At 39.6% G+C, this 72,089-nt stretch overlaps 1 protein-coding gene across 9 annotated transcripts; it reads right to left on the bottom strand.

Moving 5' to 3' along the window:
• Window positions 1-21,065: 21,065 nt before the first annotated feature.
• Window positions 21,066-44,349, bottom strand: ICOS (inducible T cell costimulator). Of its 9 annotated transcripts, none has more exons than XM_081577726.1 (6): window positions 31,779-32,366; window positions 30,882-31,030; window positions 25,689-26,027; window positions 24,999-25,105; window positions 23,563-23,647; window positions 21,066-23,133 (listed from the first exon to the last, which is right to left on the bottom strand). In XM_081577726.1, the coding sequence occupies exons 3-6, from the start codon at window positions 25,996-25,998 to the stop codon at window positions 23,093-23,095; spliced, it is 543 nt and encodes a 180-aa protein (XP_081433852.1). In that variant the 5' UTR covers window positions 25,999-26,027; window positions 30,882-31,030; window positions 31,779-32,366; the 3' UTR covers window positions 21,066-23,092. The 9 variants fall into 9 exon arrangements, with proteins under 9 accessions (XP_081433852.1, XP_081433853.1, XP_081433848.1 ...); XM_081577727.1 differs by having other exon boundaries at window positions 30,914-31,030; XM_081577722.1 differs by having other exon boundaries at window positions 32,204-32,366.
• Window positions 44,350-72,089: the final 27,740 nt, after the last annotated feature.

Below are 72,089 nucleotides of genomic sequence, written 5' to 3'. Positions count from 1 at the left end.
TCCACAGACCCCAAACAGAGCTACTCTTCCACTTAAATGACCTCCCCACTCATGTTTTTCCCTCTGTGAATAACATTATCATTGGAAGTTTCCGGATCAGTGCTTCCCCACTGCTCCCAAGATTAAATCCAAGCTTCTTAGAACAACATATAAGGAAAGTCTGTGAATCACTGAGTCGGTGCCTAATATAACAATTTCATCTCTAATAACTCCCAGTTAGCCCTCACATCCACTCCAGCTAGACTGTTCTTCTCTTAACCCTCAAACAAACACTGACTCATATTCAGAGTCAGTTCAAGAATTATCTCCTCTATAAAGCTTTTTGTCACCAATTTCTGCCTTTCTGGAAGATTCATTCACTCCATGTGTGCCTTATCTATGACACTTAGTTAATCATTGTCCTAAAATAAGATTCTGAACAGTGTTATTGTCATTAGAAATAGGAAGAAAGAATAGGAAGTTCAAAGTCATGAAGAAGAAGCAACAGTGTTGGGAAGATTAAAGTCATCTCCATAAGGATGAACTAAGTAACCAGCTTCAAAAATGGGAGATGTTCAGAAATTTTCCCTCACTGAGACTTCTTTGTGCAAGATGCTTTCCTGGAAATGAAATGGCTAAATGGGTCTGTTGGAGCAAAACAACTTAACCGTGGGTTTTCTTCCCCCACCCCACCCACTTTGGCTGCTGAATTCTAGAAACTGACTTTGAGTGCTGCCAGTCACAACCCTGATAGTAAGGAGTCAGAAGGGGAAGGATGTAGATAGGGGAGAATAAAGATGCATGTTTCCTTATCTGATGTCTTCACTCTTCTAAGGCTAGACATGGGGGAGGAAACAAGCTGAATGACACAAGATGCCAAGAAATCACAGGTGAAAAGGAGCATTTCATGGAACCAGCAGCCTAGTGATAGAGGTAGGCAGGCATGGTAAGATGGGGGAAAGGATTCGTCTCTATTCATTTTGTCTACTTAGAGTTAGGATGCAGTTCTCCATGACCCTTGTACCCAGCTATTTAGCCAAATATGTAGAAATCAGTAAAATCTCCAAAGATTTTGCAAGTTGCACAAGTCTTTGCTTGCTTGCTTTCAAATTAACTCCAAGACCTCAAACAGCCACGGCTACTGAAATCAGAGTTCTGGCAACAATAAAAAATAAGTGTTGATGTGGCAGTCAGTCCCCATACCCTATTGTATACAAATGTTTATTTTACTTTTCATCCCTGAGTATTTAAATATGTCACATGTTTTTGTCTAACTTGTCTGAACTTCTATACAAAAACATATGAAAGCAGGTCTCTCCCATCTAAAAGTACTTAATACATGATTTCCAGGTTAGAAATACAAGAAAATTCTGAAATCTAAACTGGGAAAGTGAAAGTATTCACAATTGTAATTCTCAGATGAAGTCGTTTGTAGATTTCTTCCATTAAGTGGCAGGATGAATTATCTACAGTGAAATCAACAAAAGCTGGTGGCTTTTTTGGTATTTTACTGAGGAAAGGGGAGGAGGCTTCATACATGATTAACTTTGGTTGAATTAAGAGTTTTCTGAATGATTAAGAAACTAGAACTCGACTAAGTCAGAAACCATGTGGTCCATAACAGAACGCCTTCTAAAGAAAAACAACATAAATTTCCAGATGAAGCAACCATATAACTTGTGTAACTTTATAACCAAAACAAGAACTCCACTTGCTTTCAGTTCTGGATAAAGTCCCTGAACTGAGGCCACTCCAGGACAAGGGGGTAAAATGTGTTCTTGGAGACTTCATAGAAAGAGAAAAATTCTCTCTTGAAACTGAGCCCTTTCGTTTAATAATGTCTCCATTTTCAAGTTGGGTGAATAGAAGAGAGGGAGGTGAGCTTTGAATTGCTTGCTTTGCTAGTATAAATGGTTTTTACTTGTTCTATTTTTCTAATGAAAAGGAAAAAAATCACAATTCTCACAAGTGGGAAGGGGACTAAAATTTTATTGAATCTTCCATGGGCTAGACACTGCGAGAAAGGTTCTTTCAAATTCATTCTCACTTTTAGAAACAGTAATACTAATTTCAGAATTCTGCTGGCATAGCCACCACTGACTGAGAACTTCTGTGTGTCAGTGAGTGCTAAGCCTTTTATACAGGTCACCTCATTTTCAAGGTTTCCAAGATTCATCCATCTTGTAACATATATCAGCACTTCATTCTTTGTTGTATTATCTTATAATAAAACTAATTCAAACTTGTGAAAGATAACTTCTGTGTCCATTGAATAGCCTTTCCTTGAAAATGATTTCCACACAATCAAAGAAGCCCTCATGTGAAGACAGCCAGTATTATATTTTGTAGGAGACACATAGCATTATGTGTTCTCCATAACCTTCTTTTTGATCTCTCAGTCCAGTTGGCTTGGGAATATACCACTCATTTGCAGAACAAAAGCTAAAGGACCCAAAGATCCCAGGCTTGTCCTAGCTTCTGTGGGAAGACAGGCCAGATTAGGAGAAATTAGATTGTTTAAAGTCTGTTGGCCCTTGTGTGCTTATCACCATGCTAATTATCTGCTCCAAGTTTGGGGCTTCCTATGAATTCCACTTCTGATTCTTTTGTACCATTATCTAATCTTAATGGTACAAAAAATTTAGGTGAGGTGACCACAATGAAATTGAACATAGCATTTCTACCTATTTTTCCTCATTCCTTTATTAGATAATATGAGAGATTCATAGCATTGGAAGCAACCTCGGCATCCTCTATTAAGAGGCCTCTCAAGGCCACACAACCAGTTAAGCAACAGATCTGATGTTAGAGCCCAGGGAGCAGGCACTTTTCTTGGTGAACAAAAGGTAATATGGATGAATTTCAGAATCAAAAGATCCAGCTGTAAATCTCTCTTCTGCCACACCTTGGCTATGGGAACTTGTGTAACTTAACCTACTCAAGCCATCTCCTTATGCAGCTATGACTATTAAATGAGATGACATGTATAAAGTACCAAACACTGCACTTGTGTTCAGTTCAGTTCAGTTCAGTCGCTCAGTCGTGTCCGACTCTTTGCGACCCCATGAACTGCAGCACGCCAGGCCTCCCTGTCCATCACCAACTCTCAGAGTCTACCCAAACCCATGTCCATCGAGTCAGTGATGCCATCCAACCATCTCACCCTCTGTTGTCCCCTTCTCCTCCCGCCCCCAATCCTACCCAGCATTAGGGTCTTTTCCAATGAGTCAACTCTTCGCATGAGGTGGCCAAAGTATTGGAGCTTCAGCTTCAACATCAGTCCTTCCAAAGAACACCCAGGATTGATCTCCTTTAGGATGGATTGACTGGATCTCCTTGCAGTCCAAGGGACTCTCAAGAGCACTTGTGTAGTTGAAAGTATTGATCAATGCCAATTGCCATCCTTTTCAGGTTAGAGCTTTTTGGTTTCTTTTCGATCAGAGCTTTTTGAGAGATCTTTCCAAGGGAATTGACCAAAACTCATTGTTTTCCATTGCCTCCTCCACTTCCACAACAAGGTCACTTGGCTACCTAGGGTTACAACTCCCTTCCATGTGTTGTTACCTGAGTGTCAGTTATTACAATGCCAGACTGTGCCTTGCTAGGCTTTAGTCCTAAGGCCAGCAGTCATGACAATCTCTGTTATGGTTGTCCCACCCTAAGAAGCTCTGGGAGACCCCAGGGAAGTATTTTGGATGGAAAGTAAAAGTTTATTGTTCCTGCTTTATCGTTCCCAAGGGTGAAAATGAACCCAGAATGTAGTCTGAACTCCCTTTTTGGCCCTAAACACATTACATTCTCAAATGGAAACTGCTACATGTAATTGAATCCTATTGTAGTCACAGTTTTCCCACTTCAAAATATTGTGTTAATTTTAACTAGCATGCTTACTCCTCAAAAGCTAACTGAAAACTTCCCATGATACCCAAATATCCTAGTTAAACAAACATGTAAGCTTGCAGTGATAGTTGTTTCAAACATTTGCCTTTTCCATAGGTTATCGACCAAGGTATTTTCACATTTTGTTACTTTCCCAGATACTGGTCTAACTGGTTTCTAAAACATGTTTTCCTCATCTTACAATCTTTTACCTGGCACTGGCAGGCCTACTGTTCTATTACAAACTCCTCCTAAATTTCCTCAAGGCTATTTCAAAGCCCACTCCAAAACTCTGCCTTCTCATCTCTTCTGCTTCAGCCACTTGGAGGAAAGACTGAAAACAAGTGTTGAATTAATTAACTTTTGGAGGAGCCTACTATATGTAAAAGCTGAGCAAAGTTCTGTCACTTTAGGGCTGACCTAATGTGAACTACTTAACATTTCTATGCTTCAGTTTCCCCTTCTGACGAATAGTATCCATCATATAGGTGGTTTTGAGTAATAAGACCGAAAATTAATATAAAGCATATGGTGTAGTGTCTAGCACACATAAGCAATCAACTAATATTGGCTCTTAATATTGTTGTTCAGGTCATCAGACAACAGAGAATATGATGTTATATGAAACCTATCCTCTACCCTTAAAGAGTTCACAGGATACTTGAGATGACAAGACATGATCATGTGACAAGACTTGATCACATGACAAGACGACAGCATTAGCAAAATCCTAATAACGAATATGATGCTATTATTTGTCAGGTGAGTGAGGGACAGAGCACTACTGTGAGCTAGAAAAGAGACTTCAGGTTGATGGAGGAGTGACAAGCTAGGGCTTGATGGATGAGTGCACTCAGATAGAGAGGGGGGAGAATATTAGAGTAGGACAAACAGTAATAAGCAACCTCCTGAGATAGGAAATGTTTAGAAGATCATGAATAACAGGTTAGTAGAGCATTTGTGCCAATGTGGGTTGGAATCAGATTCAAACAAGCATTGTTGAATGTCCATTGTAGACACTTGAAGTTTTAAGCCACAAAACCATGGAAGCTTCATGTGGTGGTGGTAGGTGTGGTGGGTTTGGGAGGGAGAGATGAGAGCAGAGTGAGTACAATGTTAAGGTCAGCTAAATTTAAGGTGAAGTGCAGAGATTCGGGTGGCTGTCTAGCACCCAGTGGAAAGGGAAGCCAGATCTGAAAGACACCCAAAGGGAAGAATTGTGTCCTAATTGAACAGGCAAGGGCAACGTGGAGTGGGGGTGTTATGCAAGGAGAAGGGAATCACAGAGTACTTGGAGGTTTTCATTCCAGGAGGCAGGCAGGAGAATGGGGCATAGTATCATTAGTGAAAGATGAAAGACACACATTCAGTCATTTTTTTTCAAAAATATTAATTCTGCACTCTCTGTGTCAGACCCTGTGCCAGGTCACTGGGATTCAGAGATGAACAGGGCAGTCATTGCCTTCCAGGAAATAACAGTCTAGTCAGAAAGGGAAACTAACTTGAGGAAGAAAGATGAATGTTTATTCATAAGGTGATAGAGCTGGGAAAACATGTATGTCACCTAGAGTACTCCTTGCCTGAAGCAAAATGTACAGAAGAAAACTGAAGTCCAAACGGGGTAAAATTTACAATTCTAGCTACTGTCAGAGCCACCCCAGAATGTGAGCTCAGAATTCTTTTTTTTTTTTGAAGGGAAAGTGGTTGGTGAACGAAAGTGGGAAAGTGAGGTTATAATCCAACAATTGACTTTCGTGCTCATTTGATTCCAAAGGACAGCTGGACCTTGCTATGGTCTTGAGCTTGACCTGTGGAAGTGTTAGACCTTGAATGAGGAAATCTCAAAAGGATATGTTGGGAGGAAGGAGAAGGGCACATGAGACCCTATTTTCTAGCTCCACACTCCCAGTATCTTCAGTTAGGCTCTAGAGAAGGCAAATGTTTGCAGGTATGAGGTGATAGCTCATTGTGGTTTTGATTTGCAGTTCCATGGTGATTATTGATGTTCGGAAACATTTTATGTACCTGTTGACTGTTCATGTGTCTTCTCTGGTAAAATGTTTATTCAGGTTCCTTGCCCATTTTTTAGTCAAGTTTCTTTGTTTTACTATTGTGTTGTATGACTTCTTTATATATTTTGAATATCAGCCCCTTACCAGCTACATAATTTGCACATATTTTCCCCCATTTTGTTTGCTGTCTGTTCATTTTGCTGACAGTTTCCTTTGCCAGACAGTTGATTTTTAGCTTGATGTGGTTCCTTTTATTTGCTTTTGCTTTTATTGCCTTTGCTTTTGGTATCAAATCCAAAAAAGTCATCACGAAGGTCTATGTTAAGGAGCTTACTCTGTTTTTTTCTAGGAGTTTTGTAGCTTTGGGTTTTATGTTCAGACCTTCAGCCATTTTGAGTTAGTTTTTGTGGTATAGGATGGTTGTCCGTTCTTTTGCATGTGGCTGTCCAGTTCTCCCAGCACCGTTTACTGCAGAGACTCCATTGTACATTCTTGGCTCTACTGTCATAAATTGATTGCCCATATGTGCATGGGTTTATTTCTGGGCTCTGCATTCTCTCCCTTTGATCTATGTGTCTGTTTTTATATAAATACCACATGTTTTGGTTACCATAGCTTTTTAATATAGTTTTAAATCAGAAAGTGTGGTGTTGCCCACTTTATTCTTCTCAAGATTGCTTTGACTATTCAGGGTCTTTTGTAGTTCATACAAATTTAGGGTTATTTGTTCTACTTCTGTGAAAACTGCCTTTGAAATTTGACCTTTGCTTTGGACAGTATAGACATTTTAACAATATTAACTCCTCTAATCCATAAGCATGGGGTATCTTTCAATTTACTTGTGTCATCAATTGTTTTCACCAATATCTCATACTTTTCAGTGTACAGGCCTTTCACCTCCTTGGTTAAATTTATTCCTAGGTATTTTACTTTTTGCTATTTTTTGATACAACTGTAAATGGGATTGTTTTCTTAATTTCTTTCTGATAGGTCAATATTCATGTATATAAATGTAATTGATTGTTGCATATTGATTTTGTATCCTGCAACTTTACTGAACTTGTTCATTAGTTCTAATAGGTTTTGTTGATGGAATCTCTAGGATTTTCTAAATATAGCATCGTGTCATCTGAAAATAAAGACAGTTTTACTTCTCTGTTTCTGATTTGGATGCTTTTTATCTCTTTTTCTTGCCTACTTGCTGTAGCTAGAATTTTCATTACTATGTTGAATAAAAGTGGTAAAAGTAGGTATCCTTGTCTTGTTCCTGGTCTTAGGGCAAAAGCTTTCAGTTTTTCAGCATTGAGTATAATGTTTGCTGTGGACTTGTCATATGTGTCCTTGAATACATTGAGTTATATCCCTTCTATACCCACTTTTTTTGAGAATTTTTATCATGATGGATGTTGAACTTTGTCAAATGCTTTTTCTGTCTCTATTGAGATGACCATATGATTTTTATGTTTTATTTTGTTAATGTAGTATCTCATATTGATTTTGTGAATGTTGAATCATCTTTCCATTCATGGAATAAATTCCACTTGATCATGTTGTATGATTATTTTAATGTATTGTTGAATTCAGTTTGCTAATATTTGGTTGAAGGCTTTTACATCTATATTCATTAGGGACATGGTCCTGTAATTTTCTTTTCTTGTAATGTCCTTATTCAATTTTGGTATCACGATAATGCTGGCCTCATAAAATGAGTTTGAAAGTGTCCTCTCCTCTACTATGCTTGGTAGAATTCACCAGTGAGGCCATCTGGTCCTGGGCTTTTGTTTGTTGTGGGTTTTTGATAACTAATTCAATCTCATTACCAGTAATCAGTTTGCTCAAATTTTTACATCTTCATAATTTATTCTTGGTAGGTTATATATTTCTATGAATTTATCTATTTCTTCTAAATGATCCAATTTGTTGGTATATGATTGTTCATAGCAGTCTCAAGATTCTTGGTATTTCTGTGGTATCAATTTAATGTCTCTTCTTTCATTTCCAATTTTACATTTTTGAGTCCTCTCTTTTTTGGTAAGTCTGGCTGAAGGTTTGTCTATTTTTTAATCTTTTAAAAAAAACAAAACAAGTCTTGGTTTTGTTGATCTTTTCTATTATCTTTTAGCCTCTGTTTTTATTCATTTCCACTCTTATCTTTGTTACTTCCTTCCTTCTACTACCTTTGGCCTTCATATGTTCTTTTTCTAATTCCTTGAGGTAAAAAATTAAGTGTTTATTTTATATCTGTATTGTTTCTTAATGTACGTATTTATCACTGAACTTCCTTCTTAGAACTATTTTTGCTGTATCCCAAACACTTTGTTGTATTTCCATTTTTATTTGTCTTGAGATTTTTAAAATTTCTCTTCTGATTTTTCTTTGACCCATTGACCTTTCATTGGTAACATGCTGTTTAATCTCCACATATTTGTGAATTTTGAGTTTTCTTCTGGTAATTGATTTCTAGTTTTATACCATTCTGACAGGAAAAGATGCTTGGTATGATTTTTAATCTTAAATGTATTATGATTTGCTTTGTGGTCTAACATATCTATCTGGAGAATGTTCCATGTACACTTGAGAATAATGTATTCTGTTGCTGTTGGATGGAATGTCCTATAAATGTCTAAGTCCACCTGGTCTAATGTGTCACTTAAGTCTAATGTTTCCTTATAGATGTTCTATCTGAATTATCTGTCCATTAGTAATCCCCTACTTTTATCATACGGCTGTTTATTTCTCCCTTAGGTCTGCTAATATTTGCTTTATATATTTAGGTTTTGCTATGTTGGATACATAAATATCTACTAATGTTATCTCTTCTTGTTGCTAGCCCAGAACTCTTTGTCATACTGTTCCACCGCAAAGTCCTCACTATCAAGACCACATGCTTGGCATTCAATCATGCATTGCCTTGTGACATCATTCACAGGGTTTCAAACAAGGGAATGTAATCCATGGCAATCTGTGAACTGTGAGGGGGGAGGTAAGCTATTGCTACCTCACTTCTCATGTGCTGGTGACTTTTTTGCTCCCCAAAGAGTCTAAACTTCCAATGACTATACATTCAATGTCTGTGAGAATGAGGACATCATCTACTATCCACATGAAAGCCTGTCTCTTCTCTCTCCCCCACTGGCTATACACAAACAGTTCTTGAAGTCATGGCACTTTGATTCCTCAATATTGCTCAAATTGGTTATTTCACTTACACCACTGCCACTATTGCCTTAGTCCAAGTCTTCACTGAAGCTGTCTCCTAATTTGTTGCCTCCCTCACTACAATTCCATCTTTTCCATTCTCCCATCTCATGTCACTCCTCTCCTTAAAAACCACCAATGCTTCCTCACTGACTACAGGATAAAGTCCAGTCTCCTCAGTATGACCAGCATTTCTTTTCCTTCCAGAAGTCCCTGGCCACTCCTGCTACACCAAGTGCTCTATGATCTCTTGGGGTGTTTTATCTGACCACCCCAAGATTTTCATCCCCTTATGCATTTGCATATACTGTATAGTGGTAGTAGTTTAATGACTAAGTCGTGTCCAACTCTTTGCATCTCCATGGACTGTAGCCCACCAGACTCCTCTGTCAATAGGATTTCCCTGGCAAAAATACTGAAGTGGGTTGCCATTTCCTTCTCCAGGGGACCCTCCCGGCGCAGGGATCAAACCTGTGTCTCCTGCAGTGGCAGGTGGATTCTTTATTGCCGAATCACCAGGGAAGTCCCGCACATGTTCTGCTGCTTTTTCTCCTCAGTATTAGGAAAATTGAACTCCATGTTTCAATTCCTAACTCAAAAATCACTGCCCTTAAATACACACTTCTTTTAATTTTTTTTAAATTTGTAACACACACCATAACAAAGAAAAAAAAAGGATATAACATCTGATCTGATCTTCCAGTGATAAAGAGTCTGCCTGCCTATACAGGAAATACAGGTTTGATCCCTGGGTCAGAAAGATCCCCTGGAGAAGGGAAAGGCAACCCACTCCAGCATTCTTGCCTGGGAAATCCCATGGACAAAGGCGCCTGGTGTCCACGGTGTCACAAGGAGTCAGACACGACTTGACTAAACAACAAAAAACGTCACATAGAGAGATACACACTATAGAGCAAAGTGAAATATAGTATAAAATTTAGCAAATGATCTGGAAGTAATACAAAGACAGGAGTCATGTCAGGCCACAAGATGTTCTCAAACAGTCCTGCACGTCTGATAGCCCCTCAGTTATTCACTTTAGTCTCTGGGGGGTCTTTGGGGGTCTTTATGTATCTTCCTTCTCTCCTAGACTGTGAAACCTTGAGGAAAAGAAATTCATCTTATTTCCCTATTTTCAGTTTCTCAATGTCTAGCACTTGTTAAGTACTCAATAAATGGTTATCAGATAAATAAGTAAATGAACATTTCAGTGGCTATCATACTCATCTTTATATTCCCTCCCAGGACTGAATAATGTGTACATAACACATAAAATGGAGAGAATTCAAAAAGAAATTTCCAAGCACATGGAATATGGCCATTCTCTTCAGAGAAAATAGATTAATTTGGGGAAATGTATTGAATATCAAGAAAGAAAACTAGGAAAAAGAGCCAGTGAAGGAGAAAACAGAGAGTCAAAAAGGAAGGAGCAGTAAGGAGGCAGGGAAGACAGGGCCAGTGATGGGTCAACAGCTACAAACTTTTAGGCTCAGCAAGCTCTCATTGAGCCTGATACGTTTTGCATTCACTCCGCCCGCTGTATGTGCTAAGTCACTTCAGTCCACCAGTCTCCTCTGTCCATAGGATTCTCCAGGCAACAATACTGGAATGGGTTGTCATTTCCTACTCCAGGGGCCCACTATAAATTTGGTACTAAATAAACATAGTCATGTCAGAAGTTGGACAGTGGGAAACTTTCAAGTCCCAAGTCAGAAGCCCAGCAGGGCAAATGACTTCCTGTCCTTAGATTTAGTTTGTGCCCCCATGTGAACACACTTTCATACTATTTTCTGTATTTATGTTTATATCAATTGTAACCACTTCTGGCTACCTTTTCCTCAGACTCTAGAGCTGTTGGACACACAGCTTTTTATCTATATTTACCCACCCTAGTTGTTAACTCTGGAGAATAGGCATTCCTTCCAGATGCTGGTTGATTTCACATCTGTTCAGGTGTTCTAGACTTCCTCATGCCCTGGGATGTATGTAACCCATGGGGCTTCCTATGCAGTCCTGGATAACCTCACCTAACTCTTCAAATGTGTATATGCCAACCTGGGCAGTTACCTGGCTCAGAAATTCTCGTCTTCTTCACCATTCCCACCCTTGACCTCTGTTGGCCCTGACAGACTTCAGAGATTAAAATGCTCTTTGTCTCTTGGAGTAAGTTTTTGAAGGTTCTAAAAAAGAAGACTATGTAGCTTTTTTTTCCCCCCAATATAGCTTTACTTAAAATCACTATAAATTCTTAAAAGACTGACAGCTGGTAACGAAAGACAGTGATTATAATGAAATACTCTATAAAAATCTGTGCCATGTTCTGTGGAAAATTTCATCCCAATTTTTCTGATTTTGAAATTGCTCACTTATATTGCTATTTAAGTCCAGGAAGCATTGAAACAGCCATCTATAACATTTTTAAAGGTTGTTTGTTTGTTTTACTTTGAAATCACTTAAAAGAAGTTTGTACCACATATATTCATATTCTGCAAACCTAAGGATTAAGTGGCTGCTAATTCAAACATATTACCCACGTAGAACTGCCATAAGTAAAACTGCTTGTTTTAGTTTGCAAAGTCATTCCTTTCAACTCATTCTAACTGGGGCAATACCGTTCTCTCCATCTAACTTTCAAGATGGAAAAAAGTTACAATATAAAATACTAAAAAATGGGGAAATTGGCACTTTATGATTGAAGAAAACAGACTACCTTTTCTCTTAGAAAGTTGTCAAAGTGTAGAAGATGGAAGTAGAGAATCTCTTGTGACTCGGGTGATTTTTGAAAGCTTGGGAACTTTCAGAGTTTCCCAGAAATCAGAGAAGTAAACGGCAGAGTGCCTGACGATGCAGCTTTAAGAAGTACAGACCTTACCAAAAAATAGAAATGTGTCTTGCTGATGATATTTATGACATTTTACATGCAAGGATGGTCATCTCACCCATCTGGGGAAAATGAAGAGCTGAAGTACACGTTTTCAACAGTGAACTGATAGGCTCTGATAACCTCCAAAATGATCACCATGTAAGGACTTTAAAAAACACTGAAATTCAAGTGCTGAGAATGGAGCTAAAGATTCTAAAATGCTAGAAGGGTAAAAGTTATAGTAATAGAAGCGACTTTAGAAACTATTTTGCAAATGAGGAAAATGAGACCTTGACTGGCAGTGAAATGACTACTCAGTCACTGTGAAGATAAATGCACAGAAAAAAGGCAACATGCTTTGAGAAATAAGAAAAATTATATGCGGAGGTTAAATGCAATTGGGTATAATTGAGATGGGATGCAGCAGTTCATCTGCAAAAACCCCCAAGCTTCAATCCAAGTTCACCTACAGCACACTCCCAGCTTCCTCCCCCATGAGTACAAAGAAGTTGGCAACAATGAAAGTGGTAATATAAAGAAACTTAAAAATTCAAAGCTAGTGATAACAGTGAGAAAATGAAGAGGTGCGAGGTGTGAAAGCCAAAAAGCTCACAATAATTGTGAGAATAGAAAATTGACTAATTTTAGACAAATTATTGGTAAAAATTGTATAATCACATTATAAACTTTCTTTCAAGCATGTAATTAAAAAGTGTGTCCCAATGTACTTTTAAGTGTCATTTTGAATTCAGGTTTGTCTTTTTTAAAGATTTTTATGTTAATTTGTTCTACAGCAACACTAAGTACCACTTCTTTAGAAAAGCAAATTATACCATGGAAAAGTGCTTAGCAAGAGCTTATATTTTGTTCTGTATGGCAGTGGCAAAGTTTCTTGGTTATAGGCACCATAACTCAGTCTCATTTTCTAAGCATGGTGTCCTATGTTTGTTATGCCTCTAAGTAAATATGGCTCCCAGATGTCTCCCACAGCCAGCGGTGGTTCAAGGTGCTTTTCAAGTGAGTTGGGTGAGGTACTTGAAATTGTAATATTCAGTGCCTCCGGGCACCAGAGATTGCTGTTGATAATAAAGATAATGAAAGGAGGGGAAAACCCAGATGACTTCAAATAAGCCTAAACTTCAAAAGTTTCAAGACTTAGAAGCTGGTAATTTGAGGTAATGATCTTTTGTGGGTTGAACTTGACTTAATTAATTGTCCGCCCCTACCTTCACCAATAATGCATTCAAGAAAGGAAATTGAAATTGTCTCTTGGAAATTGGATAAAGGAAAAACTTAGGTCCACTTGGCCTAAAGAAGAGAAGGTGGAGACAAGGTTTACTAAGCATCTTCAAGGATATAATCCTTGGGGGAGGATTAGTGGACTTGTCCTAGAGGTATTCAGTAATAGTTACTGAATGAGCCATGTTCGTTAATGGCAGGAAGAAGTTAGTTTAAATTTCAACAAATAAGAAAGACAGTCTAGTGAGAGCTAATGAAAAATAACTATATAGGAAACATCCACCTCTGAATATTTTAGGAATAGAGAAGGCAGGAGAATAGATTACACTTCTTCTCAAGATCATATCATATTTGAGTTCATCAAAGTTCATCTTAACATAATAAATGGCCTTGTAATATCTCTAGGATTATTTCAAGGGAAATTAAGGTATTTGTCTATGTGCTCCCAAATTCCTACAGTAAGTTTTACACAAAGAAGAGAGAAAAGCTTTCTATGGCTACAAACTTTCCTTCCTGAGCCTACAAACAGCAGAGAAATTAAGAAGAGAAGCCTGGGAGGAAAGGAGAGATGAGAGTGCTCAGAATCAGAGGGCCATCTCAAACCCAAGGAAGCACTTGACTGCCGAGTCAAAGAAGATATCAGTGACTCCACCTCCACCAGAGCCCAAATTGCTCCATAGGACTTCTGGGAACACCAATTACAAGGTGAATATATCAGCTGCCGACTCTGACTCCAACATCATATTATCTGATCCCAAGTTTCTGGAACCACTGTCACCCCTTAGGAGATCATCCTCCCTTGCAAAATCCCAAGTCAAGATAGAAAACAAACTTCTCAGAGTTGATTTCTTATTAAATTGGCCAAGATATATTTTCTAAGCTTTTCCTTTTCCTCTGAAGCTACCAGACTTTCTAAACCTAGGGAAGAATAATGATACCTGATGATAACTCTCAGCTATCAGTTCTCTAGAAGATCACCAGAAAAACCTAAGCAAAGCTCAGTCTACTAAATGTATTGAAGTAAGGAAGGACACCACTTGGAGAGTCTCAAAATAGAAAATTGAGACAGGTTATCCATAGTGTTTTAGGGCTTAGACTAGATGACTTTAAGGTAGGTCTTCCAAGGCGAGAAACTGGTTGGGACTGGGCAAAGTTTTTGACAAAATAAGTTGATTTAGTAGGCATAGTAGGCAAGGTTGTTAAACTAGGTCTTGATGAGCAAGCTGTTAGAAGTAAGTTACAGAGCTGACATTACAGGTTGGGTTCTCCATAAAGCAGATCCCGGGGCAGTTTAGTATTTCAGATGGTCATTAGGGTGTGTCCTTGAGATCAACACCTGTGCAATAGAGGTCGGGGAGGGGGCAAGCCAGAATGGCCAGGGGGGAAGTCAACCTGTGATACAGTCTCCATAATCTCAGAAAATCCCCCATAGTGAGTTCTACATATTTAAAATGACTCATCAGAAATGTTCTTTATTGGGCCATGTCACTGGATATAGGCTACCCCTGGAAGGAAGTTATGGTCAAGGCAGCTTTGACCAAGTAATTAGTGCTCAACTGCAGCTGAGGTGATCTTGGAAAGGAATGACAGAAAAGACATTCAGCCAACCTAGCAGCTAGGGTGGAAGTCTTAAAGAGGGATCTAGACAGAGTGGTTCACAGTTTCATCATATTCCCTAATCACACTCCCTGAATAAGTATCTATTATTATTGCTTGGTCTGAATACTGCCTAGCATAGGAGTAGGAAAATAAGTCTGATCTCATTATTGTGTAACATAGGAACAAGGAATTAGGACTGTTTCAGTTTACAAAACAAGTTCAACTTCTGTCCTCCCCAAATGAAATTTGTCTGGATCTCAAAGAAAGAGGTGCTTTGCCTCTATATATCAGTTGGGTTCTTTATCCATCTATCCTCACCCCCTTTTCTCCACTCATGTATTACATATGTTATCCTTTTACCCTATGCGTGTCCCATTGCCCCTTACCTCTGATAACTTTTCTCCCAAAAGTTAACTTAATTAATTAATTTTGATTTATTTGGGCTTGTAGATCTGTGTATAATCATCTACCTTCCTTTCACCATCAAATGGCTTCACTTAAAAAAGAAATAAAAGATAGTTCTTACTGGCTTTATTTCTCTTACCAACCCTTTCAATTCTACCTTTACTACTCTATGAAAACTACCCATTGGGAAGTCATCAGTAAGTCTCCCTTGATATTTACAAGATTTGTTCAGATTGACCACCTTGAAACTCACTCTTGTCTTCTCACATTCTGTAGCTTTTCCTTCTACCTCTGACATAATCATTCTTTGACTTGTTTTTTTTTCTTTCTCTTCACTATCTGTCTCAAAAACAAAGATGGTTCCTATTTCTCTCTTTTCTACTCTAGCTATACTTTCCTAGTTGTTGATCTCTACTCATATGAACAGTACCTTCATGTGAATAATATATTTTTTCTTCAATATCCAGTTGCCAACTAGAAATCTAGAAGTGATTCATTTGTCAGCACCCCAAACTCACCATTTCTATTAGCAGACTTAATGTATACTCCTTTAAGAGTACAATTCTCATATTTCCTATCTATATCCTCCCATATATCCCTATTCTATACAGAATGCTGGAGAAGAAAATGGCAACCCACTCCAGTATTCTTGCCTAGGAAATCCCATGGACAGAGTCTGAGACTAGTGGACTACAGTCCATGGGGTTGCAAAGAGTAGGACACGACTTACCAACTGAGCACATACAGAACATAGTTCTGCGTGGATCAGCACTCAGCGAGGGAAACAGAAAACCACGCCAGTTATTCCAACAGAGAAAATTTAATACAGGAAATAATTTAAATAGACTTTGGAGGATTGAAAAGGCAGAGTAAAATGGTATTCTGAGGTAACTCAAGATAGTAAGTCCAGAAAGCAGCTACCATTTGTAGGGCTGTTGGAACAGAGGGGAACAGTTAGGTTTAATTAGAACCTAGAATCTTGGATCTGAGGAGAGGTCTCTGCCTGTCTGACACTGATGGCTCAGGAGCTCAGAGGAAGAGCCTCAGGATGACAAGACTCAAACCCCAGTGGAGGGGGTGCTAGGTGGCTGGTGCTCACATCACTAAGGCAGCTCTATTAGAGGCTGGTTCTGGAAGTATGGGAAGAAACTGGAAATCAGAACCCACTGCAGTTTCCGGGGTAAAGAACCACTATAATGACCCTGATGGGAACAGCAATCAAAACACGAAGGAGCATGTGCCTCCTCCCTCTTCCAGATCTCACGGGGAGCAGAGGGAAAACAGAATTGTGATTTGCAGAGTCCCAGCACTTTTCACTTTCATGCATTGGAGAAGGAAACGACAACCCACTCCAGTGTTCTTGCCTGGAGAATCCCGGGGACGGGGGAGCCTGGTGGACTGCCGTCTATGGGGTCTCACAGAGTCAGACACGACTGAAGTGACTTAGCAGCAGCAGCAGCCCCAGCATCCCAAGAGGACAAGTTTATAGCTCAGAGGTGACAGCTTAATTAATATCAGCACTGGTGCCATAGTCTTCTAAGCCAGGGATCAGCAAACCACAGCCCACAGGCTGAATGTCTTAGTAAATAAAGCTTTACTGGAATACAGCCTTGATTGTTCATTTATTAATATGTATTGTGTGTAGATGCTTTCATGCTAACCATGGAGAGTTGAAAATGGCCATGAAGTCTGTATGGCCCAAACAGCCAAAAATATGAATTTTGTCCTTTATAGAAAAAGTTTGCCAACCTCTGCTCTAAACTTCCAAAGCTGAACAACTGCATTTTCTTTTATTAACTGCACTTCTTTCACCCTCAATAGATCTATCAAGCTACATTTCTATGATATTATTTTTCCTTCTTGACTTTTTCCTCAGCCATTATCTCTCTTCTTGGTTGTCATCTTTCATCTGCCTTAAGTCTATTTACATACAGCTATAAGATTATTTATTTCCTTGGGCTCCAAAATCACGGCAGATGGTGACTGCAGCCATGAAATTAAAAGATACTTTGCTCCTTGGAAGAAAAGTTATGACAAACCTAGACTGTGTATTGAAAAACAGAGATATTACTTTGCTGACAAAGGTCCATATAGCCAAAGCTATTGTTTTTCCTGTGGTAAAACCACAGGATGCGAGAATTTGAACATAAAGAAGGCTGAGCACCAAAGAATTGATGCTTTTGAAATGTGTTGTTGGAGATGACTCTTGAGAGTCGCTTGGGCTGCAAGGAGATCAAACCAGTCAATACTAAAGGAAATCAACCCTGAATATTTGTCGAAGGGACTGATGCTGAAGTTGAAACTCCAATACTTTGGCCACCTGATGCAAAGAGCCGACTCACTGGGAAAGACCCTGATGCTGGGAAAGATTGAAAGCAGGAGGGGAAGGGGTCAACAGAGGATGAGATGGTTGGATGGCATCACCAAATCAATGGACATGAGTTTTAGCAAACTCTGGGAGTTGGTGATGGCCAGGGAAGCCTGGTGTGCTGCAGTTCATGGAGTCGCAAAGAGTCAGAAACGACTGAGCAAGTGAACAACAACAATTAGATTATTGGTATCTGTCATCTTTCCACTTCTGTTGAACCCAGCCTCAATGGACACCTTTTCTTAAGGACAGAGGTCAGTAACAGACATCCATGGTTTGGTGAAGGCTTTTATCCAGCAGAGATCAGGAAATTGAAATTGAAAACTTTCATAAAAAGCTCTATGCTAAGGAGACTTGGGGAGAAAGGAAGATTTTTAGTCATGGTTAGATCAGTCCCTGAAATGAGAAAAGAATGGATAAACTTGGAAGACAAAGAAAGTAAGAATCCACAAGTGTTGGTTTTAGGGATAATTTCTAGGTTTGTTGATAGACACTCTTATTGCCTTTAGATGGATTATATGGAAAAGTGGAGAATAGCTTAGACTCATATATTGAATCACAAACACTAATCAGCAAGCGAAAAATAAAAGGTGGCATAGAGTGAACAACATCCAAGGGTAGCTTCCCTTTAAATTCACCAGCGTCTTCTTACTGAAAATATAGACTGTGGAAGGGGAATTAAATGTTGATATTGATGCACTCACCCTCCTAGAAAATTTCAAATTTCCCTGTTTCTCATTTTCACAGAACAAAGGTTGACAAGCAGGTAGGATGAGCACAGCCTGTCTTCCATGGCACGAAGAGAAATCTTATGTATGCAATACAAGATAAAAATTATAAAACGGAGTGGGAAATGGGAAGAGAACTTAGATCACACAAAGAACAAGTGGTCCCCTCACATAAAGAATGGGAATGTTACAAGGTGGAGAAGTGGATTCACTGGAATTCAAGATGACACTTCTAAGCAAGGAGGTCAGATCCTAGGAGGACTCTGTGTCCCAGGGTGCTGGACACATAGCAGGAGGGAGCAGAAGGGGCAACAGATGGCAACTTAGTGGTTAAGTGAAGAGGGCAACAAAGAGATTTTTCCAAAGGTGTACACAGAGTCAAGGAACAAACAGAGGATGAAGCACCAGTTACAAGCAACAGTGGGAAAACAGGCTTTCCCCTAGTCCTGGAGGATCAAAGGATATCTAAGCTGGAGTTACCCCAGAAGCCAAAGCTGAGACAAGGATCTAGGGCAGGAAGTTTATGTGAGAAGTGAAGGAGATGCCAGTAGGGACGTAAGCAGGTAGACAGGGAAGGGATGGCTGCCAATAAAGCATATAGAATTAAACCAGTAGTCATTGTAGGCAATCAGAACTTAACACAAAGGGCAAGCTCTGGGAGCCAGTATAAAGCACAAGCCATAGGTTAGACATCCCAGGCCAAGGGAGCCACTGTGGCCCCCAGTTGAGGATGGAGAAACCACCCAGACTGGGGTGTTAGAGCCCAAACAGAGTGAAGGGGGCATCCATGGAGTGGGAGCATCCAGCATAGGGAGTGAGAACCCAGACAGAAAGAGGAAGCTATCATGTGGTGGTGTGGCCCCCAGTTGAGGATGGAGAAACCACCCAGACTGGGGTGTTAGAGCCCAAACAGAGTGAAGGGGGCATCCATGGAGTGGGAGCACCCAGCATAGGGAGTGAGAACCCAGACAGAAAGAGGAAGCTATCATGTGGTGGGGGGAGGAGGTGCAACCAAGATGGAAGATTGATTTCATTCTGGGGGGCTGATCAAATAAGTGACATATTAAGGATAAGAAGAGTCATATTTCTCAATGTCATAAGAGGAGCAAATAATAGAATGGAATATATCTAGAACGAACTTTGTTGCGTTGCATTAGAATTAAAGGCATAGGTGTGAACTCATGAATTTCAAAACAGCAGATGTGGGTACAGAAATAAACACAATTATAAATGTGTATATGTATGCATATAATGTATATACATATTTATATCCATACCTAGGTATACATTTTATATATACATGTGTATTTGCATCCAGGCTTCCTAGGTGGTGCTAGTGGTAAAGAATGTGCCTGCCCATGCAGGAGACGTAAGAGACATGGGCTTGATCCCTGGGTCAGGATGATCCCCTGGAGGAGGGCATGGCAACCCACTCCAGTATTCCTGCCTGGAGAATCCCATGGTCAGAGGAGCCTGGTGGGCTACAGTCCATAGGGTTGCAAAGAGTCGGACATGACTGAAGCGACTTAGCACGTTCAGTTTGTATCTACACACACACACATATATACACATATTTACATCTACATTTGTGTGTATGTGGGTATGTGTGTCCTACTTCTGTCCAGTAAGGATCCTGGAGCAAGGAAATCCCAATAGGAATGAACACTTACTAATGCTTAAATCTTGGCTTCTAAAAACCATTGTCCACTCAAAGAAATCAGGGCTCTGTGGGGAAACAACTGATTCCAGAACTGGGACAGGGGAAAACATGAGCTGAGCCTGGAGGATCTTATTCTGCCAGAAAGCAAGGAAGTGCTGAAAGAATGATGGAGACCTGGTTGAAAGACACCAGAGCCAGTTTGAGTAGGCACCCACTGGCCAAGGACAGGACAATTCAAGCATCAAAACAGAGTAAAGATAGTAATATATGTTTGCCACTGAATTTCCATGCAGGAAATCATGCATATATATGAAATAGATGGACAAATGACTAAATTGACACTTCAATGAGGAACAGATGATTCACAAAACTTGAAAGTACCTCCCTATAAACCGTTACTATAAACAGGAAAAGAGTTAACTTTACAGAGGAGAAGCTTGACAGATAACAGCTTAGTCAAGGGATCAAAATGCTTGTTGTCAGGAACATAACAAGTTGAGGTTTCAAACCACCTGACAAGATGCAATTAAAAGAAAGTAGCACTGCTTCTGTGTTATTTTGGCTAAAGGTCAATAAAAGCTGATTTTAATTATGAAGAAACATCAGACTGAGCCAAATCAAAGGACCTTCTACAGAATAACTGCTTATAATCTTTGCAAGAGCCAAGGCCATAGAAATCAAGGCTGAGGAACTGTCCAGACCAAAGTTCGCAACAAAGGTGTGACAACTAAATGCAAAGGGAGATTCTGGGTAGAATCTTTTACGTAGAATACATTATAAGGACATCTGGAAAAACTTGAATGTGGTCTGAGAATTAGGGGCAGCAATGTAGCCATGCAAATTTTCTGATGTTGATGATAGTATTGTGTTTATGGAAAAAAGGGACTTGTTTATAGGAAACATATACCAGTTGGAGGTGATAGGCTATTAGGTCAAAAACTTAGAACTAATGCCCTATTAGGGCATTTTGGTGGCCTTCCAACTATATGTTTGTGATGGCCTCAATTAAAAAAACAAATGAGACCCAAAAGAGCAACTGTTCCAAGCTGTGCGACAATCTTTAAGAACGATGTCAGATTTGCACGTGCCGGCTACAGTAATCATTTCCCTCCCCCAAGAAAACAGATATTTTCAGTTGCTGAGTATCAAATGTTTATTCTTCAGCTTCCTACTACTACTAAAATTTATTTCATAATTAGCTCCTCTTAAAACCAGCTTTTATTTCACAGAAATTGTATCCTTTAATAATTCCCTTTGAAACATACAGGGCTAAGGATGCAGGTGTTTCAGAGCACAACTCGGACAAACAGGAGCGGTGGACCACCTGAGGGCTGTCCTCCCCACTTGACACCCCATGCAGAAAGCCACAAACAATTCTGGGAACACCTCTGCAAAGCCAGCCATGTTGTCCAACTCAGTAGAACATTGTACTTGATTCAAATTACACATTCAGTACTGTACTGTACATATCCAGCATCACACATGCTTAAAATAATATAAGTATGCATAATGACATATCAGGTCTCACTTTTAAAGTAAACGATAAGCAGGCAACTACACATTCTAAAACTACTAAATAATCCCTTTTTACCTAAATTGAGAATGTCACATACACATTGGCTGCTTCAGAAGCCTTGGTCATGCAGACAGGAAGTGAAGAAAATATTTCAGCTAAGAATAATCACATGTTACATGTACTTAAGAATCTCTACAGCCAAATTTGAATGCAAAGGAAGGCTGTCTTGAAGAGCCAGGGCCAGTTTCCAGGCTGAATGGTTACTAGGAGAGGGGATCATACAGATGTTTTCCTGACACATCTGTGTTTCATCACAGATCCTGGAGGAAGAGGCAGGCAGACCCACTCTGGTTCCCAGGGTGGCTTCAGCCCCTAGGGGCAAGAGCACCTGGTTGTCCTGGTTGAGTAGAGTCTCTTAATTCTGGGAATTCCATCTAGGTCTGGATAGCTTCTCCAGGCTGATGGGGGCCATATCAATCTGTAAAGAACAGCGGCATCATGGCTGAAGCTTGGCAGTGACCTCTAAGAACTATAGCCTTCTGATGAATGGATCATGGACTTTACCTTCCAGGACAATGCTTGACAAAGAGAGATGGTTTTCTTAGTTTGTTCAGAATTTTAGCATGATCTCCAAAAATAGGCTGGTTCGTAATTAATAGCACCGTGAAAACATAAAAATAGTAGAAAAAAGTGTCAAGAAATGAAGTCACTTTTGATTCTGAGCAATGCTTCCTACCACTGGTGTCAACATGTCAGCAAAGTAAATCATTTGGAAAGTAAACTGAAGGCAAAGTAAATCTTTTTCATAGAATACATTATAAGAACATCTGGAAATTTTGGGGAAATTTGGGAAAATAAGATATCTCTCTGGAGCAAAAAAAAATATGCTTATTTAGGGAGAATACAGGCAAGTTATATTCACTAGACTGCAACTATATATATACATAACTGAGCAGCAGAAGGAAAAAATGTAGACAGTAGCTCCCAACTCCATAAGCCTGTCAAGTAGTTAGGTAGAAGCATTTTTAAAAGGAAAATTGAGGGCACAAGAAAGCATCTAAATTGTTGGGGCAGTGGTCAACTGGGGTTAAGAAGTTGGAAAAGAGTGCTGTGTACAAACGTATTAGTATGCTATAGTTACACATCCACACCTCAGAAATAAAATAACTACAGTTTTCAAGCATCATCCTCTACTGCCTGATTATGAAGGGAATGGTCATCCCTACAGGAAGAAGAAGTAGTCTGTAGTGAAATGCGGATAGACTCTGGCTCTCGGCTGCCCATTTGCTTTGCAGATTCAGTACCCCTGGCATCTTTAAAACATTTTTGTAGATGTGTTTGTTCTCCTGGCTGGTGCTTTGCTAGGAGCAGATGTGAAAACAGGGATTCCATCCCAGTGAGGTCTGTTTGTTGAGCACACATGAGCTGGGCTGTCTATAAAGCTAGTTGCAAGAGGGTATTTGTTTTGAGAGAGTTCAACAGTACTAAGGCAGTCTGTTAAAATCCCTATTGACTGACATAGTCACTGGTCCAGACTGAACAAAACTCTAGCAGAAGATGTATATAGTAAAATCAAGTCAGACTCTCTGTGGTCCAGGAAACAAAGAATCTTGCCCTTCAAGTTGTAGAGAACTGGCCAAGGTGGTTCACGCCTGGGTGCCAGGGAGTTCCAAATTACGGGTCACATCTGTAACAGAAATATAGCATAAATTCTTTAAAAGTTCTTTATGTGCCAAGCCCATTCAACAAAACTTCTCCTTTCCTCTGCCTCTTATAAACACACACACACATACACACACACAGGGAAACACATATCCCTTCCAAACTCTTCTTTATGTTTCAAGATTGAGCACCAATTCTACATTTTCCATGGAGTTTTACCCAACTTCTATTGCAAACTTGGCTCCTATTGCAAACTTTGAGCTCTACCATATTGTTTATTTTCAATGAACGAGACAAAACATCAATTCAGTGAAATTGAAACTTTGGCTTTTTACAGATAATACTAAAATTCTGTCTTAGAGACATCTTCCCTTCTTTTAAAATAAAAAAATAAAATTATAGGCTTCATGTAAAGAACACTCTTCCCTTCCCAAATCCTCGTGTGTCACTGTACCTGTGGGTGCAGGCTTTTTAGCAGTGTTCACTGCTGCCATGAACATGTATTCACTGTTAGGGTCATGCACGCTGGTGGGATACTTCTGCAAGAAAAGTCAGAAACATGGTTTGTCTTCTCCTCTTCCCCATCTCCATTCCTGTGTGTGTATGTGTGTGTGTGTGTGTGTGTGTGTTACTGATTTCTATTCTTTGTTGAAACAGTATGTGACAAAGTATTAAATGTGACTTAGGCTCTTGACTTTGGGTTTCCCTGATAGCTCAGTTGGTAAAAAATCTGCCTGCAATGCAGGAAACCCTGGTTTGATTTCTGGGTCAGGAAGATTCCCTGGAGAAGGGATAGGCTACCCACTCCAGTACTCTTGGGCTTCCCTTGTAGCTCAGCTGGTAAAGAATCCACCTGCAATTTGGAAGACCTGGGTTCAATCCCTGGGTTGCGAAGAGCCCCTGGAGAAGGGAAAGGCTACCCACTCCAGTATTCTGGCCTGGAGAATTCCATGAACTGTGTAGTCCATGGGGTCACAAAGAGTCAGACACAACTGAGCGACTTTCACTTTCAAGGAGAACCATATATGTAAAGGACTTTAAATAAAAGGCTTTCTGCTTAATCTCTTTTCTCATTTATGCCTTTGTTTTTCCTTCCACAGTAGACTTAAGACCACAGGACTTATCTTACTCTCTTCCTTCTATGTCTCTCTTTTCAAATTCCCTTCTGGAAACAAATATACATACTGTACGGCCAATGATCACACTGTGGATGTACTTGAAGGTGCTAACATCCTTGCATAATACTCAGAATGGTATAATTTCTTTGAGAGCCCATTTTGTGATAGACTAAAAAGAATATTCTCCAGCACAGAGAGATTTTTGTTATCGTTCTTTTATCTTTCTGCATAGCATTTCAGTGATTTTCTTTAAAGGCAAGGAGTCCTAATAACTTACCATGTAAAAAACCTGGCAGTTTCTTTCTCAACTACTGATGGCATCTTCCAAGACTTTCTGACTGATTGTTTCTTAATTGACAAGTTGAGGAAAGCTTATAACTGTTTCATCTGCCTTGACTTTGGAAACTTAGAATCAAATTTGCAGTCCACATGGAATAATATTTTTTAAAGTCGGAAACATCTTTTTAAAAAATCTTTTAACCTTCTTTTCCCTTTTGGTCTTTCCATGGCCCCAATTCCCTTAGCATTTAGGAATAATAATAATGACATATCTCCCTGGAAGCCACTGAATTCTTCTTGGAATGAAGTGGCTATAAAGTAAATAAGCTTCTGTTCTAAGTTAGTAGTTTAATTAATAGGCACATCTTAAAGAAAACAAATTATCTATCTGTTAATCAAATTATTCTGGCAAAAGCAATACATACTCTGATGAGTAAAGAACTACTGATATCCCCCAGTAAAGCTGGTGCAAGAAAAGATCGATGTTGCTCACCTTTTTTGTAAGCCAGCACATAAGGACACAGCCAAAAACACAGACTATGACAAAAGCTGCACATCCTATGGGTAACCAGAACTTCAGCTGGCAACAAAGCTGTGATTCTGGGTTGAAAAAAAAAGATTAGATAAGGAAAAACTCTCAGAATCAAATCTCCCCTTTCACTGCTGAATTATAAGTTCATTTACCAAATTTAAAAGAGCTATTTAATCAAATAAAGTTTTTCTTCAGTACAATCATGAAATGCAGTAAATAGTAAATAAATAACATCATCTCAGTATGATAGCAAGGATCCAAAAATAAAACCAAAAAGACCCTATGCATATATATGTCTACAAATGTGGTTAATGGAAAAGATTTTGCTGTCTATGTTTTTGCAAAACACTAAGAAAAGCAATGTAGAAAACTATTGTTTTCAACCATCTCACTTAATTCCACACACCCCAACAAAAAACCCAAACCTTAAACTTTAGGTGAATAGAGATAATAGCTCTTAAGCCATGGCTTTTGATATTTGTTCTAATTTTTTTCCTGATTTTCAACAGCATGTCTGTTTTAAAGACAATATGACCTATTTCTAACTCAGCAGTTTATATGCTACTTATTTGTTTAACTGTTTTCACTAGTGAGAAAAATGTTAAAATGCATATATACTCTTAAGTCTAGAAGATGAAAACAATATCTTACCATAAATATTCAAATATTCTCTGCTTAGAATATCTACTTGAAAAGGAGGAGGATCAAAAATTGACAATTTGCAGATGTAATAGCTGGCATAAGAACTGTCCAAATTATATAGAAAAAAAGAGACACTATCATTGGATAACTGAAATTTACAGACATTCAGATTCCTGATGGATACCGTGTCGTCACTTCCCTTAATCTTAGTGAGATCACAGAGTACATTATCCCCTTTCAGCAACTGCATTTTAAATTGTCGAACAGTATCAGGGTATTTGCATAAAATTTGTACACCTCCATTGTGAAATATGAACATCTCAGATGCAGCAGAATCATTGAATTCTCCTGGGCAAAAAAAAGAAAGCAAAATTTTATGATTTTGTTGCTCTAATCATTATATTTGAACACAAAAGTCATCTTTTCTCTTTATAAAGTCACCATCATTGCAACAAAATGAAAGAACTTTGCAACCAAAATATAGAATATGAAGGTAGAACTGTGAATTAGGAAAAAACCTAACCAGAGACTTGTTTATCATACATGAGTACATAATATTTAATATATTAAATAATACATTTACATAGTATAAATCAAGCAGAAGTGGTTCCTGCCTTTTGGCAGATTTCATATTGGAGACAGATGACCAATAAATATGTAGTCATGCACCATAATTTATGCTAGAAATGGAGTACTCTTCAAATATAGGTACATGGGTCCTAATTTTGATTGAAGAATTCAGATAATGCCACTTGGAGAAAGTGACTTTGAAAATTAAAATTGAAGGAGGATTAGCACTTTAGTTAAACAATGAGAAATTCCGGGAAAGACATAGGTTAGGAAAAAAAAAATCTTTTTAAAGCACAAAACAGCTTAACTAAAAATGAATGGTTATGTATAAATATATATTTACACTATACGCTCTAAGAGTGAAAGAACAAATGAAAATTATTTTCAAATGATAGAAACATGTCTTCTCTGAACCTCATCCATTGAGAACTGAATCAAAGTCTGATGATAAAGATAAAGATCCAGATTTTCTATTTACTTTCTCATTTTTAAAAACAAATTTGAAGCTTATAGGAAGCCAAAGTTGTTTTTGTGAACTACATAGGGGATCACAGAAGGAAGAAGCTGAAATGGTTTTGGATCAGTTGCAGATTCTGAGTTATAAGTTCGAACAACTCTCTGCCTTCCTTTTGCCTTTTTCCTTCTTTCTTTTTAATATGATGAAATCTCATACTGAAATTGTTTGGAAAAAACTATTAGCATGACAGTTGCTAGTTTAAATTTTGAAATCCCTGGTTTTATTCTTGAGAAATCTATGTAACAAGTAGAAAGAATGTTTAAGGAAAAAAATTACCTTTTGCTCCTATTCCAGTGAAATAGATATACTATTTGTGCATTTTTTGCTCTTTACCTTCCAGATATATACTTATTTTATATAGCAAACATATTACTTAATGTTCTTCTATTGGCATTTATTATATTATAAATGTTCTATTTTTTACATAGTCATAATAATTATCCTTTTTAATGCCTATACAAAAGGCTTAATGTCAATCTAGAATAACTTGTTAAAGCATTCCACTCATGTTGACTGGTTGGGGTTATTTCCAGCATTTTGATTTCATGTAAATATTTCAACATGTGGTAAAAACCTTTAAAGACTCTAATGACACTCTACATGGCCATGTTGCTTTTGGAAAGAACTGTTACACTTTTTAACAGGACTAGCGTTACACAGGATAATTCACTTGTCACAACTCTGCTTACACTAGTGCGTCAATTTTATTTAAGATTTACCACAGTTACTTATTTTTTTTTAATATCTCTATGCTTTCTATCTCTCATATTGTTAGGGAATAGATTTTTAACTTGAGGATTTGATTGTGAAAATATACACAATTGTTCTAGTTTTCAGTTACGGCAGTCCAGATTGTTCAAACTAACTCCCACACCAAAATAACCAAAAATGCTGAATGAAACGCCTAAAATTATTAGTTTATAGATTAAATGGTGAAAATAAAGAAGAAATTACTAGATTAAACTTAAAGAACCAAAATCCAAAGAGAGAAGCAAAGGTTAGAACTTGCTTTTACTTTGAGAGCTTATGCTGTTCTCTCAGATTTATATTTTTGTTTTCATGTCTCAACTGCCAAAGTCTGAAAGTGACAAATCTGGTAAAAGACATTTTATCAGATTTCTCCTTGGTAAGGTGAAATCCCCAAGGTTTGCATTCTTGGAATACAGGTAAGGCAGAAGTAGACCAGCTTTTACCCAGATTATGCCCCACCTTCAAATCACTCCAATTGTCCAGAAAAATCTCAATAATTGAACTTTGTTTAAGGTGATTGGGTTTACTATTACACCTAAGCTTTTGAAAGTAAAAATACAAACTATTCCAGAAAGCAAAGATTTACATCCCAGGACTCAAATCGTATCTACAAATAATACTTAGTTACAATGACAAGCACACCATAAAAAACAATCAAACATACCAAGAAACAAGACAACAACAGAAAAGACAGACTACAAAAACAAATACACAACTATATATTTAAATTATAAGATTCCCCAAAATAAAACAATTGAGCATTCTATGTCTAAGGAAATATAAGACAAACTTGTAGGAGTATCTATAGAGCACAGGAAACTTCAAGGAAAAAAGTCAACTGATTTGAAAAATAACTGACTAGAACTGACAAAAAAAAAAAATTTCAACAGGTAGGTTAAAAGTATATTAGATGGTTAAAGACAGTTGAGGAATTGGAAAATTAGGCTAGAAAAACTATTCAGAATGCAGTCATAGTCCACAGATTCAAGAATCCCAACAAATCACAAGCAGATGTTTTGAAAATAAGCACGTCTAGTGGCCCAGATGGTAAAGAATCTGCCTGCAATGCAGAAGACAAGGGTTTGAGTCCTGGGTTGGGAAGATCCCCTGGAAAAGAATACCCATTCCAGTATTCTTGCCTGGAAAATTCCATGGACAAAGGAGCCTGGTGGGCTAGACTCCATGGGGTTGCAAAGAGTCAGGACACAACTTGGCAACTTTCACTTTCACTCAGTTCAGTCGCTCAGTCACGTCTGACTCTTTGTGACCCCATGGACTGTAGCACGCCAGGCCTGAACATCCACTGGAAGGAGTGATGTTGAAGCTGAAACTCCAACACTTTGGCCACCTGATGTGAAGAACTGACTCATTTGAAAAGACCCTGATGCTGGGAAAGATTGTGATTTCTTGATAATGACTAAAAGAATAGAAACAGACTGTAAAACCCAAATGAATGTCACAAAATTTAGTATGATGCTTCTGTATAAAGGGGAAGAAGAGTTAGAATCAGGAAGGAAATACAGAGCAGAAAGGTGCCTGTGTGCTGACAATATTTAACTTCTGGACCTGTGGTAATTGTGGGAGTAAGGTAGTATGCTTAGTAGTTATTCATCAAATTGCACATTTTATTTTTTCACTTTTCTGAATAGATGCTTTGTTCTAGAAAAAAAACGGTTTTAAAGTACAAAAAGGAAAACTAATGCTTGTTTCATTTAAAAAATTGAGGGTAAATATAAGCAAAAGGCAAAGGGGAAAAACTGATCACATGAGAATAGGTGCAATCTACAATTAGATTAAAATAAAAGATGATTTGCATGGGGACTTATTTGTCTGAAAGTAAATTATGTTGCACTACTCTTGCTTTGATGCAGAAGATAAAATCAGTGAGCTGGTTCACAGTTTCTTTAGAAATGTTCACAGCAAATTTCCCAAGGACTTTAGAATGGCAGTGTGTAAACCACAAAGAAATCTTGGAACAAAAGTGTCTGCAGCCACCCTTGTGTTCACCCAGACACAGATGTACTTCTATTCTGAAGATGATTCTGTCAGCACCTTTTTCTCCTTTTATACCCACGCTATGACCTATAACCCAACACAACATGAAATATAATGGTTGGTGGTGCAGAGTGAGAGAAGACAATACAGTGGTTCCCAAGGAAACCAGAGGAAAATTCTGGCTTTGCCATTAGCAAGTCTCTGTAACAAAGATGCCTCTCTAGACTATAGCTTCTTCATCTGTGAAATAAGGAAGTGGGACCAAGACATCTTGAAGTCCTTTCCAACACTTACTGTCTATGGATTCAGGATGAGAACATAACCAGATGAAACCATGAACAACCAAGAGAGATTACTTTGCTGTTGGATTCTTCAGAGGAGAAACCATGTTTCCATAATCTTACCTCTGTCCCAGCATCTTACTGGGCTATTCCAGAAATTCAGGAGAAATGAAAATTAATGAGACTATCTTCCTGACCTACAAAAGCATTTAGGTATGGCTAGGAAGACTACTCAAGTTTTTCTTGAGTGACAGTGCCGAGGGTGTGTGCTATTGACATCAGGGGAGTACTGGAGATCCCAAATTATCATATCTACTAGACACTTTTTTTTACTGGAGTATAATTGCTTTACAATGTTGTGTAAGTTTCTGCTGTGCAACAAAGTGAATCAGCTTTATGTATGTAAATATGTATATGTATCTATATATCCCTTCCTTCTTGAACCTCTTGCCCCCTCTCCCCCGCCGCCATCTCACTCATCTAGGTTATCACAGAGGGGAAAAAAATCATCAAAAAAATCTACAAATAATAAATGGAGACAGTGTAAAGACAAGGAAACCCTCTGCTGGACATTCTTAATTATTCATTTTATCAATTTTAATCTATAAATTGCCTAGGTCAACTTTTTATTATTAAACGTGGTGGTAAGAAGCCTGACTTAAGTGTCCACATACCCAATGCTTGGAGGAGGAAATTGCAACCTGCTCCAGTATTCTTGCCTGGGAAATTCCATAGATGGGGAACCTGGTGGGCTACATTCCATGGGGTCTCAAAGAGTCAAACATGATTGAGTGACTAAGCATGCAGACACACCCAGGGTTTAAACTTTCCATCTGGAAAACCATTTAGTAACTCTTAATCTGCTATTTGAACATTTTCAACTACAGGAATCAGATAGGGCATGTAATCAATTGCTTCACAATTACTCTGGATCCTGTAGAACCTCAAATCTCTAATCACAAAATCTCCTCAGTCTTAGATGGCATTTGAAAAACAGTATCAAAAGGAGGTCATCTCTATAATCATGACTAAAGCATTTAATGACTACGCAGACAATTTAAGGAAAATCTGAATGTATTAGTTTCTTACAACTATAGAAGCAGCTAGAATCTTTTCTCCACCTTTCCCAGATGTTGTCTTCAAGTCTGATACTCAACCAGGAGTACTGGTGCAATAGCACCAACTTTTATAGCCAGTGTCTGCTTTGATTGGGTATCACATCTCTTTGGTCAGTTCTCCTGCCAGTGGTGGAAAATTGTGACTGTCTTCCTCATCAATGTCTTTCTTCTCATATACCACATTTTAATATAAAATCATCCTCTAAAATAGTCTCTTACACTATCTTTGATATGTTCCTCACTCTCGCTAAATCACCATCTTCATCCCCAGTACCCATAAGTTCTCATATTCACTGTCTGCACATGTTTCAGGCATCCTGTAAACACCTCCACCTCCACACTTGTGTTTCCTGTAACATGATTCAATGTCTGCCCAGTATCAGACACAGTCAAACCTAGCAAATGTACAAATCATACAGCAAGTCCAATTTTTCCGTGTACAGACAACTGATGACCCAGACAGATTAGATTGTCTGTCTAAGGTCACACAACCTCTTGGGCACATGAAAGATTTGGGGTACGATCTGAGGTTGAAGTGCCACTAGCAACAACCAGAGAAAGTATAATGGAAGCAGGCAACCACATGAAGCTTCACAGTGATCACTTCAGATCGCATCCTAGAGGATCACTGTTGAAATCTGTCTACAGGAAGAAAGTCTAATTTCCTGCACCTCTGTTTCAAATCCAGTAGAATCTACCTATTTCTCCATCTAAACTGCTATTGGTCCAAATCAGCAACATCTCTCTCTCTCTGTGGCATGATGAGAGCTTCCAAACTTTCTGTTCTCACTCGTGCACATTCACCATCCATGCTCCTCAGGGAAACCAGAATAATCTTCTTATGTACATAATCCAATAGTGCACTTGCCTGCTAATAAGACATCCAGAGCCTCCCCATCTCAGTTAGAAGAAAATCTAACTCCTCACACTGGTTTCCATGACTTGCATGATCTACCCTGTCTTGCTGCTGCTGCTGCTGCTGTTGCTGCTGCTAAGTCACTTCAGTCGTGTCCGACCCCGTGCAACCCCATAGACAGCAGCCCACCAGGCTCCCCCATCCCTGGGATTCTCCAGGCAAGAATACTGGAGTGGGTTGCCATTTCCTTCCCCAATGCATGGAAGTGAAAAGTGAAAGTGAAGTCACTCAGTCGTGCCTGATTCCTAGCGACCCCATGGACTGCAGCCTACTAGCTTCCTCCATCCATGGGATTTTCCAGGCAAGAGTACTGGAGTGGGTTGCCACTGCCTTCTCCAACTCTGTCTTGCTAACACTATTTAATACCAGTCACTCACTACGCTGCAATCACACTGCTCTTCTTTCTATTCCTCAAACACGAGAAGCTGGACTCCAGGGCTTTGAATTTCTTGTTTCTTTGTCTGGAATGTTATCTCTTATTTTCATATGGCTGCTTCTTACTTCTCCAGCAACCATTGACCACTCAATCCAAGTGAAAGTGAAAGTGTTAGTCGCTCAATCATATCTGACTATTTGTGACCTCATGAACTGTAGCCCTCCAGGTTCCACTGTCCATGGAATTTTCAAGGCAAGAATACTGAAGTAGATTGTCATTTCCTTCTCCAGGGATGGAACCCAGGTCTCCCACATTGCAGGCAAATTCTTTACCATCTGAGCTACCAGTGAAGCCCCATTTCAAGTCATGTTCTGGCATATTACCTGAGATAAAGGATCATTATGTGATTTGTTTGTTTACTTGTTTATTACACGATAATGTAAGCTTTAAAATCAGAGACCTTGTTGATTTTATTCAGTGATCCATCACAAGTATCTACAATAGCACCTGGTATGTAGTAAGTCACAATAAATATTTATTGGATGGATGGATGGATGAATATATAGAGCTCAGTGATGTTATAAATCTAGGGAGATAAAGCATAGAATATAAGATATAAGAACCAAAAAGGCTCTTAGAAATGATCCAGTTAAGCCTTTCATTTCAAATTTTACATTTAAATTTATCAAGCCAAACTTGGGTCAGAAAAGTGAGTATATTACCCAGGATTACACAGCTCATAGTTGAGACATGATCCTTGGATTGCCTTTCCTCTGCAGACAAGTACATGCAAATACACAAGTACAGAAGATACCTCCTCAACTGGGATGTCAGATTCTAATGAATATTATCTGAGTATTAAAGAAGCATGTTCTTTAACTATTATAAATATCTACCAGGTTCATAAAGCCTTGTTTTTGGGTGTGCATGCTAAGTCACTTCAGTCATGTCCAACTCAGTGCAACCCTATGGACTGAGCCTGCAAGGCTTCTCTGTCCATGGGATTCTCCAGGCAAGAGTACTGGGGTGGGTTGCAATGTCCTCCTCTAGGGGATCTTCCCAACCCAGGGATCAAACCCGAGTCTCTTAAGACTTCTGCATTGGCAGGTGGATTCTTTACCACTAGTGCCACTTGGGGAGCCCAAAGACTTGTTTAGATGGTTGATTATTCTCTTGGTTCTTTCGTATCTACAGAGAAGAAGACAGATTTAAACCTGGTTATTTTTTGTATCCTCCAGAGGGCAGAATCATTAAATTTACCCAATGGATGTCCATGATAGGTACCTCTGAACCAATAACTGTTCTAATACACCCAGATGTTTCATAACCAGAGCCTGTTAGTGATTTGTAATAAATAGAAAGTGAAGTCGCTCAGTCGTGTCCAACTCTTTGTGACCCCATGGACTGTAGCCTACCACGCTCCTCTGTCCATGAGATTTTCCAGGCAAGAGTATTAGAGTGGGTTGCCATTTCCTTCTCCAGAAGATCTTCCCAACCAATAACTGTTCTAATACACCCAGATGTTTCATAACCAGAGCCTGTTAGTGATTTGTAATAAATAGAAAGTGAAGTCGCTCAGTCGTGTCCAACTCTTTGTGACCCCATGGACTGTAGCCTATCACGCTCCTCTGTCCATGAGATTTTCCAGGCAAGAGTATTAGAGTGGGTTGCCATTTCCTTCTCCAGAAGATCTTCCCAATCCAAGGATCGAACCCGGGTCTCCCACATTGTAGGCAGATGTTTTACCATTTGAGCCACCAGGGAAGATATTTGTAATAGAAACACCATGTTATCACATTTAGCACTTAATGCACTGTTAAAAACACAAATAGGATAATATTCTCTTGAACTCTGGTGATGAGTTTTAAAATCTGGATAATAAGACTTCATTTTTGATTTGCTACCATATCTGTTCACTTCTTGTTGCTACTCCTAGATTATCAGTACTCTAGAATATAGATACTATACTTAATCACATTGACTACCATGTCTAAAGGGTTCAATCTTTCCAACAGAGGTTCAAACCTGTTCACTGCTGCTAACTATGATTTTTATAACATTATCATTGATATTAGTAGACTAAGGTTTTAAGAGTGAAATCAAAATCTTTATATTAAATAATTTCTTTAGATCTTCAAACATTTCGAAAGATAAAAGCATTTGCATATTCTTTTAGGGGAAGCTATTAAGAAAAATCTCTGAAGAAAAAGTTCACCTGAGAATTGCACTATGGTTCAGAAGTTTATCTGCAAATTGATTCTTTTAATATCTAAACTATTTCATTTCTTCAGTGTCAGATTGTCTTGCTAGAACCTGTTCTGCCAGGACTCTTTATAAGCAGTCATATTATGCCTGTTTGAAAGTCTTTTGGCAGAAACACTTTAAAAACCCACACAGTGCAGCGGGTGTGAGACAGATCAGCAATTTGACTTTACTCTCCTTAACTCAGACTTCTAACCACAAACCTCCACAAAGATCTGAGTGATAGAAAGATAAGAGCTCCTGAGTTTGCAATTATTGATAGGCTTATTAAAAATATTTTCTGTAATCCAATAATGATATTCTTTAGCTTAGCATAGCACACGAATGTGACATAAGATGCAAAATTCTAAAAATGGCAATGTTTATGTTAGGGTTTTGTTCCATTTGGGCTTTTACTAAGAAATTCTGGCATTTAAAAAATATGTTTTCTACCACTTTTTTAAAACCACTCATAAAAGCACTGTCATTTCTTATGCACCTACAAGCTAAAACTTTTAGAATCCTGATTAGCAGATTTTTATATATGCATTATTTTTATATTTACATTATTATTCAAAGGCATCCATAATCTAAAGTAAAGATTAAAATCAGTAGCAAGGGTAGGCAAAATAAGCCCAATCCAAAGTCTTAACATTTGCAGAAAAGGAAGTAAAAAAAATTAAGAAAAAAAATAAGGAGAAAGTTAAAAAGCCAAAAGACTGTCTGTGTGTGTGTGTGTGTGCGCGCATGTGCACGCACACTGACACAAGCATACATTGTGTGAATTGCTTTTTTCTCCAAGGAACTCTGTAGAGGAGGTAAAACAACCTTTGGTGCTCCAAAATGTGTAATGTTTTTAAATGAAAGATTGGTTTTCTTCTAGTAAAAACTGATGGAAAAATCCCAGAGATGTTATAAACTTTGTCGTGATATTTACAAAGTAATTAAACTAAACTCTACTCTCTGCTCCAGTAACCTTTATCTCCAGCCCACCATTCCCCTTGGCTTAGTTCCTTCTTTCCAGCTTCCTTTCAAGGATGCGCCTGATACATCAAGAGTAACATTTCCAGACTGAACTCAGCACTCACTCACCAAACCCAAACAAGTCCTGTCCTTTAAGGAGTTAGGACCTCAGTCTTCCTCAGGTCTCCCTCTCTCTGATCTGTCTCTCTGACTGTCCTGATCCAATTAGTCACCAAGTCCAGTTGACTCTAGCTCATGGATGGCCCTCAAATTCAGTTGCTCTTCTCTATTCCTATTGCCAATCCAGGACTATTTCACAACTTCCCTTCTCTGTGGAAGCATCTTCTTGACTGGCATTCTCAACAGCCATCACTCCCTCCAAATCTAGCCTCCATCCCTGCTTCCAAAATTGTGTTCCTAAAAAGCATGCCACTCTCCAGGTTAAAAATATCCATTACCTTGTTGTTTATGAGGTTAAAAGAAAAACAGTTTTCTTGGCATGATACAAAACCCTTTCATGATATCAGGGACCATATAGCTTCAAGCTGCACTATACGTTTTGGCCATGCCTTTAACATTGTTACCCATGTCCCCATAGACTAGGATAACGTATTACCACTTTATTTGCTTAGAAATCCTCATTCATCCTTTGAGAACAATTTTAAACTGCTCTCTGAGACCCCCAGACAAAGATTCCCATCTCTATGCTCTCAATAAATCTTTGTCTACACCGATATGTTTATAATATGTATAAGCTTAGATCATAATCATTTTTGTCTGTCTTCCCCATTTAACCAATAGCTTTACAAGTATAAAGATTGTATCATGGTCACTTAAATAATCCCAGGACCTGGAGTATATTAGATACTCAATGAATGAATGAATGAGCAGATGAATATGAAAACTGAGCATGGTTGGTAAATGTCCTTCATTGGGGTGAGGAGGTGAACAAGGAAAACAGCAAGAGACCCTATTTACTAGATAATGGAGAATGTTTATTTCCAAGTCCAAAGGCAAAGGCTCAGACTGAATGATACCCAACCAATTCTCTGAAGCCCAATAGTTCTGGGGTTATACAAATATCTAAGCCTTCCAAAGCTTCCAAATAATAATAATAATAATTGCAACTTATAAGCATTGCATGTTTCTCATGTATTAAGGTTTTAGACGCATTACATGCAATATATCGTTTGATGTTTATAGCAGTATTTTACATCAGGTTTTCTATATTTATCCCTATTTTACAGATGAGGAAACTGAGGCTTGAATAATGGGCCCAAAATGAGGTAGAGCCATGATTTGAACCTAGACAACCTGAAACCAGAGTCACCCTTCCTAAAGAGCCCCTTAGTCCAATAATCTAGCCCAGCTCCTAATTTTATAGAAACTGAAGCACAGAAGCTAAAGAGACTTGCTGAGAAAAAGGAAGAGAAAGAACTTTTTAACATTAACCTAGATTTAGAAGTTATTTTCAAGTATTTCTTTTCCTTCAAGATGTATTAGGTATATAATTGTCCCAAATACTTAAAGCAGTGTTTATGTTGGTGCCACATATGTTTTATATGATTGAAAATGTTATTATACACCAAGAAATACATAAAATTATTTACTTTATATGAAATTACATTGTGTTTAATACACTCATTCCCTAGACAGCCTCGAACCATTGTGTGTTGAGCTGCCCTTGCTCTGATGGGGTCTGAATTCTTGATGAGTATTGTAACTTATTTGCCTGTAGAAAAGTAAACAGATATATCCACATCTATAAGAAACTCTCATAGTTAAATAAGTGCAAACAGGAATTCCAAGAAGATTTTGCTTCAGTCCTAGATAGTACAAAATGAACAAAACTTGAATTGAGAACGCAGTAGAGGTTTATTTCTGTTTCTTGTTGTTTTTTATGAATGAATTTTTTTGGCTCTAAGCCCTAGGAGAGTATGATTGCTGGCTGTAAAAAGTTTGATGTCTTACACTTCAAGAAGTTCCTTCTAAGTCCTCTGTTGCTTGTTGGAAGTGCCATGTCTATGGCAATACACTCAGACAAACAAAAGACTCTATCAGAACTAGTGGTTGACTGACTCAAAATTCTTGAGTCCATCGCCTTCCTTAAAGACAACCTGATTCCTCTTAGCTTTTCTTCATGCAAAGTAGATCCAGACATCAGTATGTCTGCAAGAGTCAGAGGAGGTTCATATCCCGATTTCTGCCTCTCTCTAAACTTGCCTGTCTGTTTCAATCAACCATACAGGCCAAACTAATGGGAAAAAAATCACTTGTTGACTGCTGCTGCTAAGTCGCTTCAGTCGTGTCCGACTCTGTGCAACCCCATAAACGGCAGCCCACCAGGCTCCTCTGTCCCTGGGATTCTCCAGGCAAGAATACTGGAGTGGGTTGCCATTTCCTTCTCTAATGCGTGCATGCAGGCTAAGTCACTTCAGTCGTGTCTGACCCTGTGCGACCCTATGGACAGCAGCCCACCAGGCTCCTCTGTCCGTGGGATTCTCTAGGCAAGAACTTGTTGACTAACAGCTCTCATTTGTGTTACATATTTTCTGCATACTTAAGTACCAAACTCCAAAGTATAATTTTGAATTTTCCTTGAAAGGTGTTGAATGCCATATTCTTATTTTCCTTAGAATGACGAAAATGTGTCATTTAACAGACTCAATTTATTAGAATAGAAGTAGCACAGAGATGCCATTTATGGAGTAAGTGTGGCTTTTTCTTCGGGCATTGAAGACAGCAAATGATGTGTAAGTGTATGTATATGTATATGTGTGTATGCGTATACATATGTTTATATATATACTGGGCTTTGAATTTTTATCTTTTGCATCCTTTGTGTATAAAAGTCACTGTTAGGATAGGGAGTCAGCATAAACTAAGGGTTTTGCTCAGTTTACAACTGTGAATACTGAGGCCAATTTTTTTTGTCAAACAAGTCTATGGATACTATAGTGAGCAAAGCTTAGATGAGAACTGAAATCCTCCCTACACACTTGCATTTTGCTTCTACTAAGAAATTGGAATATGCTGCTAGCAATTTAAAGACCAAAATATTCCATTTCATCTGAGGAAGTTGTTAATACCAACTTCAAGTTATGAAAGTCATTTTGTTCACTAATTATGGAACAACAAGTCTCTCAAGACCTTCATGAAAATAATACACATTTCTAGAAAGAAGGAAAAAAAGACAAAGATATGACTAAACAACCACAGGAGAAATATTAGTTATTCATCAGAATAAAAGGAAAACATATTTATCCATGCTGGAATTCAGAGACTTCAAGGTATCTGAAGAAAATAATAGAAGTCTTCTGATCATTGGGTAAAAACAGGGATGACAAGACAGGAGCAGATGGCAAGACTGATGCTGCCATTGAAAAGAGGTGATGTGAGTATAAGGAGAGAATTCTTCAATCAAAAGAGAAATACTGTTAGAGGAAACTTAGCAATGATCTGCAACTACAAGTTTTCATTTATTTCAATAAAACCCACATATGTGGTGTGCATGCTAAATCACTTCAGTCATGTCTGACTCTTTGCGACCCTATGGACTGTAGCCTGCTCCTCTGTCCTCTGTCCATGGGATTCTCCAGGCAAGAATACTGGAGTGAGCTGCCATGTCCTCCTCCAGGGGAATCTTCCTGGCCCAGGGATCAAACTTAAGTCTCCTGTGTCTCCTACACTTTCAGGCAGATTCTTTACCACTAATGCCACCTAGGAAGCCCCGTGTAAGGGGCAGGGTTTCACTAAACAGAAAGCATAAGAGTGAAAAGAGAACATCATGAAGTTCTCATGTCACTGCAGGGGGTGGGGAATAAACACATCAAGCAAACCTATTGTCATTATTGATTTTATTATGATTTTATCATTTTATTATTAAATTATGATTTATTATTTACAATAATAAATAGATATTCAATCAAGACACTCTGAATATGACAATGACTTAGTCAACCAAGAAATGTAGCAGACCTTTCAAATTACAGAGGGAAGACTTCCTCTGTAGTCTGTAAGAGAAACTTCCTCATTTTAACAAAAATGAAAGAAAATACCACAACCAAGGAAAATCAAAATAAACATAATGTTGAAGGAGTAAAATCAATGTAGGGCTTCCTTGGTGGCTCAGCAGTAAAGAATCTGCCTGCAATGCAGGAGACACAGTAGACTCAGGTTTGATCCCTGGGTTGGGACGATCCCTTGGAGAAGGAAATGGCAACCCACTCCAGTATCTTGCCTGGAAAATCCCATGGACCAAAGAGCCTGGCGGGCTACAGTCCACGGGATCGGAAAGGGTTGGACACAACTGAACAAGTGAGCACACACACACTAAATCAACATAGAGTTATTGTACTGAGTGAGAAAATGGCCTGAATTCAACTAAGGAAAGAAAAATGGACAATTTGAATTTTTTAAATGTAGCACAAACACTGGAAGGAGGAGGCTCAAAGGCTCCCCTGAACGCTGGGGAGGAGCAGATGCTGGAGACGCCAAAAAGATGTTTTTTTCCTCAGGTGATGGAGTTTAGGAACCACTGCTTCAATGCCTGGGTGATAAAGTCAAGGCTCAAAATGAGCCTGAGGGTTCCCCTTCCAGCTTCCACCCTGAACACACCACGAGACATGCACACTTATTAAACACCACCTGATCTCGGCCATTCACACTTCACTGCTTTCAGAGTGGTCTTTCCTAAACCAGAATTCATCAGATCACCCACATGGTCTCCATTGCCCATAAGTTCTGGAAAGAATGTCTTCTAAATGTAGACAGAAGGTCCCACTTTTCCCAAATCCTTCCACAACAGAGAACCTCCTATTGTTCCAGAATCATTAAAAGAAGATGATTTTATTAAATTTTACATTGAGATCAATAGAAAACTGAGAATCACCAATATTTCTTTCCCTCTTAACTCACCAGCCAAATAACAAAACTGATCATTTCTCTCATTTGAGATTCATGTTATTTTTCCACTACTTCAACATGGTACAGAAAGATAGTGGATATTGGAATCAGACATATTTGAATTCTAAAGAATGCTAAAACTACCGCACAATTGCACTCATCTCACACACTAGTAAAGTAATGCTTAAAATTCTCCAAGCCAGGCTTCAGCAATACATGAACCATGAACTTCCAGATGTTCAAGCTGGTTTTAGAAAAGGCAGAGGAACCAGAGATCAAATTGCCAACATCCGCTGGATCATCGAAAAAGCAAGAGAGTTCCAGAAAAACATCTATTTCTGCTTTATTGACTATGCCAAAGCCTTTGACTGTGTGGATCACAATAAACTGTGGGAAATTCTGAAAGAGATGGGAATACCAGACCATCTGACCTGCCTCTTGAGAAACCTGTATGCAGGTCAGGAAGCAACAGTTAGAACTGGACATGGAACAACAGACTGATTCCAAATAAGAAAAGGAGTACATCAAGGCTGTATATTGTCACCCTGCTTATTTAACTTGTATGCAGAGTACATCATGAGAAACGCTGGGCTGGAGGAAGCACAAGCTGGAATCAAGATTGCCGGGAGAAATATCAATAACCTCACATATGCAGATGACAGCACCCTTATGGCAGAAAGCAAAGAAGAACTAAAGAGCCTCTTGATGAAAGTGAAAGAGAAGAGTGGAAAAGTTGGCTTAAAGCTCAACGTTCAGAAAACTAAGATCATGGCATCCCATCACTTCATTGCAGATAGAATGGGAAACAGTGGAAACAGTGGCTGACTTTATTTTTCTGGGCTCCAAAATTACTGCAGATTTTGGTTGCAGTGGTTGCAGCCATGAAATTAAAAGATGCTTACTCCTTGGAAAGAAAGTTATGACCAACCTAGATAGCATATTAAAAAGCAGAGACATTGCTTTGCCAACAAAGGTCCGTCTAGTCAAGGCTATGGTTTTTCCAGTGGTCACGTATGGATGTGAGAGTTGGACTATAAAGAAAGCTGAGCACCAAAGAATTGATGCTTTTGAACTGTGGTGTTGGAGAAGATCCTTAAAAGTCCCTTGGACTGCAAGGAGATCCAACCAGTCCATCCTAGAGGAGATCAGTCCTGGGTGTTCATTAGAAGGACTGATGTTGAAGCTGAAACTCCAATACTTTGGCCACCTGATGTGAGGAGCTGACTCATTTGAAAAGACCCTGATGCTGGGAAAGATTGAGGGCAGGAGGAGAAGGGAACGACAGAGGATGAGATGGCTAGATGGCATCAGCAACTCAATGGACATGAGTTTGAGTCAACTCCGGGAGTTGGTGATGGACAGGGAGGCCTGGCGTGCTGCGGTTCATGAGGTCGCAAAGAGTGGGACGCGACTGAGTGACTGAACTGAACTGAACTGAATCTTGGTTCTGCCACTAAATACTAGGTAACCAAACACTCAGCCTTTCCTGGTCTGAGATTCTTCAAACATTAACTAAGAATGCCTACCTCTTCATGAGATGAGAAAGCCTACGTAGTTGGGAGGATTAAAAATATGCCAAAAGAAAGGAGCTGCAAGAACTTAGTTGACTTCAGTTTTGGTCTTTACTTTGCATTTAGAGTCTTTAAAATAGTAGCTGCTGAATAAATGGTTTGTGATGATACTTTGAATATGATGACCTAAATGGGAAGGAAATCCAAAAAAGAGAAAGGATATATGCATACATGTAGCTGATTCACTTTGCTGTACAGCAGAAACTAACACAACATTGTAAAGCAACTATACTCAAATAAGAATTAACTGTAAGAAAGGCAGAGATTTTGCCTTAAATTAGGAGCATAGATGCTCAAGTTCATTTAATAAGGAATGCCTTACCAATGATAAATCCCTGAACCACCTGAATCAATTATATAAATTAAAGGAGCAAAATACAGCTAGAAAAAAAATTGTTAAGCAGTTTACTATCTCCATCTAGCCATCCATGCTCCAGTTTTGCCACCAGTCAAATAGGAAAACAGCTTGTCACATGGCATGGTTTTCTGTGTGATGAGGGGGAATGTTGATTTTATTCCATCAGAATCTAAGATATATATCATTCCAGAAGTACAATGTATTAATCAGCTTAGTCTGACGACTGGAAATAATTCCACATAGGCTGGATGGATCCTTCCACAGTGGTAACACCATTGTTAATTTGAATCTCCTGAGCATAATATCACCACAAGTACCCAGCTGGGTTTGGCATATTGGGACACTTTCTAACAGTACAAACAACCCCTTCAATGACTTGAACCAATGTTCTTGGGAGAAAATCCACAATCCTTCATGTGGCACTTAAGGTCTGAATAGTCTAGCCTTTGCTTTCCCTTCCAGCCTCATTTTGCACCATCGACAACTCTTTTCCTCTCTGTCCTCAGGCACATCCACCTTCTTCAGCTTCCTAACTTACTTCAGTCCTTCCTGACACAGGGCCTTTGCATTTACTGTTCTCATGGTATAAAATGTCCTTACCCACTGTCCCACCATTCTCCCCATTTACTCTTATTTGTCCTGCAAATCTCAGCTCAAGGACCACTTAAAAGACTTGGATGAACCCCACCCCCCACCCACAACTCCATGTCCACCCAGTCTACACAAGTTTTTTTGTTACATCCCCTGATAGAACTGAGTTCTGTCTGTAATTGTCATTTCATTTACAAAATTATCTGATTAATGCCTCTCTCCAGCCTTTCAGTTAGCATCATGAGAGCAGGGACTAACCTGGTTTTGCTCATCATTATATGCACAGAGGCCAGCACAATATCGCCTACATGGCAAGTTCTTGGTGCTGAATGAATGAATGGATGAGTGAATGAATGAATGGATGAGTGAATGAATGAATGACTATCAATCCCAGTGTTATTCCCTTGTTGCTTGTACAGCTAAAGGATTTCACTGGGTGTAGAAAAGGCATAGTGGTCCCAAACTACCCTTGGGACCTATAAATAATTCCTCATTCCTCTTAACAGCTTTGGAGCCACCTTGAGCCACCACAAGCTCAAATATTTGATCAATACACTTTTTTTTTTTCTTTGAAGATAAAAATAAAGTCTGCTTTTGGTACCACTGCAAAACTTATCTCTAAGTAAGAGTATACCAACCAAAGTTCTGTCTGCACTTTTAGTGTTAGTAAAACTTCCCAAAGTAATATAATTTCACTGCTTTTTCCCAACCTCGGGAACATGGCTCAGACGTAAAGATAAAACGAAAATAATTGAAAACATACCCAGTAAGAAGTAGAAGAAACACATATTAATTTCATTGTCAGTAGCATTATTTAAAATATTCAAGTAGAGTCTGATATATACCATGTAAGAGAAAGAATTGAGGACTTCAGAGTGATTTTTTTAGTGTCTTCAGAGGCTAAGGACTGTTTTACATTGTCCACTGATCCTTGGCCTTTCACAAGAACCTTGACATTAGTGCTAAAAAAAACCCTGTGGCAGCCAGGGCATGTCTGACAAAAGACCACCCAGATAAGATTAAAATAAAACTCCTTTTCAAAGCCCTTCTGTTTTATTTTCTCCCAGCCCAAATGCCAGGCCTACTTAATTTTCATTCTGTTGACACAAGTCATTTTGCCTTTCATCTTCCTCTGAGAACAGTAAGCCACTCTTCTATTTTATCCCCTAAAAGTTAACTTGAAGCAGGTAATTTAAAATTTTAATGATCTGATGAGACATTTTTCATCTTAAAACAGTGACATAAATGCCGTTAGCCATGGACTTGGGCTCTTCTGTAATTGTTCTTACTTTCTAAAAAACAAACAAACAAAAACTTTCTATTTGGTGCCTAACTTTTTTCCACCTTTGATTTTTCTTAATGTTCACTTGAATTATAACTTAATAGTGCATATTCAATAAGTCACTTACCTGTTAGAATTTCAACTTGGATGCAGAAGAGAAAGAAATACCAGAGGTCTGACTTCATGTTTGCCAGAAGCAAATGCAATTTTCTCCTTCAGTATTTAAGGCTGACAGTGAATTCACGTCCTTAACTGTTTTCTTTTTGCTGAAAAGGAAGTGGGTTTGGTGGGGGTTGATGTTGTGTCACACTTACCATCAAGGCAAGGAGGTGTCTCTGAAGTGATGTCAATATCAGTGGCATTATTGCTCATGGAGGTTAAGTTTAATTCATGGATTATTATAATTTGTTATATTTATTTATTTGGCTGCACAGGATCTTAGTTGCAGCATGTGGGATCTAGTTCCCTGACCAGGGATTGAACCTGGGCACCTCCTATATTGGCCCCATGGCCTCTTAGCTACTGGACCACCAGAGAAGCCCCTTACTCCGTGGATTATTGATGATTTTGAAGACAAAGGAAAACTTTGCCCTCATTTCAATTCCAAGAAAACAAATGAAAGAGACAGCACTTGCTCTTTTCAGAACCACCCTATTCCCTCTGAATCAATAGTTGTTGGGGACAGCATGATCTGAAATTAACCATATGATAAACAGCATGTATTTTGATGCATTTCTATCTTATGCTATTTGCTCCAGAGATAGAAAGTCTTTGAAGTAGGACAAGAAATACATAAAATTACTACAGAACTTTGGGCTTCCTTGGTGGCTCAGTGGTAAAGAATCCTTCTGCAATGCAGGAGACACAGGTTCAATCTCTGGGTCAAGAAGATTCCTTGGAGGAGGGCATGGCAACCCACTCCAGTATTCTTTCCTGGAGAATCCCATGGACAGAGGAGCCTGTGGACTGGTGGGCTACAGTCCACAGTGTCACAAGAAGTCAAGCATGACTGAAGAAACTGAGCACACACGCATGCACTACAGAACTTTAAATAATGATATCTGAAAGAGGAGCAACACAGAAATCTAAGAAAGAATATTTTTTATGGCATTCATTGTAGATGGTAATTTTCCAAGTGATAGAGTCAGTTTTAATCTAACTTAAACCTTGTTTTGCATAATATAGCAGAATCTGTGCACGCATGCTAAGTTGCTTCAGTTGTGTCCGACTCTTTGTGTCCCTATGGACTGTGGCTTGCCAGGATCCCCAGTCCATGGGATTCTCCAGGCAAGATTACTGGAGTGGGTTACCATGCTCTTTGCCAGGGGATCTTCCCAACTCAGGGATCAAACTCGCATCTCTTATGTCTCCTGCATTGGCAGGTGGGTTCTTTATCACTAGTGCCACCTGGGAAGCCCCAGCAGAGTCTGTAGAGACAAGAGATTCTGAATCTATGGCCTGAGATGAAAGCAAGAAAGCTGAAGAGCCTACCCATAGTGTCTCTCTATCCATGCCAGGAAATAGAGTAGAAAACAACAACAGTAATAATAATATAAAGAGTTATGTTTATATGTATATAAATGTTCATATGAAATGTGTCATGTGCTCTGTCATGTCCAGCTCTTTGCAACCCAAGAACTGTAGCCTGCCAGGCTCCTCTGTCCATGGGATTTCCCAGGCAAGAATTCTGTAATGGATTGCCTTTATCTCCTCCGGGGGCCTTCCCGACCCAGGGATCAAACCTGCATCTCTCCAGTCTCCTGCATTGTAGGTAGACTCTTTACCAGCTGAGTCATCCAGGAAGCCCCTTTGTATGAAACAATGCATGTTAAGGCAAAACATATAAAATTAAATGTAAAATGATATATATTTAATATGCATAAAATATGTAAATACAGCTAATATTGTATTTCTATTTTTTCACATTTATTTATGTGGATTATCTGCTATATATTTATATAATGTTTTATACACATATTAAATCATTTAATCTTAACCATCCTATTAGATGGAGACTACTAATCCTCCCATTGTACAGATGAAGAAAACTGAGGCACAGAGTGGTAAAATACGTGGCCCAAGTCATTTAGTTAGCAAGTGGCAGTGCTAAAATCTGGAGCCACACCAAGCAGGTGAAGCCAGTCATGCCAAGGCCTGCCAAGCTTAACACTCAGAGGTCTGAACCAGCTTCCAGAATGCTGGATTCATGCTGGGTTTCTGGGGAGTACCAGGGCAGGATCAACCCTCAGTCTACAGAGTTGACACCCAAGTGAGATGCTGGAATCAGCTGGGCAGGGCAACAAAGGGGTCAGTCCAAATGACCAGGCTCTGAAGCAGAACCCAGGATAGACTATAAAAAAGCAATTAAGGATACTGGACCAGAGTCAAGGGGTTCTAAAGGTGAGGTAGGAGGCTATTCCTGTAGTGATTTCCAAGCTGCTGAGGTTTCCCAGATACCTTTTTCAGAGCCCCTGAGCCTCCATAGTGGGTAGGAAAGATGCTATTTGAACCTGATTAGCACCAACTGGGCCACAGGTGTCTTGGGAATCTGCTACCCATATTTCCTTCCTTTCCCTTCTCTCCATCCCTGACAGCATTGTGGGCAGATTCTTTACTGTCTGAGCCACAGAGCAAGACCACAACTAAGTTAGAAAAAGCCAGTTATTCTTCCCTGCTATCTCTGAGGGCAAGGACTCTAGTATAATGTCAGTGGGACTCTTGATGCTGACAGACAGAAAGGAAAGGAAGGAAATACGGTTTATTGGGGCTTCGCAGGTAGCACAGTGGTAAAGAATCCTCCTGTCAATACAGGGGACACAAAAGACACAGGTTTGATTCCTGGGTTGGGAAGTTCCCCTGGAAAAGCGAATGGCAACGCACTCCAGTAATCTTCCCTGGAGAATTCATGGACAGAGAAGCCTGGCGGGCTACAGTCCATGGGGTCGCACAGAGTTGGATAGGACTGAGCAACTAACACTTACACTTTCTTTTCCAACCTAGTTGTGGCCTTGCTCTGGAACTAAGAATGGAGAGACTTTACTTCATTTGATAAAAGCTCCTACAAATTCTGGAGTTCAGCTGCAGTTGCGCAGAGGAAAATGGGGGTGGGGGGATCTAATAATGAACATTTATTGAGTAGCTGGGGATTCCCAGGTGGCTCAGTGCTAAAGAATCTGTCTGCCAATACAGGAGATGCAGGAGACATGAGTTCAATTCCTAGGTTGGGAAGATCCCCTGGAGAAGCAAATGGCAACCCACTCCAGTATTCTTGCCTGGAGAATCTCCTGGACAGAGGAGGGTGACAGGCTACAGTTCATGGGGTCACAAAGAGTCAGACATGACTGAACATGTGCGCAATAGTGAGTAAGTATTCAGTTGGCCGAAAGGTTCATTGGGTTTTTGCATAAAATCTTATGGAAACCCCCCAAGTGAATCTTTTAGCCAATCCAATGCTACGTGTCAGACACCGTGGGCCACATGAATTATCTCACAACTATTCTCTAAAGTATATTTCATTATTATTCCCATTTCCCAGATGAGGAAACCGAGATTTAGAAAGATTAAATAAATAGTCCAGGATCACACAACTGATAAGTGATAGAGTCAGGTCAAACACAGACAACAAAATTCTGAATTCTATTCTCTTAATTACCACAATACGCTCACATGCTGGTCTTCATTTATCTGGCCATAAATGACTGGTAACATGAATTCTTGGCCTCAGATTTTGGTGGAAGAAAGACACTTAGGTCCTTGATGAAGTTCTCAAATATCTGAATGCAAAGAGATCTCCTATAAAATTGAGATGCAATGTTTCTATCTCAAGGGGAGAAAAGTTACCCAAACTATGGTTGGGTTCTGTTTTAGTTCAACTGAATATACATGTTTTCTTTTGATAGGAATCTGTTTCCTTTTTCCCAACCAAAAGACTTCTCTGTTTTAAGATTCTCAGTTGAAACTGAGCTTGAAGCAAAGCAGGCCCTGCATCAAGATGTAGACGCTACTCATATGAAAGACGCCTCTAAGGGATCCTTCCCTCACCTCCTCATCTCAAAAATCTCAGTTCAGAAAATAATTACTTGTGGTTTTAATTATTCAGAACTACTTTTCAAGTGCCTGGAAAACAAACTGGGCAGAAATTTCCATTCACCCCACAGGAAGCACTTTTTGTTTGCTTTTACTTTTTTCACTTTTTCATTCCATGACTTAAGAGGGTTTTGATTTGTGTGTGCAGATGCCTAGCATGCGGGTGGGAATGGAAAGTCTGTTACATTAAAGGTGCCGTGTTTATTATTACTTGCCTTGCAGGCACTGGGGTTGGGGAGACTATGTGCTTGCTTGTTTGAAGTTCTGCAGGTGAATACCTTTCTTCTGCTTTGCTTGAAACTTATTGAAAGCAACAATCACAGGTGTAAGAGAGCCCACACACCAAGGCCAGTGAATCCAAACAGTGGGGCCCCAAAGTGTCTCTGCTTCATTTGAACTTGGCTTGCTCATCTGAAATAGAAAAGCATTGGAAGAGAAGAGTTCTTCCTAATCAAAATTATTTCTCCTCCTGTGTCCCCAGTTGTTGGGCGACACCGTCATGCAGTCAGCCAGGAACCTGCATGTCAGCCCTCTCTGCTCCACTATTTCACCAATGAGCCCTGTTATTCTACTTTCTTGCTCTATTCCACATTGTTTTTCTTCCTCTATTGTCTCCAGCATCACTCTATGGATCTTTCTGTCCCACTCTTGCCCAGTTTCAATCTGTCTCCACACTATACCCAGAGTAAGACATCTTTGTAAAATGTAAATCTGATACAGCTGCTTCCCTGATTCTCACTCTCCCCTAGCCTCCTGCCAGCCTTAGATAAGGCCCAGACTCCTTACAAGACCCTTTACAACAGGGTTCCAGTGCAGAGCCATCTCTTGCTACATGTCTTCTTTCTTCCTCCTGCACTTAGTGATTCAGCCACATTGAATGACATATCATTCTCCTAGTTCCCCAGCGAACTCTTCCTCCAACCACCAGGAGCCTCTTCTTGTCCCCACTTCCTTCGTCCCCACCCCAGCCTCCCTTCTTCTGCCAAAATCCTACCATACTTCAAGTCTTTGCTTACATGTCCATCAGTTTATCAAAGAAGCCTTTCCTGACCCATTTACTCCATAGTTAGAGTCCATTGGGTGGCTTTTCTGCATCTTCCTAAATTCCCTCTGTATCCCTCATCCCAAGACTCTTTACACTAGTGCAGTGGCCTGTTTGCTTCCCTGCTGGACTGTGAGCAGCATCAGAGCAAGGACTGAAGATGCATTATCTTCAGCCATGTTCTCATGGTCTCACACAGTGCCTGGAGCTGACTAGATGCTCCATAACTATTTATTGAATGAGTGAGTGTTTGAAGAATCCTCAACTTTTGAAGAAACTATATTACCTCAGGAACCATCAGCAATATTGCTCTTAGGATGATTATCTGAGGGCAGAAAGTTATCAAGATGTGTTTGTATTTCACATTGAAATTAACTCAGTAATATAATAATTGATCAGCTTATCTCTTTTAACTGATCATTTGTCCATCCCTAATCATCAAACAAATAAACATTCCACTTTAACAGCAAAATAATAGTTCCTCATTTAAAAGTTACTAATTCATCCCTAAAGCCCTGAAAACTAAAAGCATATTTCAGTTAATGGTGAAAAAAATCAGTGTAAGATGTGACTATGAAAGTGAAAGTGAAAGTCACTCAGTCGTGTCCGACTCTTTGTGACTCCATGGACTACGGAATTCTCCAGGCCAGAATACTGGATTGGGTAGCCTTTCCCTTCTCCAGGGGAACCCAGGTCTCCCGCATTGCAGGTGGATTCTTTACCAGCTGAGCCACAAGGGAAGCCCAAGATGTGACTATAATGTGATATAATCGATATTTTTGACAACAACAAAAAAACCCACTTAGTCACTTTGGCCTCCATTCATTGCCATTGCCCCAAACATCACAAAGCACTTCTCTGGATCCCATTTCCTCAAGAATCTCCAGCATTCTATTTCTCTCAGTCCCACCTTTCACTCTTGGGTGGCCTTCTGTAGCTCCTTCCCTTCTGTTTATAAGTGTGCTAGAATTGCTTCAACCATTAACACATATGAACACATTTCTTCTGACTCTACAGCCCCAGCCATTGACTTCTCTCTCTTCTTTCTTAGTAAAAAGACCTCACTCAGATTCACTCACTCTCTGTCCTTCACTAATTCCTAGATATTCCTCAATCTACTGTTTGTTGGTTTCTGTCTCTATCGTGTCATTGGAACTTCTCTCCCTAAGCCTACCCATGACCTCCACATTGCCAGCTCCAAACAGCACTCTCCTTTCCTTGACCTCTCTGAATCATTTGATGCTGTGCTTACTTTGTGTTGATGGTACACTTACTTTATGGTGAAAACGGTACCACCTGCTCCTGATGGAATTATCAGAACTAAAAATATTCTGATACATTCTGTGTTGAATAAGGTCTAACTCTCAGAAGGAAACTTTTACCTTCATAATTTCAAACAGGTCATCACAGCCTATCTGTGGCCTGCCTCAAAGTGATTGGTCAGATCATTGCTCCTTACTTTTTAACTTCCATCTCTCAGACCCTTTTCTTCTGTGCCAGTCCTTCTAATTCCTCTCTCCTCCTGAATGTTGATGTTGATGTTGACAGTCCCCAGAATTTGAGCTTCATCCTCTGCTGTCTTCATTCTAAATACTCCACCTAAGTGACCAAGCAGATAATGCCACTGTTAATTTAAAAATTAAATGGGCTAACACACCAGCACCATTTTTCTTGTGTGACTTCTTTGAGTGGCTTGACACAATAGAAATGTATTGGCTCACAGTTCCAGAGGCTGAGAGTCTAACAGGGTGTCAGCAAGGCCGTGCTCCCTCTGAGGCTCTGAGTAGAACCTTTCTTTGCGACTTCCTAGCTTCTGGCAGTTGCCTGCCTCCTTGGTGTTCTTGACTCTCAGTTCCATCACCCCTGTCTCTGCCCCTTGTCCTCACATGGCTAGCATTGTTGAAAGGAGTACATAGTCTTTCCTGAAAGACTGAAATTCAAAAGATTTGCAAGCTCTTATGTATACAAGGGGGCAGGCAGATAAATGAATCAAGTGGACCTGGTAGAAGGCAACAGGGAGTGATGGAAACTGGGGCACACAGGAGAGGACATGGGAGAAGCAGCCAATCAGATCCACTGCTACAAGGAAATACAACTCCAATAGCCATATCTTCTGCTTTTTTCCAAATATATGTATGAAACGCTAGTCTTTGTAGGAAACATCCCAATTTTAAAATGTTGCAACTTATTCAAAAAATTTTAAATCCATTATGAGTGAGCACTTTGGGGGCGGAGTGAGGGGGCAAACAGTACGTATCTGAAGATCCAGTTTGGTTTAACTTCTCCTCTAAAGGATAATGCTCAGTTCACACTACAAACCCAGGCATACCAAGTCAGAAGAATTTTTCTAGACCTGGATGCAACATTTAATAATTGTGTGGCCCTGAGCAACTGACTTAATCTCTTTGAACACAAATTTACTAATCTATAACCTCAGAGGATTCTTGTGAGAAAAAGATAATGGATATAAAAGCCCTTAAGAGCTGTTACATGATACCAAAAAATCTAGTTATTGTAATTTTTAAATTGCATAACTTTTTCATTAGTTTTTGATATTTTTAAAATATATCATATTTTGACTCATCTTGAATTCTTATACATAGGATCTGGATTGTTGACTCTCTTTCAAAAAAATAAATAGCATAATTGACCTTCTTCGAATGGCTAACTCAGAGTAAGATTTTAATAACCTCTTCCCAGTAATTGATATATTTTTAGAATATTAAAGTATAAGCTTATGAAATTCATTCCATTTCAAAACTGTTCTTTTTTCTTCTTTCTTTGTAAGCACCTTGAGAGCTTTCTTTGTAAGCACGTTTGTAAGCACCAGGGCTCAGCTGGTAAAGAATCCGTCTGCAACACAGGAGACCTGGCTTCAATCCCTGGGTTGGGAAGATCCCCTGGAGAAGGGAAAGGCTACCCAATCCAGTATTCTGGCCTGGAGAATTCCATGGACTGTATAGTCCATGGAGTCACAAAGAGCCGGACGCAACTGAGCGACTTTCACTTTCATTTATGGGCAAAGGTCACCTCTTCTCCAGTTTCTATTTAAAACCTAAATACCCTTCACCCAAGAGGCTCAGCTAAGCCAGAAAACCGACATTGGAGCTTGATATTAATAGACATGACAAAGAAGTCGAATTATTTTAGTTTTCCTTGGTTGGGCTTTGTGTGAATGGATGACACCTACTGGTATAAACTGAAAATTTGATTTTTCTTTTTAAGAGCTAAAATAAATGTTTACCATTTCAGCCAAAATGAAAAGAAATGAAAAGAAAACTATATCCATTAGAGTTCAACACTTTCAAAATGTAATTACCAGAAGTACAAGTCAAGGATTCCACAGAATCATGAGAAAATTTTTGATAGAGTAAGTGAAAAAAGCAAGATATATGTATTACAGGAGTACAAGGTTAATGTTTAAATTTTTATATAAAAATTTATAAAGAAAAAAATAGAAACTATACATTAAAAGTTGAAAGGATAGGCACTAGAATGTTAATTTGCTTGTATTACAAATGATTAGTTTTTCTTTGTGTTTTTCTGCACTTTTGTAAATTTCCTCCTATGACCATATATCATTCACATAACAGGAATAAACAAACACAGTGTGTGTGTATATGTGTGTGTGTATGTGTATAATTGTTTCTTTCCTAAAAGTTTTATGAAATTACTTCATGCATGAGAAAACAGAACACCTAAGACAAAAAGGGTGAAAGTGATTAAAAAGCTTAATAAAGAGCTTTAAATTTTGGACAGGCAAGGCCTCTGATTTGTTTCTTTTTTTAAAATATCCCAAGTGATTTACCAAATGAAGCTGAGGGTCATTGTCAAATTTTTACAAGTTCTCCCTGTCTAACCTCCTCACTCCTCAAATTCCTTTGGAATTTTGAATTCATACAGTATTGGGTATCCAGGCTTCCGCGTTCTTACTTCTGAGCTTGGGAGCATCCTATAGCCTAGCAACTCAAAGCTTTCATAAACCATTTTATCTTAAAAGTCAAAAGAAAGTTTGACAGATATAAAACTAATCTCAAATTTTTTGTCAATATTCATCTTTATTTCTTAATTTACTATTTCATGTTTTGAGTAGACCTCAGTGACTATAAGAAATTAACTTGTGACAAGAGTTTTCTCCATTCTTAAGAGTTGAACTACTTGAGAAGAGGGGCAAAGATCTTGCAAAGGCTAGTTGGGTCAACAGAAAATTAAAAGAGTAACAATAACTAAGATAGGTAAATGAGCAGCTGTTTTGGACTCAGGATAAATCAAGAAAAATCAGAGATGGCAAAAAATGTTTCATGGATAAGATAAAGCGAATACCTTGATGATTAAAGTAGGTAAAGGAGATGATAAGAGACAGAAAATATGTTAATTCACATTTGTATGGTACAGTTTGCATGCAAGGTAAGTCATTTTACTTGTATCTGATTCTCTGCAACGCTATGGACTGCAGCCCGCCAGGCTCCTCTGTCCGTGAGATTCTCCAGGCAAGAATACTAGAGTGGGTTGCCATGCCCTCCTCCAGGGAATCTTCCCTACCCAGGGATTGAACCTGTGTCTCTTATGTCTACTGCATTGGCAGGCAAGTTCTTTACCACTAGTGCCACTTGGGAAGCCCAATCAATATTGATACCTACACAAGCTTTATATGTTAAAAACCAATGACTTGCTGAGAATATTTATTATCATTCCCATGTTGTAGGAATGGAAACCTGAGTCTCAGAGAAGTTAAATACTTTGTCCAAATTCGCTAAGCCAGAGTCAAAACCCAACTCATATAAACTCGCTTCTAGATTAGTGTTCTTGTAAGTGTTTAGAAAGAAAGAGAGAAACAAAAGTATAGGCCTTACAGAAGATTATTCTGGAATCTTCATTCTATCTCAGTCTCTCAGACTTTATGTTTTGTGATGCCTAAGGAATGCACACAATAAATAATCTTGGTCTCAGCCTCATCTCACAAGAGTTAGTTGCTCAGTCTTGCCTGACTCTTTGTGACTCCAAGGGCTGTAGTCTGCCAGACTCCTCTGTCCATGGAATTCTTCAGGCCAGAACACTGGAGTGGGGAGTCATTCCCTTCTCAGAGGATCTCCCCGACCCAGGGATCAAATCCAGGTCTCCTGCATTGCAGGCAGATTCTTTACTGTCTGAGCCACCGGCCCCCCACAAAACCATTGAGTATTTGCCCGATTATAGATTTACTGGCATGTCCAGACCTATTTGATGTTAGCTTATCACAAGCAATTTGATATAAAAATAAAAGCAAAGTTTTGATGGGTAGTTATAAAGCCATAAAAATTAATTTAGCATTTTATTATCAAAACTCCCAACTTAAATTACTAGAATTGTGTCATGACAGTTCAGTTCAGTCCCTCAGTAGTGTCCGACTCTTTGCGACCCCATGAATTGCAGCACGCCAGGCCTCTCTGTCCATCACCAACTCCCGGAGTCTACCCAAACCCATGTCCATCGAGTCGGTGATGCCATCCAACCATCTCATCCTCTGTCGTCCCCTTCTCCTCCCGCCCCCAATCCTACCCAGCATTAGGGTCTTTTCCAATGAGTCAACCCTTCGCATGAAGTGGCCAAAGTATTGGAGTTTCAGCTTCAACATCAGACCTTCCAATGAACACCCAGGATCGACCTCTTTTAGGATGGATTGATTGGATCTCCTTGCAGTCCAAGGGACTCTCAAGAGTCTTCTCCAACACCACAGTTCAAAAGCATCAATTCTTCGGCACTCAGCTTTCTTCACCGCCCAACTCTCACATCCATACATGACCACTGGAAAAACCATAGCCTTGACTAGACGGACTTTTGTTGGCAAAGTAATGTCTTGCTTTTAAATATGCTATCTAGGTTGGCCATAACCTTCCTTCCAAGGAGTAAGCGTCTTTTAATTTCATGGCTGCAACCACTATCAGTCATGACAGTTACACTAGGTTTATTAACCAGACACTGTGAACCTCTCCTGAACCCTCCCTCAGCCAGAAGATGAGCAGTTTCCTCAAATGGCACACAGAATCAAAATCTCCAGGAAACAGGGGTGAGGACTATGAGGAAGTTGTCAGAGTGATACTAAAGTTCATCCAAAAGAAAAAATGTTTTTAGACTAGACCTGCCATATATTAAAACATACTATTAAGTTATAATAATTAGATCATTTTATACTGGCACAGGTACAAAGGTAGACAATTCAATGGAAAAGAGTACATATCCAGAACTAGGCACTTGTGAATACAAAAATTTAATACATATTTTAAAGCAGAAAAAAGTGCTGAATGAAGAGACAAATTATAAATAATTCATAAAATTCTATTTTTATTCTTTAAAAAACATTAACTTGAGCAAGACTATCTTACCAGGAGGAAAAGAAAACATACATGCACAATGTTAGAAGAAAAGACAGATACTAATGAGATTTTTTTTTTTTAATTTAAAGAAAATTCATCTAAGACATGTACCTTTTTAAAATAAGGTTCAATGGCTAATTTTCTGGGATTCGGGAAATTGGAACAAATAGAAAACTGAATAAACTTATAACCTTGGAAGAAAATGAAAACGAAACCAGGGGACTAGCCTGTACAAAAGGGCTGAACCCCATCTGTTGTACAAGCGAGTTGTTCAATGACTTTAAAAAAGTAGATAATGCTCCAGCTCTGGACCACTAGAGTTAATGACTGAAGATTTTCAGTTTATTTTGTGAAACTGAGAGAATGCTGGTAACAAAATCAACTCAAAAAAGGTCCACAGACCAAACCTCATTTATGAGTATAGATACAAATGCTCCAAGCTAAATACTAACAAAATCTCACCCAGTGGTTTATTAAAGGAATAACTCACCAATTGGGATTTACTCCCTAAATGCAAGAATTCTTAATATTTAGAAATCTAAATCTCATTAACTAAAAGGGGGGACATATGCAATCATCCCAATAGATGCTGAAAAGAACTTCAATGGATTCATGTTTTTAAAAAGAAAAATCTGTTAATATAGCAAAACTAGAAGGATGCTTCTTAACCAGATGAAAAGTTTCTACCTCATATCAATAGACATTATCATCTTAATCACAAAAAAGCTGAAGGAATCCCCTAAAGTTTAGAGGAAAGCAATATGCACATGGGTTTTCAATATTCAGTAAGACATTTGAAAGAAACAAGTGCTATATTTTTTTAAAAGAGGAGAAACAATCATCAGTTATTTGTTCTGATATAATTGATTACTAAGAAAATCCAAGAGAATAACTATAAAGGTGTTATGATTAATAAGAAAGTTTAGTTAGGGAGACAAGAACAAAATGAACATAAGAAAAGCATATAGATTTCTATATGTTATGATAAAAACATGAATGCTTGAAAACTTCAAGGGAAAAATAACAATAAGTACATACAGTCTATATCAAGAAAGCTATGAAACTTACTAAAACGTAACAAAAGATTTGAATAAATGGAACGGCACACAATCCTTCTGAATGGGAAGACTCAATGTAATAAAAATAGGAATTCCCTCCAAATTAATTTGCTGTTGTTGTTCAGTCACTAAGTTGTGTCCAATTCTTTGTGACCCCGTGGACTATAGCACACCAGGCTTCCCTGTCCTTTGCTATCTCCCGGAGTTTGCTCAAACTCATGTCCATTCAGTCGGTAATGCCATCCAATCATCTCATCCTCTGTCATCCCCTTCTCCTCCTGCCTTCAATCTTTCCCAGCATCAGGGTCTTTTCCAATTTGTCGGCTCTTTTACTAGTAAGCAAAGAGAAACGAGATACATGAAACCATGACATACTCATTTGTCCTACCAAGTTTCAAAAAGTATTTAAATAATTTTTAAAAGATATTAACAATATGTTGAAGGTATTAAATAAAATCTAATGTTCACTTTTGGTAAGAAAATGGGCACTTTTTCCACAGCTGGTGGAGGTGAGTATTGACACAACCTTCTGAAGGGCAATTTGATAATAAATATCAGGTCTTAAAGTGCATCACACAATCCCATGCTCAACCATCATCTTTCCAGGAAGCCTCCTCTTTCATTTTATGAGACCTTTCCCAACAGGTCAGGACCCTCAGTGAAGCTCCAGTGGACTCCAGATCCATATACAGATGTGCATCTGAATTATAAATTAAATTATGTCTTCATAGCTATGTATCAATATACTCCGCCAAACGAATGAATGAATTTTATTCTTTAATTTTTTAGTGTTGGATGGAAAAATCCTGAACAATAATGTGGCGGAATATAGATCTACTTCATCTTTGAAAATCTGCCCTGGAAATAGCCTTGGAAACACATTTATGGCCTGAAAGAAAATAATGGCAAATCAAATAGAAAATGTAATAGAAACTATTCTGTGTATCCTTCCCAGACTGAGTGAATGAGGCTCTGGAATACAGTTAATGTAGCTTAAAGATTTATAGGAAACAAGAGCAATTTCTAAGCGTGCTGTATCTTTCATCACTCCAGTAGCCTTGTTGCTATTATATTTAAAAAAAAACAAAAAATTATTTGTTACATATTTCTCTGGATGGCCCATAACTGAATTTTGCAGTATTTTACCAAATAAATGATATTCTTTATAACTGATAGGTGGCATCTATTCTCAAGAAAAAAGTGCCAGCTCGCAGCCTGTAATTCTTATTTTTCTGCTAACAAACGTATTTTCAATGATGCTAATCTACCTATGCCTGCAGTGCAACATGGAATTGAATCCATGCCACTTGATGATAAACAAGATGTGTAGAACTCAACATAAATAAATATGTTTGCCAGGAATTTCCATTATAAGTGACAGAAACCCAAACTGGCTTAAGAAAAGGAATTGTGGCTTATATGAAAATTATAAGCCATAATGAAACTAAAACTAAGTTCAAGGGAACTTTAGGTACAGCTAGATCCAAGAATCTATCTTTATTTGTATCCCCTTTCTGCTGTTTTCTGTGTTGGCTTCACTATGAAGCAGTTATTCCAAGGAACACTGAGCTTACAAACCTGTGTTTGTAAGCCTTGCAAACCTGACAGCTTATAAAGGGTATATTGTACTAGCAGAAGCCCTACATTTTATGCACGAGGCTGTTATGGAACACAAGAATGTTTTTGACATAATCCCCTTTAGCAAAGGAGATGCAGAGCTCTGTTTGACTAAGCTTAGTCATGTGCCTATTCCTGGAGCCCAGGGGCAGGGTCAGCCCCACCCCCACCACATAAACTGAGAGTCGGGGAAAAGTGGCCCCTAAAGGCACATCACAAGGGCTTCCCTTGTGGCCCAGCTGGTAAAGAATCCACCTGCAATGCGGGAGACCTGGGTTCGATCCCTGGGTTGGGAAGATGCCCTGGAGAAAGGAAAGGCTACCCACTCCAGTATTCTGGCCTGGAGAATTCCATGGACTGTATAGTCCGTGGGGTTGCAGAGTTGGACACGACTGAGAGACTTTCACTTTCACTTTCAAAGGCAAATCAAGGTACTGTTAGCAGGAAAGAGGAAAAGGAATGTAGGTCAGACAAAAACAGCTGAAGTCTGCACAGACACAAACAGGATAATTCTTCCTTCATCTTGATGCTGGGAATAAAGTAAATGCCCAAGGCACAATATGAAAACTCACTGCGGTAGGATATATGACAAAACTTTTAGACTAAATAATTGGCAGTGATTAAGAGAAGCTTTTTCTTAAGTCATTTAATCAGTCAAAATAGAGAAGGAGAAAAATGGGGGTGTAGGATTAGCACTCATTCTTTGACTGTTTCAAGGCCTTGAATAGTTTGCCTCATGTGTGTGTGCTTCAGTCGTGTCTGACTCTTTGCAACTCTATGGCCTATAGCCCACCAGGCTCTTTGTCCATGGGATTCTCCAGGCAAGAACACTGGAGTGGGTTGCCATGCCCTCCTCCAGAGGATCTTCCCAACCTGGGGATTGAACCCATGTCTCCTGCATTGCAGGCGGATTCTTTACCACTGAACCACCAGGGAAGTCCCAGTTACCTCACATGCAATAAGAAATAAAACATGTGGAGTGAAAAGGACCCTTTTCACCCTGCTCTGAGCTTTGGGAGGCTGACCCTACAGACCACATCAACTTCCTCAACCTCTGGCTTCCATTTGCTTGCAGCTGGGGGAAACAGGAGGGTGGGAGGAAAGTGAAGCTTAGTACTTATTCCCTAGACTATCTCCCTTCAAACCCATAGCTTCTGTCTGGGAGCCCTCCCACAGCTACCCCTGGCTACCCAACTCTGCTGGGTTCTGGTGAGCACTCCTTCCCCTTGACCTTCAGATCTAGAGGTGGTAATGGCTTCCTGCTGTTGCTTGCCCTGGGATATTTCTCCATCTCTAATGGTTTTCTTTAACCCTGCTTACACCTTCGCAAATAGTCTCTTTATTAAACTTTCCTCAATTACTCTTGCTTGAGTTCATTGCCTATTTCCTTTGTGTGTCTGTTGGGGGATTTGCGGGGGTGGGGTGATGCCCCCATTGATCTGAAAACCAATTTTGTAAAGAGGTGAATTTAGTAGGTGTCTCACAACATATTGTTATTTCAGGAGTGAGACAAGGAAAAAAAATTTCACACACTCACCACACACACACGTGTTGATATACTCATTGATGGGTGAATTTCCTTTAAGTGGAGACAAATCCTTTCATTACACTATTCTGGAGATGACATACCATGCAGATTGCTCTGAGTTAAAATTGCTTCATTATATCAGATTCTTTCTCCAGAGATAGCATAGCATTAAACAAATGGAGATAGAACAGTGAGGCAGAAAGTCTGATTAGTATATACAAGATGATGACAACATATTGGAGAAAGGACTCAGGAATAAAAAGGCTGTGAATATACCAAAGATAGGCTTTTTCAACTTGTAACTTAGAAAGCTAGCTCTAAAGCTAAGCATCTCTTCTCTATCAGCTAGAATAAACGAAGTTATCCACAGCTAGGAGCTGAATTGTGTCTCCCTTATACATCATATGTTGAATTACTACCTCCCAATACCTCAAAACATGACTGTATTTGGAGACAGAGCTTTTAAAGAAGTAGTTAAGGTAAACTGAGGTCATATGGGTGGGCCTTAATCCGGTATAACGAGCATCCTTATAAGAAGAGATTAGAGCACAGAGTAAAGAACTTGTGAAGACAGAGAGAAAAAGACAGCCATCTATAAGCCAAGGAGAGAAACCTGGAGCAGATTCCTCCTTCATAGCCTTCAGATCAATCCAGTTCTGCCAACACCTTAATCTTAGACTTCCAGCCTCCAGAATTCTGAGAAATTTCTATTGCTTAAGCCACTCAATCTATGGCACTTTGTTACGGCAGCCCTAGCAAACTCACACACTCACCTCCAAGACTCCTAAGGTAAAGACTTCTAGGGAAAAAAGTCTCCTCCATCAGACCAAGAAAACCAAGTCAATCCATTATGTTAGTATCATGAAGCTGCAACTTACATATATAAATTCTCAGGTGACTTGACCATTTTCTTGCCTATCTGACCATCAATATACGCCATCAGATCCATCATTTGGGGCAACAGAATTGTCAGTGCATTTGCCAGCTGTTTTGGGGAATTAGACTATGGTTGGACTGCTGCCCATCCTACCAAATGTTGGGATAAACCTCCACTTCTAAGCGAGGACTTGGCATGCTAGGACTTAATGTGTTATCTCTTCTCCCACAATGATATTAGACAAAAATATTCTGGATAAAGATGTGTGGAAACTCGACTGATATGAAGAGTAAGAAATAAATGATTAAAATAAGGTAAGATCACTGTATTGCAGAGATCAGTTCCCTCCCCAAACACTAGGTGTTCCTCTTCCAACAAAGTATATTTATAATGCCTTTTCTAAGACTGCTGGGTCTCCTTGAGGCCATACCTTGACCTATCCCTACCCCATTACTTTACAGGATATGCTTGCTAAGGATTAGTAATCTATTTATCAGGGCGTCCCTGGTGGCTCAGCTGGTAAAGAATCTACCTGCAATGCGGGAGACCTGGGTTCAACCCCTGGATTGGGAAGATTCCCTGGAGAAGGTAACGGCTACTTCTCCACTTCACTATTCTGGACTGGAGAATTCCATGGACTGCATAGTCCATGGAGTTGCAAAGAATTGGATGCAACTGAGCGACTTTCACTTACTTACTTAGTTGGGTTTGGGCCACTGCCCTACATGAACAACAAAGTCTAAACAGCAATGGAGAGCAAAGCTGAGAAAGAGCCCCAGGCAATCACATTTTATTTTTCTTCTCTCCATAGGAATAAATACTGCCAGGATGCCCCCTGCTTCTATTGCAATTATTAAGAAGTAATAGAATACTCTTGAAATGTGTGCTCAGAAACCCATCGCATTAGAAATAATGTAAACATCAAGCAGGTTTGGGCTGAAAAAAAAAACAAACTCAAAGAAAATCAAAACCAAATTGCTGAAATTTTAGAGATCTCAACATCAAAAATGGGATGTCATTTGTGACAGAAGCCCTAATAATGGAGTCATTTGTCCTATACCATCTATTTTAGTTTCAAGCTCCAGAGCTGTTCATTTTTATTTAATTTAGTAAGGCTTCCTCTTCTTAACAATAGTTTATGTGAGTGAGTTTTTTTCTTCCTTCCAAATATATAAAATCAGAATTTCTGTTGAGTTCTTAAATGTGATGTTTATTATACCCTGGTGCCCAGGAATTTTTCCAGTGGAATACAACTTGATTTCAAAACAGAAAAACTGGATTTCCATCACAGACTCTTATTGGCTCCAAACTCTGGAGAAACTGCTTCATCCAGGGGGCCTAGGGCCTGGTACAGGGATGAAGAGCTGAGCTTCTGAAGCCAGGCCTTCTGCCTTTGAACTCAAGCTTCCCACCTTAGGTGGGCTTCCCTGGTGGCTCAGATGGTAAAGAATCTTCTTGCAATGCAGGAGACCTCAGTTCAATCCCTGGGTCAGGAAGATCCCCTGGAAAAGAGAATGGCTACCCACTCCAGTATTCTTGCCTGGAGAATGAATCCCAGGGACAGAGGATCCTGGTAGGCTACAGGCCATGGGGTCACAAAGAGTCAGACACAACTGAGTGACTAACACACATGTTCCCACTTTATTGGCTGCAGGCTCACCAGGCAAGTGCCTGAACTTCTGAGTTCAACTTTCTCATCTGTAAAATGAAAATAATAATGATAATATCTGCCTCGTTAGTTGGTTCTGATAATTAAATAAATTAACCCAAATAACCTATTTCCACCTATACTGTTTTATTTGCTCAATTTTAGCTGCCCCTGGGGTTAAAGTCACAGAAATAGCTCATGACTTCTCACCTATTCTCCGCACTGCTTGGCTCGGCCTCCTATTTCAGTCAAATGGCCAACGGAAGGACCAAGGGTATCTGTATGACTCACACAGTGACCCTGTGGTTAGCTGGTAAACATATCAAGCTGTCTGTGGTGACAGTGGTGAGGTTTTGTGACACCAGCTTTCTTGGTGGGTTTTGTTTTGAAGATGCAGAGGTTGTTTGCTAAGTCACTTCAGTCGTGTCCGACTCTGTGCAACCCCACAGATGGCAGCCCACCAGGTTCCGCCATCCCTGGGATTCTCCAGGCAAGAACACTGGAGTGGGTTGCCACCTCCTTCTCCAATGCATGAAAGTTGAAAAGTGAAAGTGAAGTCGCTCAGTCGTGCCCGACCCTCTGCGACCCCATGAACTCCAGCCTACCAAGCTCCTCCGTCCATGGGATTTTCCAGGCAAGAGGACTGGAGGAGGTTGTTTAATTACCTCTAAAAAGAACCACTTGAAACTTTCACTTGCTTGACCTGTAAAATTTAGCCAAAACTATAGCAATTCCCTTATTATGTGTGCTCCAAGCTGAATATAGAAAGAAGACAACTAAGGTGAAATGTGAGAAAGGAGGAGAGGTGTGAAGAAAGCTAAGGGCAGAAATTGATGTTATTTTCAGGTCCGAGGTGGAAAGTTTTCTTATATTATCTCCTAGTGGGAAAACGTCCCTTAAAGTTTCCCTCTCAATCAAACTCCATCCATAACGATAGAGGAGAAGGAAACAAACATCACTTTCCCCCCAAATAGTTTCCAAGTTAGCTGTTCAGTTTGATATATTTAACTTCACGTTGGCAGAGTTTTCCCTAAATATCCCCAGAATTTAATGATATAATACCAATTCTTTAAGGACATCAATTATCCAAGCCAGATTCATTTTGATATCCCATTTGTGCCTAAAATAGATAAAACAGTGTGCACAATGACCTGGAAAACCCACCTGTCTTCCCCAGAATGCTTAAGAGCATCATGAGCAATGCTTCTCTCTATGAAGCATAGTCCCTTCCAGTTGGCCAGAACTGGAACCCAGAGATGGTTAAAGTAACCTTAAAGGAATTGAAAGCATCCAGGGAAGTTCTTGCGTGTATGTGCTTAGTCGCTCAGTCCTATCCTACTCTGTGCGGCCCCATGGACTGTAGTCCACCAGGCTCCTCTGTCCATGGAGGATTCTCCAGGCAAGACTACCAGAGTGGGTTGCCATTTCCTTCTCCAGGGGATCTTCCCAACCCAGGGATCGACCCCAGATCTCCCCTATTGCGGGCGGATTCTTTACTGTCTGAGCCACGAGGGAAGCCACTGGAGAAGGTCCTCTTTTGGAGATAACAGAGGAAGCTGAAAGCACAAGATGCCTTATGTAGCACCCTGATTGGTCAGCTGGCAGTACGCGCTCGATCAGAGGTGGGCAGTGATTGGAGGATGAGGACAGCCAGAAGTTTGGAGGAAGATTAAGAGAGGAAAATATGAGAGGGAGCGGAGAAAAGACTTGAGGGATAAGAAATAAAAAGGAAGGGAAAAAGAGACACAACAGTCAGGGGAAGAGAGAACTGTGAGAAGGAAAGAAGTGTTTCTAGGGGAAGATTCTAACAAGGAAGCATTTATTGAAAACAATCCATTCCACCTGTGCAGGCTTAACTTAAAGGCTTCGATAAGAGGGCACCTCTGAAACGAAGCATTAATCCCCAAATTTCAAACCTTCTTGTAGTCATCATTTGATTTTTGGTTTTGTTTTTGCTTTGGGTTTTTGTTTCTGCTTTCATTATTTCCCAGTGCCACTTGGCCTGTAATTACCTTGACATTTATATTTTTACAAAATTTGCCCTTTTGTTTATATTTTTATTTAAAAGTTAAAGAAATTTCGTATTGGTAATTAAATGGAAAGCTAGTATTATTTGCCGTAAATAAACGGTGATGAGATAAATAAAATAGAACAATGCATTAAATTCTAGCTCTAGCTCTCTAGAGAGGGGGAGTTTGAGATTAGCAAATGTTAGGGAAATGGTGAAGATATAAGGTTATTGAATGAGACTTGTCCTTTGCTATAATCAAAAAGAATGAAAGAGAATTGAAATGGGAAAAAAATTACATTCTCACTTTGTGATTCAATGTGATTTTATGTCATGTTCAAGTTCTACCTGAACTCATTTTTTCTCATACTCTCCAAAACTAGTGGTATCCATCACACACTTTGAAAAGCTTACAAAATGCTGTATTTTGTTTTCTAGAAGGGACCTTGCTGTTTATAAATTGATACATTTTCTCCTTGAAGAGCCATCAGTATCACCAGACTTTAGTTAACCTGAGCCCCTCTTCTAGGAGTTAATCATCTCTGGGAGTTCTAAGAGTATATGATAGGAGGAAATCCAGGATCAGAGCTGGGAGATGTACCACCTCAGAGAACCACTGCCAAGTAGTCACTGGGCACTGGATGACATCCCATCCCTGCATCCACTCTTGCACTGTCCAATATGGCAGCTTCCAGACCACGTGGCTACTGAGTACTTGAAAAGTGCTAGTCCAAATGGACATGCACTATCAGTGTAAAATACACACCAAATTATTTTAGGAAAGTAACCAAAAAAGTTAAAATCTCATTAAATTAATTCTAAAATGAATACATGTTGAAATGATAACATTTTGGATGTATTCAGTTCAATTCAGTTCAGTCGCTCAGTTGTGTCCGACTCTTTGCGACCCCATGAATCGCAGCACGCCAGGCCTCCCTGTCCATCGCCAACTCCTGGAGTTTACCCAAACCCATGTCCATCAAGTCAGTGATGCCATCCAACCATCTCATCCTCTGTCGTCCCCTTCTCCTCCTGCCCCCAATCCTTCCCAGCATTAGGGTCTTTTCCAGTGAGTTACCTCTTCACATGAGGTGGCCAAAGTATTGGAGTTTCAGCTTCAACATCAGTCCTTCCAATGAACACCCAGGACTGATCTCCTTTAGGATGGACTGGTTGGATCTCCTTGCAGTCCAAGGGTCTCTCAAGAGTCTTCTCCAACACCACAGTTCAAAAGCATCAATTCTTCAGCGCTCAGCTTTCTTCACCGCCCAACTCTCACATCCATACATGACCACTGGAAAAACCATAGCCTTGACTAGACGGACCTTTGTTGGCAAAGTAATGTCTCTGCTTTTAAATATGCTATCTAGGTTGGTCATAACCTTCCTTCCAAGGAGTAAGCATCTTTTAATTTCATGGCTGCAAACACCATCAGCAGTGATTTTGGAGCCCCAAAAAATCAAGTCTGACACTGTTTCCACTGTTTCCCCATCTATTTCCCATGAAGTGATGGGACCAGATGCCATGATCTTAGTTTCCTGAATGTTGAGCTTTAAGCCAACTTTTTCACTCTCCTCTTTCCCTTTCATCAAGAGGCTCTTTAGTTCTTCTTTGTTTTCTGCCATAAGGGTGGTGTCATCTGCATATCTGAGGTTATTGATATTTCTCCCGGCAATCTTGATTCCAGCTTGTGCTTCTTCCAGCCCAGCATTTCTCATGATGTACTCTGCATATAAGTTAAATAAGCAGGGTGACAATATACAGCCTTGACGTACTCCTTTTCCTATTTGGAACCGGTCTGTTGTTCCATGTCCAGTTCTAACTGTTGCTTCCTGACCTGCATACAGGTTTCTCAAGAGGCAGGTCAGATGGTCTGGTATTCCCATCTCTTTCAGAATTTTCCACAGTTTATTGTGATCCACACAGTCAAAGGCTTTGGCATAGTCAATAAAGCAGAAATAGATGTTTTTCTGGAACTCTCTTGCTTTTTCAATGATCCAGCGGATGTTGGCAATTTGATCTCTGGTTCCTCTGCTTTTTCTAAAACCACCTTGAACATCTGGAAGTTCATGGTTCAGGTATTGCTGAAGCCTGGCTTGGAGAATTTTGAGCATTACTTTACTAGCATGTGAGATGAGTGCAATTGTGCGGTAGTTTGAGCATTCTTTGACATTGTCTTTCTTTGAGATTGGAATGAAAACTGACCTTTGCTAGTCCTGTGGCCACTGCTGAGTTTTCCAGATTTGCTGGCATATCGAGTGCAGCACTTTCACAGCATCATCTTTGAGGATTTGAAATAGCTCAATTGGAATTCCATCACCTCCACTAGCTTTGTTCGTAGTGATGCTTTCTAAGGCCCACTTGACTTCACATTCCAGGATGTCTGGCTCTAGGTGAGTGATCACACCATCGTGATTATCTGGGTCGTGAAGATCTTTTTTGTACAATTCTATGTATTCTTGCCACCTCTTCTTAATATCTTCTGCTTCTGTTGGGTCCATACCATTTCTGTCCGTTATTGAGCCCATCTTTGCATGAAATGTTCCCTTGGTGTCTCTAATTTCCTTGAAGAGATCTCTAGTCTGTCCCATTCTGTTGTTTTCCTCTATTTCTTTGCACTGATCGCTGAGGAAGGCTTTCTTATCTCTCCTTGCTATTCTTTGGAACTCTGCATTCAGATGGGAATATCTTTCCTTTTCTCCTTTGCTTTTCACTTCTCTTCTTTTCCCAGCTATTTGTAAGGCCTCCTCAGACAGCCATTTTGCTTTTTTGCATTTCTTTTCCGTGGGGATGGTCTTGATCCCTGTCTCCTGTACAATGTCACGAATCTCTGTCCATAGTTCATCAGGCACTCTGTCTATCCGATCTAGTCTCTTAAATCTATTTGTCACTTCCACTGTATAAATCATAAGGGATTTGATTTAGGTCATACCTGAATGGTCTAGTGGTTTTCCCTACTCTCTTCAATTTAAGTCTGAATTTGGCAATAAGGAGTTCATGATCTGAGCCACAGTCTGCTCCCAGTCTTGTTTTTGCTAACTGTATAGAGCTTCTCCATCTTTGGCTGCAAAGAATATAATCAATCTGATTTCAATGTTGACCATCTGGTGATGTCCATGTGTAGAGTCTTCTCTTGTGTTGTTGGAAGAGGGTGTTTGCTATGACCAGTGCGTTCTCTTGGCAAAACTCTATTAGCCTTTGACCTGCTTCATTCTGTACTCCAAGGCCAAATTTGCCTGTTATGCCAGGTGTTTCCTGACTTCCTACTTTTTCATTCCAGACCCCTATAATGAAAAGGACATCTTTTTTTTGGTGTTTGTTCTAAAAGGTCTTGTAGGTCTTCATAGAACCGTTCAAGTTCAGCTTCTTCAGCGTTACCGGTCGGGGCATAGACTTGGATTACGGTGATATCGAATGGTTTGCCTTGGAAACGAACAGAGATCATTCTGTCGTTGGGCAAACCATTCAATATTAGGTTAAATAAAATATGTTGCAATACTAAACTCACTTTTTTCTTTTTAATTTTTAAATTATTATATTTTGAACCACTTTCAGACTTACAGAAAAGTTGCACAATTGTACAGCATTCCCAAATATTCTTCACCTAGCTTCCTCTCAACTCAGTATCTTCTGCAACTACAGTACAATTATCAAAAGCGACAGTGTTGACACAATACCATAAACTAAACTGCAAACTGTATTCAAATTTCACTTTTTTCCACTGATACCCATTTTTGTTGTCCCAGAATCCAACCCAAGATACACCATCAAATTTAGTTCCCTTAGGTCCCTCCAGTCTAGGACAGTTCCCTGGTCCTTTCTTGTCCAGATCCAGAATTGGAACACAGGGACTGAATTCCAGCACCCGGACTTAAAACTGCCACACTTTTTAAAGCCATGCATGTGTGCGTGCTAAATCACTTCAGTCATGTCCGACTCTTTGTAACCCTATGTACTCTAGCCTGCCAGGCTCCTCTGTCCATGGGATTTTCCACACATGAACACTACCCAGGGTCCAAACTAAAGTCTCTTTTGTCTCCTGCATTGGCAGGCAGTTTACCACTAACACCACCTGGGAAACCCCTTCAAAGCCATGACATCAGTTAATTCATACTCCACAACTCAAGATTTACCAATTGTAAACCCTCTGTTTTAACTTTTTCTCTGCACAACATAGAATGGGAGAATTGACATTTATTTAAGCTTTCATACACTATGCTAAGAATTGAACACATATTATCTCATTAAATGCTCAGAGCAGTTCTATTTTACAAATAAGAAAACTGAGGCTCAAGAAAATAGCAACTGGCAGAGACTGGAGTCACATATTTGACTACTATCTTCCCATTATATTCATGTATACTTCAATTGGCTCAACTTTATCAGCTTTTTAATGTTTTAATAATTTTGAAAAATTGGTCCTCTACTATAAGGATTCTATCCATCATCGGGTTTTATGATAATTGATAATGACCCTAATGTTCACAATGAATCTGCCTGTAGTTGAATACAGAATCCATTGTGTTCATCAATACCAACTCCAGGGGCTGAATGGCAGAATATTCTTTAATAAAAGAGTAGAATTGATAACCACTTCTCGGGCTTGTGCTGCTTAAGTGGAGACAGGCAGAGTATGGCTCAGATGGAATATTCCAGATTCCTGAGACCAAAGCAGAGAGACGTAGTTGTTTCTATTTGTTCAATTGAGTTGTCTTTTAAAAAGTTTAGTTAGGTGATTTTTAAGCTCCTGTATAATTAAACATACTTGGATAAGTTGTAGGGGTGGCTGATATTATTAGATATGAAAAAGAAAATATTTCTAAGGGTGTTCTAATTAGACGTCCCATCTCAGAGACTTTTTCAATTCCAAAATATAGCCACTAGGAGGTGCTGATGGATCATACTTGACTCACAAAACCGACAGTCGTATAAAGGCTTTCGTTCTTTTGCTGCAACCAAAGGAAAAAAAAAAGAACAATTTCCATAGATATACAGTGCAATTCAGTGTAAAGGCAAGGGTTTTTTTTTTTGGTTTGGTTTGGTTTTAAATAGTTTGCAGTACAAGCCCATAGAGCAAACACAATGCAGGTAAATCTCAGCAAGAAGAGATGGATTATCTTGATGCAGTGATACCTTCACTGGAATTGTTTTCTTAAAAGAATTTTTTATTTTCATTCAAGGAGATGATTGCTTGAAAACCTGTGTATTTTTTGTCATGATTTGCCTTAAGGGGGGCGGGGAGGAGGATAGATGGAGTGGTTCCATACAGAGATTTGAGAAGGAAACTGAGATGTCCTTGAAGGAATGTGACATCCTAGTGAGGGCAAGAAAACCAGCTGAAATTCCATGCATCCCATCAGACTCATCTTGGTCCTATTTCCACCCTCTCTAACTGTAAATGCATTTCATAGTACTTGCCTGAGCAGCATTAGATCTGTAACCCACAAAGCAAGGTAACTTGAAACAAAATTCATATTCTCACATGCAGGGAAGAAACGAAAGGAGAGGGCAAGGGCTGAGAACAGAACATGACCCCACCACCCACGGGGATATGTCATCTGGTTAAAGACACCCCAGAGGAGAAGTACTGGATAAAGGTCAGGTGGAGGAGGTGACAACATTGTTCACGTACCTCAGGGAGAGGAGAAAGCTGAGCAGAAGCCAGTTCCTTGTGAAAGACTGACGGGTTTCCCAGACATCGAAATTGATCACTGGAGTCAAAAGGGAATTGAATTCCCAGTTTTGCTTTTTAAAATATCTTGAGTCATAAACAGTTTTTAGTATCCTAAGCAGGTCAGTTTATCTTTTTAGTGTATTAACTGTTTAAACAATTTTAAATCTAACTGTTTAGAATGTCTGTAAATAAATGGCTGCAGAGTTTTTAGAGAAGCCTGCTTCTGACCCACACTAACACAGCAATACTGCCTTTCCCTCCCTCCATAAATGGTTGTTCTTGATTGTTCCCTTTAACCACTGAAGATCCCCTGGAGAAGGGAATGGCAGTCCACTCCAGTATTCTTACCTGGAGAATTCCCCAGACGGAGAAGCCTGGTGGGCTACAGTTCATGGGGTCGCAACGAGTCGGACATGACTGAGTGACTAACACACACACATACACTTGAAGAGAAAGGGTTTCTCAGGTAGCGCTAGTTCTAAAGAACCTGCCTGCCAATGCAGGAGAGACGTCAGGAAAATCCCCTGGAGGAGCAAATGGCAACCCACTCCAGTGTTCTTGCCTGAGGAATCCTATGGACAGAGGAGCCTGGCAGGCTACAGTCCATAGAGTTGTAAAGAGTCAGACATGACTGCAGTGACTTAGCACACACTTGAAGAGAATGGACAATCACAACACAGGCATGCCTCAACTCCCTGAGAACATACATTCTGGACGTTCATTGGTAGGCCATGTTTGAAACTGAGAAAAGTATGAAGGACAGAGTCCTTAGGCTGCCCAGCAGAGCACATGCAATCCCTAGGCTAGACTGTATCAGGAGCAGGGAGAAGCCAACTGCACTGAGCACTTACTGTATACCACCACCAACAACCATACCTTACTCCCTTTTGCTCTCAAAGTAACTTTGAGGTGGGTATTAAGATACTGTTTTATAGATGATTGGGATTAGACAGTTTATAATAAACCCCATCAAAATCCCACAGTCAGTAAAGTCAGAGATAAACCAATTGACTTCAAAGCCTGTGCCCTTTCACTTAACACCCCTGTACCTATCACATGCTTTCCGTGTACCAGGCTCTCTTCCAAATGCGTCACACATCATGTCATTTAAACCCACAATGGGTGTAACAGATAGGTACTGTTGCTGTTATTTCCATTTTAAAGGTGAGGCAACTGAAGTACAGATAGGCTAAGAAGAGGTAAAGTAGCTACATGGTAACAGGGCCTGGATTCCAAACCAGGCCATGGGGCTCCAGAACTCCTGCTATGAAACAAAGCACCACCTAGGGACCCTCAGGAAGTACTCAGGCACTAACTGAGTTACAAATCCATGGGCCAGAGGCCATGACTGCCAAAGGGAAAGAAAGGGGGTTCTCTCCCCACACTGGGTAAGGTAACACTTGTTTAGAGTTTATTATTTGCCAGGCTCCATGTACAGTGCTTTATATTTACGATATCATTTGGTTCTCATAGTAGTCCTGGGAGAAAGGGGATAATTATTCTCATGTTTAGATGGGAATACTTGGGCAAGAAATGTTTCTTAACTTACCCAAGGACATGCAATTAATAACCAGCAGTTCAGTTCAGTCGCTCAGTTGTGTCCGACTCTTTGCAACCCCATGGAATGCAGCACACCAGGCTTTCCTGTCCATCACCAACTCCCTGAACTTTCTCAAACTCATGTCGGTGTTGCCATCCAACCATCTCATCCTCTGTACCCCCTTCTCCTCCTGCCCTCAATCTTTCCCAGCATCAGGGTCTTTTCCAGTGAGTCAGTTCTTCACATCAGGTGGCCAAAGTATTGGAGCTTCAGCTTCAGCATCAGTCCTTCCAATGAATATTCAGGACTGATTTCCTTTAGGATGGACTGGTTGGATCTCATTACAGTCCAAGGGACTCTCAAGAATCTTCTCCAACACCACAGTTCAAAAGCATCAATTCTTCGGCGCTCAGCTTTAGTCCAACTCTCACATCCATACATGACTACTGGAAAAACCATAGCTTTGACTAGATGGACCTTTGTTGGCAAAGTAATGTCTCTGCTTTTTAATATGCTGTCTAGGTGGGTCATAGCTTTTCTTCCAA

The sequence above is a fragment of the Giraffa tippelskirchi genome, chromosome 3 (genome assembly GCF_054371585.1).
Source record: "Giraffa tippelskirchi isolate mGirTip1 chromosome 3, T2T-mGirTip1v1.2.pri, whole genome shotgun sequence".
NCBI classification, from domain to species: Eukaryota; Metazoa; Chordata; class Mammalia; order Artiodactyla; family Giraffidae; genus Giraffa; species Giraffa tippelskirchi.
This window is presented reverse-complemented; position numbering and strand designations above follow the sequence as displayed.

Coding starts and splice junctions, on each gene's coding strand:
- ICOS (XM_081577721.1), bottom strand. CDS start 44,298: ATGAAGTCAGACCTCTGGTATTTCTTTCTCTTCTGCATCCAAGTTGAA. Junction 26,028..44,240: donor CCAAGTTGAAATTCTAACAG/GTAAGTGACTTA, acceptor TTTTTTGCCCAG/GAGAATTCAATGATTCTGCT. Junction 23,648..24,998: donor TGTGCTGGCTTACAAAAAAG/GTGAGCAACATC, acceptor CTTTTCTTGCAG/AAGTATCCCACCAGCGTGCA.